This window comes from Phragmites australis, chromosome 14 (assembly GCF_958298935.1).
Source record: "Phragmites australis chromosome 14, lpPhrAust1.1, whole genome shotgun sequence".
Lineage (NCBI taxonomy): Eukaryota > Viridiplantae > Streptophyta > Magnoliopsida > Poales > Poaceae > Phragmites > Phragmites australis.
This window is the reverse complement of record NC_084934.1, coordinates 18,373,950-18,446,038: the sequence shown is the minus strand read 5'-3', so window position 1 is coordinate 18,446,038 and position 72,089 is coordinate 18,373,950. Positions and strand designations below refer to the sequence as shown.

General features: G+C 41.6%; 3 protein-coding genes and 1 long non-coding RNA gene across 5 annotated transcripts in view; 2 read left to right on the top strand and 2 right to left on the bottom strand.

Moving 5' to 3' along the window:
* Positions 1–2,320, top strand: part of LOC133890712 (uncharacterized) — a 6,556-nt gene extending 4,236 nt beyond the window's left edge. The window contains exons 2-3 of the long non-coding RNA XR_009904091.1: positions 1–1,365; positions 1,682–2,320. The exon at positions 1–1,365 is cut by the window's left edge and continues 2,527 nt beyond it. This is a non-coding gene — a long non-coding RNA (uncharacterized LOC133890712). The remainder of the gene's footprint in view (positions 1,366–1,681) is intronic.
* A 37,140-nt stretch (positions 2,321–39,460) lies between these two features.
* On the top strand, positions 39,461–48,958 carry LOC133890494 (calmodulin-binding transcription activator CBT-like). The gene is made up of 13 exons (XM_062330877.1): positions 39,461–39,620; positions 40,371–40,496; positions 41,290–41,405; positions 41,511–41,599; positions 42,396–42,441; positions 43,678–43,858; positions 44,048–44,131; positions 44,212–44,297; positions 45,456–45,839; positions 46,109–46,800; positions 47,240–47,792; positions 48,002–48,313; positions 48,635–48,958. Exons 1-13 carry the CDS (start codon positions 39,551–39,553, stop codon positions 48,653–48,655), a joined length of 2,760 nt encoding a protein of 919 aa, XP_062186861.1. The 5' UTR covers positions 39,461–39,550; the 3' UTR covers positions 48,656–48,958.
* A 1,245-nt stretch (positions 48,959–50,203) lies between these two features.
* Positions 50,204–53,647, bottom strand: LOC133891347 (uncharacterized). Of its 2 annotated transcripts, XR_009904188.1 has the most exons (6): positions 53,181–53,647; positions 51,971–52,028; positions 51,771–51,888; positions 51,531–51,648; positions 50,712–50,841; positions 50,204–50,628 (listed from the first exon to the last, which is right to left on the bottom strand). XR_009904188.1 is itself a non-coding variant. In XM_062332063.1 (5 exons), exons 1-5 carry the CDS (start codon positions 53,568–53,570, stop codon positions 50,806–50,808), a joined length of 720 nt encoding a protein of 239 aa, XP_062188047.1. In that variant the 5' UTR covers positions 53,571–53,647; the 3' UTR covers positions 50,207–50,805. The 2 variants fall into 2 exon arrangements, 1 of the variants encoding a protein (XP_062188047.1); XM_062332063.1 differs by having other exon boundaries at positions 50,207–50,841.
* An 8,190-nt stretch (positions 53,648–61,837) lies between these two features.
* LOC133889947 (myricetin 3-O-rhamnoside 1,2-glucosyltransferase UGT709G2-like) lies at positions 61,838–63,636 on the bottom strand. The gene has a single exon (XM_062330370.1). It carries the CDS (start codon positions 63,572–63,574, stop codon positions 62,111–62,113), a length of 1,464 nt encoding a protein of 487 aa, XP_062186354.1. The 5' UTR covers positions 63,575–63,636; the 3' UTR covers positions 61,838–62,110.
* Positions 63,637–72,089: the final 8,453 nt, after the last annotated feature.

Genomic DNA, 72,089 nt, shown 5'->3' with positions numbered 1-72,089 from the left:
GCGAATTTATCAAAATTTTTAGGGGCCAGTGTCTTAATGAAAGAGTGGTCAAAATGCTCTCTTTTTGTTTCCTGAATACAATAAATCACACAAGCACTTTCCTCGATCTTAGACTTGACGACATTGCATTTGTCTTCTGAGTTGATACCTCTAATGTTCTAGTTTAGAATATTCCAGCTTCGTTTAGAGTGATTATCCATGAAAACAATCCAATATGAGACAGTCCTTTAATTATCTAGCAAAACAAGATATCGGAATAAACTGAATGCCACTATTTTAGAATATTAATATATTTCAGAGAAATTTTCCAATACCACAAATCACACAAGTATAACATCTCAGAAAATGGAGACCAAATCAAAAGGGGCAAGAAAGGAACCCACTTAAAGCAAATGTTATAGTTCAGATCATAATGTAGATTAATGTTCCTTGTCCAACGATAGGTGAAAGAAACCCATAAACCATGTACCATAGGTAACCATTCAGTACACCCCTCATCACAAGAACTGACAGAGTGATGAAAACAACAAAATAAGGCAGGGCATCTCCTGTTGGACACAAAATCTAATATTTTTATCCATGGCTGACTATATCAGTAAGCTGGGTGCTGCTTCCTTCAGTCATGATCATGTCCTGGTCACTTCTTGTACTTGGTTCCCCACATGTAGCCTCCTCCATTCTTGCCACGAGAAGCTCTCCTATTATCTCCAAAGGAGATAAGTTGCATCTTTCTAAAGCCACCAACTGGGTTTGCAATATTGGAATCCCAGGATAAGTCAAACCCATTTTGCTATAATCTTCTAACACTGCTAATCTAGGAAAATCAACTGCAGAATTGAAACTATTTTGAAGGGAGTTAGCATCAAAGAGGCTTTTTTGGGGGGATTCTTTTGAAATTTGCCCTGCTTCTTATGGCCCTCTTTTGATTATCATTATTTTGGCCTGCCTTATGTCCATCAAGCATGTTCTGAAATCTTTTACTTCTCCTCTGTCAGTTATCAGAGTAACAGCTCTCTTTCTTGCCTTTGACACACCAGGTCGTTTTGTAGCAGTTTCTTCTTGAACATATTCTTCATTAGATTCTGGGAAGATGTGATCCTCAACTGTATTAACTTGCTTACCATCCTTCTTATTCTTGTATTTTTTCCTATAAAAACTCTAGTGATTACTGGCTTGTCAGAATAGATGTCCTTGATTTCAAACGGAGGTTGTGAAGATTCTGAGCTTTCTATCTATGTCGGGTGAAGAGGATTGTTGATTCTTGAGCTTGCTTTTATGAGATCATCCTAGCTTACTTATGTTATCTTCTGGACCTCTGTCCGAGTACGGGTCATGAAGGTTTCCTGAGCTTCAGATAGAGTAGAGGTACCAATTGTAGCACTGCTCTCATTGAGGTTGATCTTGATAAGAGATACTGGGATTGAAAGTGTGAATATGTTTCTTGCACTGCTATGTGGCTACTGCATAAATCTTTCCATAGCCATCCTTAGATAATCAGCCATAAAACTTGCAATTGCATCAAAATTTACATTTAGTCGGTTGCTTGAGTTGTGTGATTCAAATTGAAGACATGCATTCTCTTGAAAGACAGTCATCAGTTGAGAGCTCTGCATGTTAGTAACCATCTGACTAGAATTCCCATCCTGCATACTTGTGACCTCAATGTTTCTTTCTATTGCAGAGGCTTGCACAAAAGGAGTAGCTGATGAAGATGGCTGATTAAAAGAATTTGCTTCAGAAACTTGATCAATCGGCATTGTTGAGTCTGGTTGTGGATTTCTTCATGTCCAAAAGGCTGATAAGCCAATTGAGTCACAACTTCATGTTCTAATGGAAGGATGGGACCTTTGAATGGATGAGAATTGCCATTGTTGGCAGGAGGATCATCCTCATCTGAGGGTACAAAATCAGCCATCACAGTGTTGAAGATATAGACCGGAAAGGTCCAAGATCTACCATCCCCATCTAGCTCTCTGCCAAGCTTGATGACCATGCTTCTAGGGATTTATAGGGGATCATCTATCAATACTTCAACTAAGACCTAAGCCGAACTACGATAAGAGGAATGCCAGTGTAGCAGTTTCAAACTTGCTGAATAAAATGTAGTTCTTTAAAGTCAAGAGGATAGCCTAGAAATATAATCCACCCTTTCATAGCAGAAAGGGATTTCTTGTGATTCTTAGGGTTTGTTTGTTTAGGCTTATGTTTTTAGTCTTATATGAAAAGTTGTGTTTTTGCTTGTCTAAAAAGCTACTTTTGTAAATAGGCTGTTAGTTTCTATAACAGTTTTTAACTTCTCAACACATAGCTTCTCAGAAAAGCGTCTCTCAGCGAACTTTTCAGCTTTAGTTTATTTTCTCAGAAGCAGGCTTCTGGCTTTAGCGCAAAAAAGAAAAAGAAAATCACAACCGAAAAAGAAAAACTTGCAAACTTGCAAGGGAACCAATAGAGATACTAGAAGGAAGAGAATTCAAGCATATGCAAAAATATAAATTTAAAGAGGTCAGCTTTATTTTAGACAGATTATAAGGATTTTTCTCTAAAAACTCTCACCTATAACATAGGCTAAGCACTCGTCTTCATCTCCTTAAAACACTAGCAATAGGCTTTCAAATGTGTGGTATAAGGGGCTCAAGTGGCTGGTTCAAACTCTCTCATAGCATTACCTCTATATTTATAGGTTTAGGAAATTTGACTCATAAGTTTCCTAGCTCGTTACTAAAATACTCCTCTCTTGTCGTGCACTCAAACCTATCATTGAGAGTATTTTGGTCTATTTTTTGCTTCATCCATCGAACGGTCGTGACGTCTTCACAACTTAGCTTCGCCTCCACATACTCCTCGAGTCCTCCTACAGTTTTGAGGCCTAACCATAAAATCCTCTGCACATTTCTCAAAGTGTGACTCGCCACTTGCTTACACCTTAAGCAAGCACTATGATACTGACACGTGTACTTCGTCTTGCGATCCTGATCGCTGACAAGTCTTTCCCATTTTCGATCCCTTGGACTGTTTTGTTACTTGCACCGATATCTTTTTCGCTTGATTTTGTCAATACATCGTCTTCATCCTTCGTTTCATGCATTGCTTGTGTGAGGAACCGTATAGATAATATTCTAATTAATCATTAAGTTGATCATTTGTGTAATCATGACTACACGATTAACCAGAATATCACCCCCGGTAGTTCCGACATGTATTTTGTGCCCAAGATCAGAACACACGCCTTTACAACAAGCACATCATCATAAGACATAATAAAGAGCGAGTAATTAAATTAAGTTATAAGTCTGTAAGTAGATTAACTTTACAACAAAAGCATAAACCGAATATTGTTACAGTAGCTACGCAGCGGAAAGAGTTACATAACGACAAAAGATGGGTAACGACATTGCCCTAAGGCGCCACTCCAAAATAACAACACTTGAGTAGAATGACACTACTCCTGCCCGTTGCCAACATTGATGGGTGTAAAGTAGCAAAATACTAAACTTTCCTAACCTGAAAAGCAAACGAAGCACGTGAGTACGAAAATACTCACAAGACTTAATCCATAATGGGCTTATAAATAGCCCGACTCTAAGGATAATGCAATTTGGATAATTATTAAGGACTTGGCCACAAGGTTAAGCGAATTTCATATGCAAGAGAAATTTCGACTCAAGTGTAAGCATCTACACCTAACCATAAATAACCTTCTATCCTGAGATCATTATCATACCATAATTATAACTTGAACCGTATCAAAACTTCAACAACATCACCATACATTTCCTAACATACCATCACAACAACAATCGGAACTCTAAAATTGATACAAATGGACATAAGCGTGCTCATAACTGAGAGCGCGGTAATTCGAATTGTTTTACACCCTGCAGGAGGGTCTCCATTACCCACACATCTTGATGACCATACGGCTTATGTGACCACATAGGTCCACACAAGGCGATACTCATGTTAACCTTTTCCAAATAAATCACAACCGTTTGAACATGCGCCCCGGCATGCGGGGGTCATCTAGAACTACTCCTAGAGCAAACTAGATATCCCTTCTAAGCCTATTATACCGACAACAACCAAGACTAGTATGCCAAAAGATCACAGCTACATAAGATATTCGGATCATCCGTCCCATATACAGATATGTGGTAAGTACGGACAAGTGCTAAAGCCAACTGCAACACACAGCTACATAAGTTATTCAGCTCATCCATCCCGTATACGGATATGTGGTAAGTACGGACAAGTGCTAAAGCCAATTGCAACAACGGATGCTGCTTAATCGATTCAAGTAGGTCTATAGCATCCGAGACCCCATTCTCGAGCCATCTCTACTACCCGTCCAAATCTTGACTCATCCTCACTAACTTACACCATCCTCCATCATCATATCTTTATGATATAAAGTAAGCTGTAAGGTCACGAACGATAGCCAAACCATCGCTCGACTTCTACCGATGACCTATGACATGCTAAGCATAACACATTCTTTTTAAGTTAGACCATTATGTGACATGAACAACCTAGGTTACAAAGGATCAAGCGATAAACAATATCAAGGGAGGGCAATGCAACAAATAAGATCTAACCCAAAACCCGACATGAAACTTATTAACATGCAAACATACATAAATCATAACTTATCAATTGACACAATATATTATCTAAACTAATAGGATAGAAATGCTTAGATGCTTTCCTTGTTATCAGCTTCACAAGCACGGGAAATAACTTCCGGATCACCCTCTATCACGCCCGCATTACCCTCCGGTCCTTCGTTCACTAAGAAGAATGTATACAATGATGAGCATGAAAGAGATGATATAAAAATGTTACAAAATTTAAATAGGGATGTGGTACTGGGTAATGAGCATAATGCAGCAAGAAACACTCGAATTGAAGCACATAGGCTCATGGTATAAATGATTTATTTAAGGGCTATCCAAAAAGACTATAACTAAACTAAATATCAAGATTAAATGATCTTCAATAATTTAAATAGCACTTTCATATAAAAGTATATTTTTTCTTGATAGCACTGATCAAAACATGATTTTTTTTCAAGTGGTTTCATAATTTTAGGATATGATATGAATTAATTATGATTTAATTAAGATAAAACACATTTAATTAATTAATTAGTTAAAAAATTATTTTCTTGAGTTCTAATATTTTTAACAGATATTTATACTCATACAAAGCTAATTCAACTAGTTTTATGATTTTTGGAGTTCATATGAATTAATTATGAAATTTACAAGCTATCAGCAAAGTAAAAGAAAAAAAACGTTTGATGCATAGTACAATCCGGATGTTCTGGGTTGAGCTCAGACCCCCGGGTTCTGGAGTATCCGGGTGAACCTTTGGGTCGGGGTCCTCATATATTTTTGGTTAGGATCACCTAAAACCTTCGAGTTGAACTCGTACCCACCGGGTTCCGGAGTCTCCAGGTGAACCTTCGGGTGGGGGTCTGTCGGTGTATTCGGAACCAGGGGTCCCTAAGTCCCGAGGCCAGGCCGGCCATCCACCACATGTCACCACCCTGCGAGGTAAGAAAAAGCTAAGTCCCGGGAGAAGGTGCTCGGGGCTGCCGCTTCTGGTTCCCGAGCACCCTAGTTCCCCGATGATCTGCAGGGTCCAAATACTAAGAACGAAGTACTCGGGAGAGAGTGCTCGGGGCTGCACGTGGCAGCCCTCGAGGACTTGGTGCCCCGAAGGTCCCACCGAAGTGCTCGGGAGAGAGTGCTCGGGGCTGCACGTGGCAGCCCCCGAGGACTCGGTGCCCCGAAGGTCCCGCCGAAGTGCTCGGGAGAGAGTGCTCGGGGCTGCACGTGGCAGCCCCTGAGGACTCGGTGCCCCGAAGGCCCCACCGAAGTGCTCGGGAGAGAGTGCTCGGGGCTGCACGTGGCAGCCCCCGAGGACTCGGTGCCCCGAAGACCCCACCGAAGTGCTCGGGAGAGAGTGCTCGGGGCTGCACGTGGCAGCCCCCGAGGACTCGGTTCCCCGAAGGTTCGCGCAAGATCATTCAAAGACCCGAAGGGTCCCGTCGTCAGGGTGTCATCCAGTCAAAGGCCCAATGCCGCATTTAATAGGCACGCGCGGTCTGACATTCTGACATCCTGACATTCTCGGCTGCCCACGCCCCAGTGTCAGACCCTGCCATGCACTGGCAGGGGGGCGTGGGTCCATTAAATGCACGGGTCCCGTCCCGTTTCATCCAGGTGCCTCGGGATAACGTTGCCAGAATCGAAGCGCTCGGCCTGCCACCCTGCCCTGGCAGAAGAACAAGACAGGGTGGGCGCACCGGGCACCTCTGAGGCTGCCCGGTGGGCCCCTTTCATGGCGCCCCGAGGCTTCCGCAGCGGCTGGTGGTCGAATGCGCGCCGCATTTCTCCACCGCCCCTGTCACTTCACCAAGATGAAATGATTGCGCCTTTCTCCGTGGGACTTTGGCATTCGCGTCCCCCCTTTCCCATTCAGGATATGTTGAGGTCGGCGCACCTATAAAAGGAAAGGATGGAGAACATGAAGGTGTGGTGAAAAAGAGGAACAACGACAGCCCCCGACCACCAGACAACCAACAATCTCCGACGAACCAGGCCAAAGATAGATCGACGGACACTCGAACCAGCTCAAGTTAAGCTAGAACATAAGAGTCTCAAGCTCTTTGTAAACAGTTCTCCCCTTAGAACCAGATACCTCCTTGAAGAATCCCCTTCAAGGATAAATATAGCACTCATACAGGAGTAGGGTGTTACGCCTCCGTGCGGCCCGAACCTGTCTAACACCCGGCGTACCCACTCTTTCTTGCATTAGGGTGATCGTCTCCCACTAGCCATCGCATTTATTTCCGTTCCTGCTTATTTCCCAAACAAGCTTTCCCAGGATCATCCCCCCGGCCGAATCTCTAAAGAGGGGTCTCTCGGGATCCCTGCGATAGGAGTTCACTCTCCGACAGGGTCCTTGGGTATTTTTGGTTAGGATCATTCGGAACCTTCGGGTTGTAACCTAGAATCTCTGAGTTCCTGCAGAATACATGTTTCTAATGTTTTTTCGATTGATTCAACTTGCATGTCAAATTTTTAACCACTTAATGCATAGCACTAAACCAAGAGTTCTAGACCTATTTTATCCACTCTTCAAACCCGATTCGAATGCTATCTCATCCATTCTCCTCCTACCATCTCTATTTCATCAAAAACAAGAGAGGCATTGCAATACTCAATTTGCAGCCCCTAAACTTGAATTCATCCATCCTAAAACTTACATTCCCACCAAAGAAACTTAAGAGAACTCACCCAAGGTTCTTGTTGTAGTAAGAGACTTTTGGGTGGAGAAGAAATTGATGGAAGAAGCTCGGAGAAGAGATGAACAAGCTACTGAAAATTTCAGAAAAGAGAGGTGTGAAGAAATCGGTTGCCAATCCTTCAAATCTCCATGCATGCAGCAAAAACTTGGATGGATTGGAAGCTAAGGAGGAGGAGGATGTAATGGTATAGCATGCATACCTTCGTTTAGCTTTCTTATGGCAGATTCCTGAGGAGAAAAGAGAGAGTTTGAGAGGGAGGAGGAAGAAACTGATGTCTACTGGTTTGGGTGTGAGGGAGGGAGAGAATGAGGGAGGGGTAGGGCTGCTGCAGCCCAAAGAGAGGAGGGTGAAGGTGGTGGGGCCAGCCAACTAGGTGGGTCCCACATACAAGAGAGACAAATATTTTTGCAGAATTATATTCCTTCTCTCCTCTTTCTATTAGTCAAAATGAAGTGACTTAAGCTCTAAAAATTCTAAGAGAGGAAACCTTTCTAAAAGGATTCACCCATAACGCATAAGCGAAGGTTAAACTAAGAACTTTTAAGTCATGTATTTTCAAAATACATAGCAATTATCAAGCACCATTCGAAATGAAAAACACTCAACAATGCTTAACAACTAAATATGATGCTCATGATGCATGATTATGCTTAATGATATGCTTCCAGAGTTGGGACGTGATAGCTTGACCTCCACGTATACAGCTAGGATCACCCTCGACTCTGCCTGGCCTCCTTGATCGTTCGACACCAAGCACCCACTTAGCCTGGATCACCCGCAATCGACCGCCTAATTATATCCATCACCTGCACACCATGAGACAAGCAAACATATTTCTCTAACTCCAACTCCATTTAGTCCATAATCAAAATACTCAAATCAAGCTCAAGCAATCCAAAACTCGACAAACCAAATTGACAATCTTATCAATCACTCATCATATATAAATCAAAACACATTTCAACTTGCTTTCTCAATCTCCCCCTTGATGAGTGCATTGATAACACCTCAAAAGACACAAAGATTTTGGTTTGAAGAAGAAGGGCTCAACCAAGTAACAAAAACTCAAGAAAGAGCAAAAATATGTCACTTGGTATAAGAATAATTACATAAGGTATAAGAGAGTTAAAAATAATCTAAAAACCTCAAAAGAGCAATAAAAGCTCAAAAACACAAAATCAAATGCCCCCTTGATGAATACATATTTTTTTATTTATGCAAGATTCTTCTTTGTGATTTGGTGCATTTTTTTCATTTCTCCCATTTTTCATTCATTTCTCCCCTTTGGCACCGTAAACATCAAGGACAAAACATTATGTAATGCATAAACATGCAAACCTAATGAGTTTTCACAAGTATATAAAAACATTTACAAATACTAGAAACGTCAAAGAGCTATGAGAAATAGAGGATGGAGCTCACAATTGCACAAAGTCTCAAAAAGAGACAATGACACAAGAGCAAGAAGCTTCACAAGCTAAGCACGAAGAATTGGTTGGCGCATTTAATTTTACGTAGCCGAATCATATTCAAAGCAACCACCACATAAGCATTCACTCATGCCGAGGCAACAAACATTAAGAACTAGCCAATTTCAATCTCAAACTAGGAAATCAAGCATTCATGACAATAGGTTTTGCAAACGCTCACATATGAAACCAAAACTTAGTTAGATTAAGTGATTTAAACAAAATTGATCTTTTAGACACATTTTTTTCATTTTTGTTCTCAAGTTGTCTCTTATCCAAGTGAAGTGTTGCGCGACTGGGTACGGCAAACACCTTGAGGCTTTAAGACAACCATATTGGATCATATTTTTGCACAAGAAACTTGATTTTCACAAGATTATTCAAATTTCACAAGTTATCAAGTTTTCACATGTTCAAGTTAAGTAGTGTCTTTGCAACACAAGGAACACAGGTTCCCCAAAGATTCTATCATAAGCTAAACATTTAACAAAGACATAAAATATAGTGTAATATTCTCTAATCCACTAACTTGAACTAAGAACCCTAGAGTACGATATTCATCAAACTAGCCTTAACAGAAGCATTGACTAAGCCAAAGCAATTACGGACATCGTGATCAAGAATGTAGCATTTTATAGTCTACATGATTCATAAAATTGTCATTTTATCTTAAGGAAAGCTAGCTTTCTTGAAATATTTCATGTCAAAGCATCAAGAGGAGTCTAACATTAAAAGCTTGCTCCGTACAACTACTCAACTTAGTTCAAATTCATTTCTAGCAAATGGAAATGCTAAATACATACAAGTCAAAGCTCAACTACTATGATTATCTTGCATGATGGAGTGCAATGCAAATACAATAAAAGTAAGAAAGAGTATATACAAAGGTAACTTCTTCTCACACAATATTAAAGGGATGACACACACTAAGCTCTCCTCTCAAATAGGCAAATCTAGTAGTATCTAGAGACTTGGTGAAGATATCAGCTAGCTAATATTGGGTAGCAATGTGTTTCAAGTCTATATTCCCTTTCTCATTATGGTCTCTTAGAAAGTGGAATCTCACATCTATGTGTTTGGTTCTGGAGTGCTGGAGTGGATTATTGGCTAGGCTTATAGTACTGGTGTTATCACACAAAAGTGAAACACTCTTGAAATCTAACCCAGAGTCCCTTAAGGTACCAACCATCCACAAAATCTATGAGCAGCAGCAGCTACATATTCAGCTTCAACAGTAGACCGCACAACGCTAGACTATTTGCAAGAAGACCAACACACACAAAAAGTACCCAAGAAATAACATGTACCAGAGGTACTCTTCCTATCAATTCTACAACCAGTAAGCTCCACATCGGAAAACCTTGAAGAGAAAGCAAAGAGGTAGCAGAAAGCCAAAGTCCATACTCGAGACTGTGCTTGAGATACCTCAGAATATGTTTCACCACTTGGTGGTGAGACGTCCTCGATGAAGCTTAGAAGCACGCGCAGAGGCAGGTAACGAAGTGAATGTCCGGTCTTGTTGTCGTCAGGTACAGGAGGGAGCCGATCATGCTCCTGAACTCCTGCTGGTCCACCGCTACGCTATCTTCATCCGGATCAAGCACGATTGAGATAGACATTGGTGTTGCCAAGGGCTTAGCGTCGCTCATGTCGAACTTCTTCAGTAACTCCTTGGTGTCGCTCATGTTGATACGGTGTTAAAGAGTGTACACGCCGGAGCAATTCTGTCAGAAGGAGTCAGAGTGGATTATACTTACCGGAAGGTTCGACGATCAGAAGAGATCTAAACCGGACTATTTAACAAAAGCTTGATATTTTCAGAGGAAATGGATTATAAGGCACCGGATGATCTGATGATGAGATGGATATCACAATGGAGTATTTTGTGACTTGTGTCGCGGTGCAGAAGACTATAACACATCGGATAGTCCGATGATGAAGTGATGCACACCGGAGATTTCACTGGAGCATTTAACAGAGTGTGTGAAAAACCCAGAAAAGAAGAAGTTCTACGCATCGGAAGGTCCAGTGATGAAGACAGTGCACACCAGAGTATTTTGTGCAGAGAAGAAGTTTGGCACGGTCTGGCTTAGGATAACTCACCAGATAGTCCGGTGATGAAGAGGATGTATACACCAGAGTATCCGGTGTTCAGAAGAACTCTGAGTCGAGTTCCAACGGCTAGTTTATGAGAATATACACACCGGATGGTCCGATGCTTGTACCTCTGTTAACGCCGGATCATCCGATGTTCACAGAATTTGTGAGCCGTTGGGATAACGGCTAGTCCACGGGGTTGAGGTTATAAATACCCCTCCACTCATTCATTTGGAGCTACTGGAGTCTAGAGAAACCCTTGTACACCTAAGAAGACATCCAAGCCATCCAAGAGCATATAGTGTTCATCCAAGACGATTAAGCACACTATTAGTGAGTAATTAGTGCTTATAGGCCTAGAGAAAAGAGTTTCTAGGTGCTGCAACCTATAGTGTGGATTAAGGAATGATCCAAACGTGTACCAAGAGATACGCCGATACTTTGGAGTCTTGGTGACTCGTCGGTAACTTGTTTACCCTCTGACTTGGTGTGGAGCGATAGCAAGAGAATTGTGCGGGGACACGGAGGTCCATGTCTTTGTGACTAAAGCTCCAGAGTAAAAATGATGTACAAGTGACCGGAAGAGAGGTTAGTGCTGAGACCTCTCCTTGGTGATTTGGTGGCTCATCGTACTTGAGACCTTGTCTTGATGATTTGGTATCTCAAGAGCCGTGACCAGAAGAGACTTGGCGACCGGGAGCATATCATTTGTGGAGCTCCAACGTAGACTAGGGGTGGTTTGTGTGTCACCGATACCACAGGATAAAAATCCTTCATGCCGAGTTTGTCTATCTACCTCATTTACGTTTCCACATTTACTTACTTGCAATTTACCTTGCAATTCACTTAAGCGGTAGAGTAGACACACTAGATAAGCCTAGAGCACATTTAGATAGAAATTGAGATAGGCTTATCTTGTGAAAGTTTTGGAGCCAATAGTTTTAAGTATCCTAATTCACCCCCTTCTTAGGACGTCCTCGATTCCTTTCAATTGGTATCAAAGCCTCGTGCTCTTCAATTAGGCTTAACCACCTAGAGTTGTAATGTCTGAGGTTAGAGATGGATATTGGTAGTGCTCCACACTTTGACGGCACTAATTCCCCTCATTGAAAAATTCTTATGACATGTTATTTGGAAGCAAAAGATCTAGATGTTTGGAGGGTCACCGAAGAGGGGATGAAAGAACGCATCACCAATGCGGAGAAACAATTTGATGCTTTAGCGAAGAGTATCTTTTTATCATCTTTATGTGTTGATGCATTCAATAGAGTATATTCTCTCACCATTACACATGATATTTAGACTAGTCTCATTGAAATACATGAAGGCACAAAAGATGTGCGTAATGAGAAATATCATGTTCTTGTGACTAAACTTAAAAGCATCAAACAATTTACACATGAAAATGCTAATGACATGTACTCGCATATGAGTATTCTTGTCAATGAGATCAATAGTCTAGGTTTCACAAAGATTGAAGATGCTAAAGTGGTGAGAAGAACACTCCAAGCACTCCTTCCAAAGTACAAGCTAATTGTCTCCATCATCTACTACAACCACGATATGAGCAAGATGACTCTAAGCCAAGTTTTAGGCAAGATCACCGTCCATGAGATGACCATGAACATAGGGGTTAAAGCTTCTACCTCATCCGATGCTAAGAAACTTTCCCTCGCAAGCAAGCAAGCATCATGTTCACACATGAAGACGAAGATGAGGAGACAAGAGCAAGAGTCAAGCTCAAGTGAAGATGATGAAGATCAAGATGAAGAGAGTGAAGAAGAAGATGATCAAAGCACCTTAAGTGATGAAGAGATTGATCCCAAGATGGCAAAGCTCATACTACAAGTGGAGAAGAACACCAAGAGGATCAATGCAAAGATTGACCATCCAATCTCCTTGAAAGACTTGGTCAAAACAATTGATTATATCAAGAAAGAGAAGAAGATCAAGAACAAGAGGGAGACAAGAGGAAGAAGTAAAGCATTTACAAACAGAGGAAGATGGGGTGAGTGAAGATGAAGATTCAAGCTCAAGTGATGAAAGCTTCATCATCCACTCCTCCAAAAGAAGCTCTTCTTCAAAGTTATCATCATGCAAATCATCATCGCACAAGTCATCTCACAAGTGTCTTATGGCCAAAGGTATGGAAAGCGATGTAAGTGATGATGAATCCAATGAGGATTCACCCTCTCAAGAAGAACCTCTTGATTTGATAAATGAGCAACAAGGGGCTCTTAAGAAACAATCAAAATATCTTAAAAATTTCAATCCACTTAATGGCATTCATGCTACTTTTGTTTCTATTTATGAACAATTATTGTGCAAATTCAATTTGCTAAAGAAGGAGCATGAAGAGCTTAAGGTTAAATTTGAGTGCATTGAATCTCAACCTAAGGTCCATTTGAAGTAATCTACCTCTCTTTTTAATTACAATACTAAGGTAGATGCTTCCACTTCTTGTGATGATTTAATTACTTTATTTAGCGCACCCTTTTGCAATGAGATCTGTGTTGAGAATGTTATTGTAGAATCATCTAACAACCTCATTGCATAAGAAAATTGTGAGCTTAAGTAAGAACTGGAGAAGCTCAAGAAGGTCTTGGGGCAAGAACCATATCCAACCTCCTCAAGATAACCATACCACCATGGTGAAGAACCTTGCAGAGGGGTCCACCGCAACATGCTTCAAGTGCCATCAAGAAGGCCACAAGTCCTTCCAATGCAAGCAAGTCAAGAAAAAGACTAAGGAAAAGAAGAAGATGATAAATCTCTCCAAAAACACCTCCAACATCTATACCAAGCCCAACTACAAAAACAAGATCAAGAGCAATCACTGTAAACTCAAGAAGAACAATAATGATAAAGTGGTTGTACATATGGTTGGGAGAAAAGACCGGGGGTGGAACCAACCTATTTGGGTGCCAAGGAAGTCATCACCAACATGAAAGGGCCTTAATCGGTTTGAGTTTCAAAGAAAACATAAAGTCCACAGGTCTTCGGGGATTTGGAGACTTTACACACAAGATTATGTGAAAATTCAAGCAAAAAGCTAAGTATACAATATTGGGTGCATTGATGAAGATCATGATAATCATATACTCAAATCCCCATCCAAAAGTGGAAGGTACTAGATATAAAATATTTTCAATTGATATCTTTACCTTGTCTAGGATTGCATGTGCTTATTTCAATTTATTGCAATGACTAGTGTAGGTTGCTTGTGTTTCTCTCTCTCCTATGAGCAACCTACATGGTTTATTAGTTGTAGGTTTCTTTCATGGCACTAGTCCTTCAATTGGTTATCACTAGCTCTTCAATTAGTATTCCTTATGTGCCATGAACCAATTCATAGGATAAATTCTCCATTGTTATCAATAACAAATACATATCTCTCACAAGTATTCAACAATTGTATACACACTTTTAGGGGAGTATATCTTATGGGTTGTGATTTTGAGACTAGCATGTGTTTCAAGTGATATCTTTTGTAGTCTCATGAAGTGATCAATAAGTCCCCGGAGGTATGCAATGATTAAAAGATTCAATTGGTATCATTGTCAATTCATTTTCTATATTTAAGCTACCTCATGCATGATATGTCTTAAACTTCCTATTTTATCATATTTTTTAGTTGTACATATGTTTTACTCTCATCATATGAATGCACACATATAGGGAAAATTTAGATTATATCATGTGAGTTTCATGATTTGTGATCCTTGTTTGTCTTTTGTAATTGGTATCAATGCATCCTATTATTACAATTGGTATATTATTTCAATTGGTATCAATACCTCATGGATCATAGCTTACGAAGCTCTCTCCCAAAATGTTCTAATGTTTTTCCCTTGAGCTCAACATGAGTTTGTAGCCTTTTTGGGATTGTTGATAAAGGGGAAGAATTTTGAGACCAAAGCAAGATGTAAGAACTATCTCGAGTAGATTGTTGATAAAGGGGGATGCATCTTGAGTTGACAAAGGAGGCAAGATGCAAGAACTATCTCGAGTAGATTGTTGACAAAGGGGGATGCATCTTGAGTTGACAAAAGAGATGAAGAAGCTCTTGCATGGGTCGATCGAGGGAGATATAAAAAGAGGGGAGATTATAGCAAAAAGGAGATATAAATTGTTAAGAACATGATTGCCTTACTATTAGTATCAGAATTTGTTCTTACCATGCATCCAAGTAAAGAGGTATGGCCTTATGAACTTTTAAAATCATGTATTCTCTTAATTGGTCTAAATTGGTATCATTTGCCTCTTGCTTTTGTTGTGTTATCATCGATCACCAAAAAGGGGAGATCGTAACAAAAATGGACCTATTAGACCATGATTGTGATTTTGGTAATTAATGACAACATAGTCATTGAGACTAACATGTCTGTCAAGAATATATATTAGTAGGTCTCATGGATGCAATACCTAAAGAAGCAACCACAACCGGGACAAAGTTTGATTGAATTGAAAAAAGTCCCAGAGAAATTGTTCTCACCGGAAGGTCCGGCGCTGGAAGACTTGCACTCACCGGAGCATTATATCCAGAGACAGTTTGCCTCACTATATGATCTGGTGATAAAGAGTGTACACGCCGGAGCAATTCTATCAGAAAGAGTCAGAGTGGATTGCACTCACCGGAAGGTCCGGTGATCAGAAGAGATGTACACCGTACTATTTAACAGAAGCTTGGTATTTCCGGAGAAAATGGATTATAAGGCACCAGATGATCCGATGATGAGATGGATATCACACCGGAGCATTTTGTGACTTGTCTCACGGTGTAGAAGACTATAACAAATCGGATAGTCTGGTGATGCACACTGGAGGCTTCACCTGAGTATTTAACAGAGTGTGTGGAAAACCCAGAAAAGAAGTTCTACACACCAGAAGGTCCGGTGATGAAGATAGTGCACACTGGAGTATTTTGTGCAGAAAAGAACTTTGGCGCGGTCTGGCTCAAGATAACTCACCGGATAGTTCGGTGATGAAGAGGATGTATACACCGGAGTATCCGGTGTTCAGAAGAACTCTGAGTGGAGTTTCAATAGCTAGTTTCTAAGAATGTACACACCGGATGGTCTGGTGCTTGTACCTCTGTTAACACCGGATCATCCGGTGTTCACAGAATCTATGAGCCGTTGGGATAACGGCTAGTCCACGGGGTTGAGGTTATTAATACCCCTCCACTCATTCATTTGGAGCTACTAAAGTCCAGAGAAACCCTTGTACACCTAAGAAGACGTCCAAGCCATCCAAGAGCATAAAGTGTTCATCCAAGGCAATTAAGCACACCATTAGTGGGTGATTAGTACTTATAGGCCTAGAGAGAAGAGTTGCTAGGTGCTTCAACCTAGAGTGCGGATCAAGGAGTGATCCAAACGTGCACCAAGAGGTACGTCGGTACCTTGGAGTCTTGGTGACTCGCCGGTAACTTATTGAACCTCCAACTTGGTGTGGAGCAGTGGCAAGAGAATTGTGCGGGGATGCAGAGACCCTTGTCTTTGTGACTAAAGCTCCGAAGTGAAGACGGCGTACAAGTGATCGGAAGAGAGGTTAGTTGTGATACCTCTCCTTGGTAGCTTGGTGGCTCATCGTGCTTGAGGCCTTGTCTTGGTGACTTGGTATCTCTAGAGTCGTGATCGAAGAGACTTGGCGACCGGGAGCATATTCTTTGTGGAGCTCCAACGTGGACTAGGGGTGGCTTGTGTGCCACCGATACCACGGGATAAAAATCCCTTGTGCCGAGTTTGTCTCTCTACCTCATTTACATTTCCACATTTACTTACTTGCGATTTACCTTGCAATTCTCTTAAGCGGTAGAGTAGACACACTAGATAAGTCTAGAGCACATTTAGATAGAAATTGAGATAGGCTTATCTTGTGAAAGTTTTGGAGCCAATAGTTTTAAGTATCCTAATTCACCCCCTCTTAGGACGTTCTCGATTCCCTTCATCCATGCTCTAACAAGAAAGACCTAAGCCTATCATACCAAGCCCTAGGTGCTTACTTAAGCCCATACCAAGCTTTATGAAGCTTGTGTACTGTTTGAGGGTACCTGGAGTGCTTAAAGCTTGGGTGTTGCTTGACATAGACCTCTTCCTGTATGAAACTATTTAGGAAAGCACTCTTGACATCATACAGCTTGAAACCCTGGGATGCTACAAATGCTAGGAGGATCCTAAGACTTCTAGCCTAGTTACCGATGCAAATGTCTCTCAAATGTCTAACCCTTCAATTTGAGTGAAACCCTGAGCCACTAGTCTAGCCTTATTTCTCACTATAAACCCATCTTCCCCCTGTTTGTTTTTAAAAACCCATTATGTACACATGGTATGAACATTAAGGGATAGCTCTATAAGGTCCCAAACTTGGTTTCTCTCAAAATTTTCAAGCTCTTCATGCATGATATTGACTCAATTTGAATCAGATAAAGCATGTTCAACATCATGGGGATCAAAAGAAGCAACGAATATAGAATCAGTAAAATGAGCATGAGAAGTAGATTTGGATCTTATTACCCTCTCATTGATGTCACCGATTATCATCTGTGGATGGTGTCACTGCTGAATGTGTTGAGGGGCCTCATGCCTTGCGAGAATGTCCCCCTCAAACATAGCTGGTGCACGATCGAGAGCAGCTGAAGTGAAAGTAAAGGTTGCAAGACCCTCTGCTGGAGTAGAAGAAGCATGAGCCAGCTCTAGAGCAGGTGTGGTCGAGGGAAGCAGTGGATCATCCTCGTTATCACCAAGAGCTGGAATGTCGCCATCTACAAAGATGCTCTCACTTATCTCCTGATAAACTGCACACTTAAAGAAAGAACTAGCACAAGGGGTTGATTCATCAAAAGTCACATCATATGATTCCATGATGGTGTTAATGTCAAGATTGTAAACCCTGTAAGCATGTCTATGAAGAGAATACCTCAAGAAAATAACATCAGAAGAGCGCGACTCAAACTTATCAAGATTGCCACACTTTAGGATGAAGCATCGGTAACCAAAAACTCTCAAATATGAAACTTTTAGTTTCCTCCTAAAGCACAACTCATAAGAAGTCAAATTCAAAATTGAGTGTAAGGAACTCCAATTTGAGATATAGCACGTTGTGCTAATGTCCTTAGCCCAAAACTTCTTAGGAGTCCCATGCTCATCGAGCATCGTCCTAGCTATCTCCACTGAAGTAACCTACCTGACTAACGAGACCATTATTAAAGGTATCGACTTAGATGGAATGCTGGTCTTAGAAAGGTTGGATCAAGTTCGGGGTCGTTGTCATTGTTGTCGTCCGCCATGAAGTAGAGGCTGGTGAAGTCCTTGGCTTTTTTCTTGTTCTTCACTTATGATTCCTCCTCCTCCGAGCTCTCCTCCGAGCTTGATGAGGTGTCGATGTCACTGAGAGCTACCACGAACACCCTAGAAGTCGCCTTAGCTGCCTTCTTGGCCATCTTATCGTGGTTCTTCTTGAAGAAGGGTTTCTTGTTCTTCTTCTTGTGCTTGTTGAGGTCGTGGTCACTGTCCTCCCTCTTCTTGAACTTGGGACAGTCTGCCTTGAAGTGAGTGGTATCATCACACTCAAAATAAGCACGAGAGCCCCCTCTCATTCGGTCTCTCTTGTTGTTCTAGAAGCGGGTGAACTTCTATAAGATGAGAGCAAGGTCCTTATCATCCAGTGGATCCACCTGCTCCTCTGTGATAGAAACCAAGGAAGACAAAGCAAAACCATTCGGTGAGGTGTTAGCACAAGAAAAGCTAGCTCCAGCCTGATTGCCACCGTTTGGTCCAGAAACTAACACCTTGTTTTTCGAGGCCAATCCGAGCTGCCTTGGCTATCTCGATAGACTTGAGCTTGCTGAAGAGGCCATCATAAATTAATGTGTCGTAACTTGGTGACTATTTAATGCTCGAGATGTTCACTTCCCATATGATACGGTCAAGAGCATATAGACGCTTGATCGCCCTCTCATGATCAGAGTAGGGCAAAACCCCAGTAGATCTAAGGTTGCTCACAATTCCATCAAAACGAGCAAACATAGCATCCAAAAATTCACCAGACCCTTGCATAAACATTTGGTATTCTTGGTTGTAAGTGCTTTGGCATCTGGCCTTAATTTGATTAGTGCCTTTGTGGGAGACACTCAAAGTAGTTCAGATCTCCCGGACAGTATGCAAGTATTGAACCCTGTCAAACTCATTCTGACTCAGGCTAGTGAACAAAATATTTATAACCTTGTTGTTGGTCTCATACTGTTCAATTTGAATCTGAGTCGTGCGAGAAGCAGGGATCTCATAGTTGGAATCAACTACTTTTCATATTTCACTTTCTTGACTTAAAAGATAAGCCTCCATACGCACCTTTCAGTATGAAAAGTCTCTTCCATCGAATAACGGAATCTTCCCACTTCTCCCTATGTCGCTTATGGATCACAAAGCTGGTTAAGATCAATAAGTGATCAAACCGGCTCTGATACCAATTGTAGTACCAATATAGACGACTAGGGGGTGAATAAACACCTTACAAATTTCTTGCGAATAGATGACCTACTCCTTGTTCACTCAACGCTCCTAAAAAACACATAAATAGAAGTATAAACTTTAGAAAAATAAAGCAAGAAGAACGTTTTAAGGCAACATGATTCTACGGATGAAATATGAACCATATGCTCTATTCAAGACCTTTTCATGTATTTTTGTGCAAAAAAAAAACTTGAAACTTGAATAAAGAACAAAGCAAAAAGACATTCACCCAAAGAAGCAACTCTCCAAGTTGATTATCTAGAGGCAAGGGGATTCAAAACCCTCTCAAATACATGAGTATATGAACATTTATGCCTCTAGTAACAAGAATAATTACTTCACAAAGTTGGACAAACTGCAGCTCATAAAGAATAAGAAAATCACAACCGAAAAAAGAAAACTTGCAAACTTGTAAAGGAACCAATAGAGAGAGACTTGAAGGAGGAGAATTCAAGTATATACAAAACATAAACTTCATTACTCAAAGAAGCCAACCATATTTTAGGTGGATTATAAAGATTTTTCTCTCAAGAACTCTCAACTATTACATAAGCTAAGCACTCATCTTCATCTTCTCTAAAACCCTAGCACTAGGCTCTCAAATAGGTGATACAAGGGGCTTAAGTGACTGGTTCAAACTCTTTCATAGCCCTACCCCTCTATTTATAGGCCTAAGAAACTTGATCCTTAAGTTTTCTAGCTTGTTATCAAAATACTGTTCTCTTGTAGTATACTTCTACTTACCACCGATGATATTTTAGTCTATTTATTACTCCGTCCATTGAACGGTTGTAGCGCCTTCACGACTTAGCTTCGTCTCGACGCAAGCTTCGCGATAGTGTCACATACTCCTCCAGTCTTCCTACGGTTTCGAGGCTCAATCGTGAAACCCTATACACGCTTCTCAAAGTATGACTTGTCACTTGCTTACACCTTAAGCAAGCGGTCTGATATTGATATGTGTATTCCGTCTTGTGATCCTGACCATCAATAAGTCTCTCCCGCTCCCGATCTATCAGGCTGCTCTATCACTTGCACCAGCATCTCTTTCGTTTGATTTTGTCAACATGCCGTCTTCATCTCTATTTCATGTTTTGTTTGACTTCCACGTGTATATCTATAATCATCCTTGACTCCGTCCGGCCTCTTTGATCATCTAACATCTAGCACCTGGTTAGCTCCGATCACCCACCGTTGACCGCCAAGTTGCATCCATCACATACATACTATGAGATAAGCAAACACATTTCTCTAATTCTAACTCCAGTCAGTCCATAATCAAAATGCTCGAACCAAGTTCAAATAATCCAAAACTCGGAAACCAAATCGATAACCTTATCAATCACTTATCATATATAAATAAAGATATATTTCAACTTGATTTTTTACTACGTGATATTTATGTTGCTGTCTTTCTTTCACAATAGAAATCTTCTAACATTATGGGTGATGGGTGATAGGTCTTTGGCATGCTAGGAACAGAAATGCTGAGGACGGTTCAGAGGCTATTGATGGGGCTGCTACCCCTGCAGTCCAAGCAAGCTCCTTTCCTGATGGAGACAACTATCAGAAAGCAGCTCACGACTTCATCATATTCACAAACTTATCTCTCACTGCCAGGTTAGATTTCTACAACTCATACTAACTAAGTAAACATATTTCTCGAACTTCAACTCTAGTTAGTCCATAATTAAAACGCTCGAATCAAACTTAAACAATCTAAAACTCAACAATTCAAATCGACAAACTTATCAATCACTTATTACATATAAATTAAGACATATTTTAACTTGATTTTTCATTACATGATATTCATATTGCTATCTTTCTCTTACAGTAGAAGTCTTCTGACATTATGGGTGATGGGTAGGTCTTCGGCATGCTAGGAACATAAATGCTGAGGAAGGTTCAGAGGCTATTGATGGGGCTGCTACCCCTGCAGTCAAGGCAAGCTCCTTTCCTGATGGAGACAACTATCAGAAAGCAGCTCACGACTTCATCATATTCACAAACCTAAATGTACATACATGCTCTATGATTTCATAGGCATTGGCAAGATATACTCGAAGGGATCGGAGGCAACTTGTCTCTCACTGGCAGGTTAGGTTTCTACAACTCATACTAACTAATAAACAGTTGAACATGTTAAACTCATCAGATACTTCTCTTCTGGTGTGTTTGAACTGCAGACAAAGATGCTCTGGAAACTTCAAATTTACGACCCAGTTTCCGACCACCCCCAGTCCCAGCGCAAAGAAGCCTGCCCGATGAACAGACATGGTATGTCGGTATTCCATATGAAGATTGGTAAACAACAGGAAAATGAACACCTATCACTCAATCAGCATTACAAATAACGGGAACTTTCCCGTACTTTGTTTGTTCTGGAATCCTCACGATTCAGACCTTTTTTGGTGGTACACTTCCTTCAAGCTAGGAAGTTCTTTTTGTTAATCTTATGCAAGTGATCCATTGCTTTTGTTCTTTTTGATGGGTAATCCTTCTGATTTGTACTCGGTCACCATTTGTGATTGGAGATGATAGAAAATTACCGGTACAAATGCACTACCTACATATGTACTGGGGTTTGGGTCGTGGTCGATTGGATGATTTGGGAAAAGAATGTCATCAAACTTATTCGAATATGCACTGGATGCTGAGAAACCCTTTATATTAACACAGTCGTTTCAAGACCTTTTCCGGATTGGACGCATGCACTGTTTCATGCTTCAAGTAAATAAGTGACAAGGGCTGATACAAGTATCTGAAAAAATCTTTTCCTCCAAAGAAGATGACACTGGATCTTAGTAGTACGTGTGGTCCCTTCCTTGTCATGTTTGCTACAGTATTTATCGTCTTCTTGCCTGCCTTTGTTGAAGAAATCTCATTCTCGACGAGTTGACGTGGCATGTTAGCGCACGGATTTCACACGTGGAACATTTTAATATCTACAATAATCCGAGAAAATCCATGTTTTCCAATACTTTGGATCTCAAAGCATTTCTTGCATGGTACGTTTATCATCCAATTCATTATTCATCAAACTAAACATCATATACATTCATATGCGTTGTTGGATAGCTTTAGGTTGGTTAGAAAGGAAATAATAGCCTCACACAATCAGGGACGGATCCAGTCCAGATTTGAGTGGAGGCCTGCTAACTATTAGACTTCTATAGCTATAGTAAAAACAGTCTACAGTAAACTAAACGAATAAAAATGAGTGAGGACCCGTGCCCCCACTCAATATATGCTGGATCCGTCCCTGCACACAATCAGAAGAAACAAAAAAACGCCACCCCTTTCCCAGTTTAGTGTGTCAACATTTTTTTTCTCAAACGTGTTGAAGAGTTGTTTGTGATTTCTTTTTTAAGCAAAACAAGTACAACATCAAGTAGTAAGTCCAAGCACAACACCAACTAGACTATCCAAGTAGCAGATTCCAGAGTTCTTTAGCTCTGGCGGCACACATAGTATGGTCTCATCTGCTACTGTTCTCAAGACCGAACTTATATTTGGTACATCTCCATTGAAGACACAACCATTGCAGCGTTTTCAAATCTCCCGAGAAAGAAGGATTATGAGAGAGTTGAGGCTCTTCCTATGCAGAGTTCCAAAATTCGTTGATATGCAGTCAAAATTCACGATATTCGGCCAATTCGATCCGCACCAAATTATGAAATTGACGGGTTTTTGAATTTGAATTAAAAAATTCAAACAAATAAAAATATATAAAAATCACAAAAAATACTAAAATACTAGAGACAATTCGAAGACCATATGTGAACTTTTTTTTCAAAAATAATGCCGTTTGCATCATATTTTATAGGAAGAAAGTTTGATAAAAAAAAAGAAAAAAAAGTTGAAGTCTGCAGCTCATTTATTAACTCATCTTAAGGAAAAGCTTAACATGTAAAAACATATTTTTCTTGTGAGGGTGTACCTTAAGAGGAACTATAAAATTGGTTTCACTTCATTTAGAGTTATATTTCTCTATGATTTTTACAAAGTTCACAAGCATAAAGTGAATATGTTAAGAAACAATATTGCAATTAACTTTTTTAATATCTACCATTATTTTTCTACATAAATAATAGTATAAGTGAACTAATAAAAGTGGTTTAATTAATTTTGGAGGTGTGGTGGGTTAGTTATGAATTAATCTAATTACAACACATTTACTTAGTCCTGCATATTACAATAACTATTTCATGATTTCATGTACTTTTAAAAGAGGTAGGACAATGTAAGAAGACTAAAAGAACTGGTTTCATGATTTTTGGACTAGCAAAGAATTAATTATGCATTTAACTAGATTTAGCAAGTATATTTTCTCATAGAAAATATACAAATTTTCATGAGTATAATACTTTTATCATGTATATCATGTTACAAGGAAACTAACAAAATTTGTTTCACTTGATTTGAAGCTCAGATGAATTAGTTATCAATTTTTCAAGGTTGAGCTATTTTTATGTTTTTCTTGGACTTTACTGAAATTCGATACAACTGAAGGGTTTTCAATGGAATTCAAGTAGTTTTCGATCACAAATGAAATGTGGGAAATGCAGTCGATTTTTTGATTGAATTCAATCAATTACCAAATGATCAAATTTGCCCAAATTTTGTCTCTGATTTATAAATTTAACTAAGTGAATTTGGCTGAATTCTCGCCGAATTTCGATCGAATTTTCCGATATTCATGAATTTTGGAAAATTGCTGGGTCCCAGTTTTCGAATCTCAAATAAATTTGTAAACCTTGTTCCTATGATGCTTATCAACCATCTTGAGGACGCGGCACCACCAACTAGAGAACACAGATTCTCCTGGCTGTGAAGTCACCCTTTGCATCATGATCTTCTGAAAGATGGCAAACCACACTTGTCCAACAAACATACATGACACCAGAAAATGTTGGATTGATTCGTCAGCCTAATCACACAAGGGACAGGATGCCAGATGTGGTAGCCCTCGCTTAGCCAATCTGTCCGCCGTCCAACAACGATTAAGGATTGTGAGCCATATGAAGAACTTACAACATAAAGGCGCCCAAGACTTCCACACCCGCTTCTACGATGCAAACCTAATCGAACCTACAAAGAAAGCATTGTAGGCCAAGTTACTTGAATAGACCCCAGAACCTGAAAACTTCCAAATGTGTTGGTCCTATACACCGGGTTGGAGAACAAACTCTTCCATTAAATCCCATATATGAAGATACTCCTCAATTGCCACCATCGATAGGGCGCCCTTGATATCAGACACCCACCATAGGTTTTTCAACACCTGACCCATTGTCCTTTGGTTAATTGCCCTTCAAGGAATTAGAGTAATGAGATGGGGAGCCACTTTAATAATTGTACGACCATGTAGCCAGCTATCAGACTAGAACTTTTTATTGTTTCCATCACCTATAAGAGTAACAGTGGCCAAGGCAAACATGGCATGAGCATTTGGATTAACTTGGACTGGAAAACCAGCCCAAGGCCGCGTACGTTCGTCCCTCTGAAGCCAGAACCACCTCATCCAGAGTTCCCAACCGAGTGTCACCAAGTCATGGATACCTAGGCCACCAAATTGGAAATGCCGGCACACCCGATGTCAAGAAACTAGACAACTACCACCCTTAGCCTGTTCTTAACCTATCCAAAGAAAGTCCTGTTGTGAGGAATGGTGACGTCCCAAGAGGAGGTGAATTAGGAAACTTATGAACCTAAACCAAATTGGCTCCAAAAACTTCACAAGATATACCTATCTCAATTTCTATCTAAATGTGCTCTAGGTTTATCTAGTGTGTCTACTCTACCACTCAAGTGTATTGCAATCTACTCTAGCAAGGCAAATTGCAAGTATATAAATGCGAAAATATAAATAAGGTAGAGAGACAAACTCGGCACAAGGGATTTTATCCTGTGGTATCGATGGCATGAATGTCACCCCTAGTCCACGTTGGAGCTCCACAAAGAATATGCTCCCGGTCGCTAAGTTTCTTCTGGTCACGGCTCTTTAGCTACCAAGTGATCAAGACAAGGTCTCAAGCACGATGAGCCACCAAGGCAAGGTCTCACCACTAGCCTCTCTTCCGGTCACTTGCCGATGTGATCACTTCGAAGCTTGAGCCGCTAAGACAAGGGTCTCCACATACCCGTACACGTGTCTTGCCGCCGCTCCACACCAAGTCAGAGGGTCAAGAAGCTTGAGCCACCGAGACCCAAGATGTCGGCGAGTCACCAAGATTACAAGGCACTGACGTACCACTTGGTACAAGCCAGTATCAATCCTTGACCCCTTCTTCAAACTGCAGCACCTAGCTACAAATCACTCTAGGCTTATAAGCACCAAACACTCTCTAATTTTGTGCTTAATTGCCTTAGATAATCACTTTAAGTATTTTAGTGGCTTGAATATCTTCTCGAGTGTGTATGAGCTTTTTCTAGACTTCAGCAGCATGCCACAAATTCAAATGACTTAGTGGATGGGGTATTTATATCCTCAAACCCGCCAACTAGCCGTTTTCCCAACGGATCAAAAAAGCTATTAATACCGAATGATCCGGTGAGAATAGTAGTACTAACACCGGATCATCAGATAAGTACAACCTCAGAAACAAGCCGTTGGAACTCCACTCAATGCCTCTATAAACACCGGACACTCCAGTGTGCCTTCAAATACATCACTAGACCTTTCGATGAGTTGTCTTTAGCTATCCGAGCCTTTGCAGCCTCTCTGTGTAAAATGCTCCCGTGCATTCATCAGAGCACCAGAACTTCCGGTGGGTTGTTCTTTATTCTTCAACACTTGCAGTCACTTGTACAAGAAATGCTCCGGTGCTATACTTCGGTGTGCACAAACCAAGCACTGGACCATCCTGTGGGTTGATCTTCAATGTTCTGCACTTGCATTCTTCTCTGCAAGAAATGCTCCGATGTTACCCTGTGCAGATCGCCGGACTATCCGGTGTGGTTGTTAGCCTTCTCCCCCTTTGTCAGAAATACTCTAGTGAGTTCAACTCACAGAGCACTGAACCATCTGGTGAAGTCATCAGCCTTCACTTTGTATCTAGACAAAATACTTCAGTGAATTCAACCCCTCTTCACCAGACCTTGTAGTGGGGAAAATCTTCCTTGACTTCTCCAATTCAATCAAACTTTGTCCCAGCTATGGTGGCTTTTTGATGTGTTGTATCGATGAGACTTACTAACATATATTCTTGACAAACTTGTTAGTGCCAATGACTATGTTTTCATTAATTGTCAAAATCACAATCATGGCTTAATAAGATTATTTTTGCTACAATCTCCTCTTTTTTAGTGATTGATGACAACACAACCAAAACAAGTGATAAATAAAAAATGATATCAATCATAAAGAGTACAAATCCTTATCACATTACTTAGATGTATGTTCTTACCATTTAGTCCCCCTTAGTTATGTCTCTTTGTTTCTCTATTGTCACTATCTCCCTTGATCGACCCATGCAAGAACTTCTCTCCTTTATCAATCTAGGTGTCTCATGTTAATTTTTGTATCTTCTTCTCCCTCCCCCCCCCCCCCTCCCTTTGTCAACTTCAGCATTTCTAGACATCTTGTATTTTGCTTCTTGCTTTGATCACAAACTTCTTCCCATTTGTCAACAATCTCAAAAAGGACTACAAACATATGTTGAACACAAGGAAAAATGTTAGAGAATATGAGAGAGAGCTTCATAAATCATGATCCATATAAAATGATATCAATTGAAAAGATATACCAATTGTAAAGGTATGAGGCATTGATATCCATTAAAAAAGACAAATAAGGATCATAATTTATTAAACTCACATGATATAATTTAAACTCCCTATTTATGTGTTCATACATATAATGAGACCCACTTGTGAATATCACTTATTGGAATGTAGCAATATATGCATATCTAGACAATAAGTAGAGATAGAAAGTTTAAGTCATATCATGCATGGAAGTAGTTTAAATGTAGAAATGAATTGATAATGATACCAATTGAAGCTTTTAAGCATTGCATATCTCTAGGGACGTGTTGATTTCTCCATAAGACCACAAAAGATACATCTAGCAACATAGGTTAGTCTCAAAATCACAACCTATAGGAAATACTCCTCTAAAAGTGTGCATACAAGTTTTGAATACTTACGAGATATATGCACTTATTTTTTATAACAATGGGAAGGATACGCTATAGATTGGTTCATGGCATATAAAAGATACCAATTGCGAAACTAGTAACATAAAAAAAACTACTACTAAGCCATGCAGGTTACTTATAAGAAAGAGAGAAACACAAACAACCTATCATATAAAAATCTATACTAGGCATTGCAATAAATTAAAATATGTACATGACATCCTAGACAAGACAAATGAGCGATAACAATTGAAAGATATTGCATCTAGCTCCATTACCTTTTTTTTTTGCCTTTGGATATATAATGATCATGATATTCATCAAAGCGCTCAATCTTATACATTTGGTTTGTTTGCTTGAACCTTCACTTCATTTTGTGAGCTAAGTCTCCAAATCCATATAGCCACCTCGGGCTTCAAGTCTTCTTTAAAACCCAAATTGATTGGGGCTCTTTCATATTGATGATGACTTCCTTGGGCACCAAAATTGATTGGTTCCACCTTCAATTCTTTCTCCCAACCATATGTTCAACCACTTTGTCATTATTCTTCTTTCTGAGCTTGTAGTGGTTGCTCTTGATCTTAATTTTGTAGTTGGGCTTGGTGTAGATGTTGGAGGTCTTATTGGAGAGGTTCATTGCTTTCTTCTTCTCATTGATCTTTTTCTTGACTTGCTTGCATTGATAGGACTTATGTCCTTCTTGATGATATTTAAAGCATGTCACAATGGACCCCTTCACAAGCTTCTTCACCATGATAATTTGGTTATCTTGCCAAGTCCTTGAGCTTTTCCACTTCTTGCTTGAGCTCATCATTCTCTTATGCAATGAGGTCATTAGATGGTTCTACAAGAACTTTCTTAACACATATCTCATTGCAAAGGGGTGAGCTAGATAAATCAATTAAATTATCACAAGAAGTGCAAGCATCTACCTTAGGATTGAAATTAAATAGAGAAATAGATTGCTCCAAAAAAAAACCTTAGTTTGAGATTCAATGCCCTCAAATTTTGACTTAAGCTCATCATGCTCTTGTTTAGCAAATTGAATTTGCTCAATTATTGTTCATAATTAGAAACAAAGGTAGCATGAATGTCATTAAGTGCATTGAATTTCTTAAGCTCTTTTGATTGTTTCTTAAGGGTCATTTGTTGCTCATTGATCAAATGAAAGAGTTCATCATAGGAGGGAGAATCCTCATTGAATTTACCATCACTTACATCGCTATCCATACATTTGACCATAAGGTACTTGTGTGATGGCATGCGCGATGACGACTTGCATGATGATGACCTTAAGAAAAAGCTTCTCTTGGAGGAGTGGGTAGAAAAACTCTCATCACTTGAGCATAAATTTTCTTCTTCTCTCACCCATCTTCCTATACTTGAAAATTCTTTGACTCTTCTCCTTGTCTACCTTTTACTCTTTGTCTCCTTCTCCTTCTTGATATGATCAATAGTTTTGACCAAATCTTTCGTGGAGATTCGATGATCAATCTTGGCATTGATTTTCTTGATGTTCTTCTCTACTTGAGAGATGAGCTTGATGACTTCAGGGTCTATTTCTTCATCACTTGATGTACTTTGCTCCTCATCTTTATTGCTCTCTTCATCTTCGACTCTATCATCTTCGTTTGGACTTGACTCTTGCTCTTGTCTCCTCATCCTTGCCTTCATGTGTTGGTACTGAGCTTGTTTGCTTGTGAGAGCAAGGTTCTTAGCATCGGATGAGAAAGAAGCTTCAACTCCTATGTTCATGGTCATCTTATAGGCGGTGATCTTACCGAGCACTTAACTTGGAGTCATCTTCTTGATGTCGTTGTTGTCGTAGATGATGAAGACTATCAACTTGTACTTTAAAATAAGAGTTTGATGTATTCTTCTCACCACTTGATCATTGTCAATTGGCGTCAAACCTAGCTCATTTATCTCATTGACAAGAATATTCAAACGTGAGTACATATTATTAGCATTTTCATGGGTAAATTGTTTGAAGCTATTGAGCTTAGTAACAAGCATATGGTATTTCTCATTGCACACATCATTTGTACCTTCATGTATTTTAATGAGGCTATTTAAAATATCATGTGCATTGGTGAGAGAATAAACATGATTAAATGCATCAACATTTAAAGATGGTAAAAGGATACTCTTCGTCAATACATCTAATTGTCTCTCCTTGTTGGTGATGCGAGATTTCATCCATTCCTCGGTGACTTTCAAAACATCTAGACCCTTTGCTTGCAAATAACAAGACAATAGAATTTTTCAACGAGAAAAATTAGTATCATTGAAAAGTGGAGCACTATGGGTATCCATTCCAACCTCGGACGTCACAACTCTAGGATGTTAAGCTTATCAAAAGCACGAGACTCTGATACCAATTGTGAGGAACGGTGATGTCCTAACACGAGGGCTAAATTAGGACACTTAGTAACCTAAACTAAATTGGCTCTAAAAACTTCACAAGATAAACTTATCTCAATTTGTATCTAAATGTGATCTAGGTTTATCTAGTATGTCTACTCTACCGCTCAAGAGGATTACAACACACTCTAGCAAGGTAAATTACAAGTATGTAAATGCGGAAACATAAATAAGGTAAAGAGACAAACTCGGCACAAGTGATTTTTATTCTATGGTATCGATGGCATGAATGCCACCCCTATTCCACGTTGGAGCTCCACAAAGGATATTCTCCCGATTGTCAAGTTTCTTCCGGTCACGACTCTTGAGCTACCAAGTGACCAAGACAATGTCTCAAGCACTATGAGCCACCAAGACAAGATCTCATTACTAGCTTTTTTTCTGGTCACTTACCGCTGTGATCACTTCGGAGCTTGAGTCACCAAGGCAAGGGTCTCTGTGTCCCTGTACACGTGTCTTGCTGTTGCTCCACACCAAGTCGGATGGTTAACAAGCTTGAGCCACCGAGGCCCAAGATGCCGGTGAGTCACCAAGACTCCAAGGCGCTGACGTACCACTCGGTACAATCTAGGATCACTCTTTGATCCCTTCTTCAAGCTGTAGAACCTAGCTACAACTCACTCTAGGCCTATAAGTACTAAACACTATCTAATCTTATGCTTAATTGCCTTGGATAATCACTTTAAGAACTTTGATAGCTTGGATGTATTTTCAAGTGTGTATGAACTTCCTCTAGACTCCAACAGCATACACACCTTAAAATGACTGAGTGGAGGGGTATTTATAGCCTCAAACCCGCCAACTAGCTGTTTTCACAATGGCTCAAAAAAGTTGTTAACACAGGATGATCCGATGAGAACAGTAATACTAACACCGGATCATCCGATAAGTATAGCCTCAGAAACTAGCCGTTGGAACTCCACTCAATGCCTCTGTGAACACTGGACACTCCGATGCCTTCGAATCCACCACCAGACCTTCTGATGAGTTATCTTTAGCCATCCAAGCCTTTGCAACCTCTCTGTGCAAAATGCTTCGGTGCATTCATCTTCAGAGTACCAAACCTTCTGGTGGGTTGTTCTTTATTCTTCAACACTTGCAGTTGCCTCTGCAAGATATTCTCCGGTGATATACTCCGGTTTACACAAACCAAGCACCGGACCATCCGGTGGGTTGATCTTCATTCTTCTGCATTTGCATTCTTCTTTGCAAGAAATACTCTAGTGTTACCCTGTGCAGATCACTGGACTATCCGGTGAGGTCCTCAGCCTTCTCCCCTTTTATCAGAAATACTTTGGTGAGTTCAACACATAGAGCATCGGACCATCTGATGAAGTCATTAGCCTTTACTTTGCCTCTGGATAAAATATTTCGGTGAATTCAACCCCTCTGCACCGGATCTTCCGGTGAGACAAGTCTTCCTGGGACTTCTCCAATTCAATCAAACTTTGTCCTGACTGTGGTTGCTTTTTGATGTATTACATCCATGATACCTACTAACATATATTCTTTACAAACATGTTAGTCCCAATGAACTTATCGTCATTAATCATCAAAATCACAATCATAACCTGCATGGGTGAGGATTTTTCTTTTTCTTTTATTTGTTTCCTTTCCTCATTTCTTTCTACAATTTCTTTATTGATTTAAGAAAAAAAGCAGCGGGAACATCTTTTATTGAAAAGATTTTGAGGGAGCGAATTTGGGCTCTTACACCGTCGATAGCGAGACGTCTGTGGTGTCTTCGCCGATCTCCAAACTCCGTATCTCCGATCTTTAATAGATGTTGTGATGATATAAGTGTATGCCCATGCATCTATGTATGTGTGATGATATAAGTGTATGCCCATGCGTCTACGTATTGTACTGAGATTTTTTGAAAAAAAAATGTTTGATAGTTATACAAGTGTTATAGTTAACTATAGCCACTGCTTAGACGTGCCCTGGTTTTTTCAAGCTGCCCCCTTCGCATCATAAAAGCACACATGAAGTTGTGGAAAGACCCTCTCATGTAAGATTAGTTGTAATCGACGTTTTTTTTCTGTCAAAAGTTAGGCTAGCTAGGTACAAACGCTTGGCAAATTAAAACAGTATTGTGTTGCTAGAAGTCAACAATTCCATACTTGGCATTTACCAACTAGTACAACTCACCTATGTCCATGCATCTGTGGCTATTGAGGTGTTTGCTCAGAGGAATGTTTGATCAAATGAAACATAAATTCTTATCCTAGCTCGGAGGTATCCTACTTGTTTGATTTGACAAATAGATTAGGTCGGTTTGTCGTCTCTTCATTTGAAGGGCAAAACTTGTCCAAAATTCCAAATCGCGAAGGTCAAACTTGTCTGAACAATTAGAAAAACGGCCCCGGAAAAACTCAGATTTGCACTAGCATATGCAGCCGATTTATCAGAAAGTGCAGCCTGATTTAAAAATTCATGGATGTCGAGTACATTGATACACGGATGTTCACTTACAAAAATAGTCCAAAATCGATATTGTTCAATAGTTTGTTCTTGATTGCATTTCGTAGTTCTTGATTTTGATGGGACCCATTAGTTGCATGCTCTGTTTTGTCTTTTTTTGAGATTCCTAATAGCTACCTGTTGGTTCTCTTGTAATCAGCTGAGGTAGTGCGAGTATAAAAAAAAGCGTCAATCCTTTTATTCTTAATAATTCACAATTTTGGTCTCTTCCATAACTCTCGTCTGTCCCCAGATTTGTCTACCTTTTATCTTCCAAATCTCAAAACCAACGTGTGAAACGTGTCGAGTTAATGAGTTGCTACTTTCGGTGGTGATCGATGTTACTTCTTTTTTTAGTGAACTCCAATAGGAAAATCCCCTACTGTAACATCATCAACTTTGCCCATGTTGGCATACACGTGGCATCCTTGTGAACCCAATTCCCCACTAAAGAAGAGGAAAATGAGGTTCACAAGAGGCGCAGCGTTTTTTCTTTTGCTGACTCACCAAGCCACGTCAGCTCATTTTGCTGACTCATATGGTCGGGCTTTTGTTTGAATAAATGATGAGTGTGTTTGGCGGTCAACTTGTCCATTGTTTCAGAACTGACGTGCGAGCGTGGGCACAATCTCGCCAACTTGAAGCGATGATTGTCTGCTCTAGTCATGTCATAAGTTATATTTTTCGTCAAATTGGTTGTTCCATCAATAAAATTCTAGAGAATTCACTGTGATATTTGATTTTTCCATCATGCAGGATGATGTCTGCTCTGTATTTTCTCCTTTTTTTATATAGATGTACCAGGTGGCGCTTTTTTCGCTGTTTGTGGCGAGCTTTTTTTTTTCTCATGTAAATACATTTTATTTCTCTTTTAATGGGTCCTGACAGTGCTCTTGCCGATTCCGCAGAAAAAAATTGATCTTTGCTAAACAACAATTATTGGGCACATTTGTGTGCGCCTAAAATCCATTTGTGTGCTGATTTGAGGAGCTGGCAAGTGGGCCCGTCCATGCCACATGTGAGCCCAGATTTGATCTTGTGCCAATCGCCATACCCGAATCATGTGATCACCAAAAAGACGATTGGCATGCATCTGACATGAGGATCTAGCCCATTCTGCTGCTGACATGTGGGCCCAGTCCATGCTGGAGCCGTGTATAGGTGGGCCCCCTCTCTCTCCAGAGTAGCAAAATTCTTTTATTAGTGTTGCACATTAAAGGTGGCTAAGTGGGTCAGGCCAAATAGGCGGCACGAAACACGGCCATTTCGGCTCGGCTAAGGAACGACATGGCACGATGGCTAACGGGCTGGGCCAGCATGGCCCTTTTATAAGTAGCTCCGGCATTCTATAAGCTTAAAGTCATGACAACCCATTCAAATAAACTAACAAAAATCAGGATATCGAAAGGCCTTTTTAGACATATCCTCTTTGGCCATAAAAATCTGATTAATTATTATATAAGAAACTAATCACTTTATGTCCTAAAGCATCATTAATAAGCATATCGGCTATAGGTATAGGATATTCATCTTTAGGAGTAGCTTTATTTAAATCTCTAAAATCAATGCATACTCGTGTCTTACTAGTGTTCTTCTTTTCCACTGGGATAATATTAGAAATCCATTCAGCATACTTGCATGGACGAATAAACCTCGGAGCTAGCAACTGATTTATCTCTTCCTTAACACGCCTTTACATACTAGGATTAAACTTTCTAGCCAATTGTTTGTGAGGTCTAAAAACCAGTTTTGATAGGTAACCGATGCTCTACTAGCTCTCGGCTAAGTCCCAGCATGTCATGATATTCCCAAACAAAGCAATCAACATATTCTCTTAGTAACTCTATTACTTTGCTCCTATAATTAGCAGATATGTTTTTGTTTACAAATGTTGGCCTAGGAATAATTCCATCACCTATATCAACCTCCTCTAATAGGTCAGCCGACAAGAAACCTTATCCTAACTTTTCTACCTCATCAAAGTCTTCAATAGCTTCATAAATATCATTCTTATTGACCGATATTGTACTACACACTTTTGCAACCACTTTAAAATTTTCCTCTTTACTCATTTATAACATCATGCTACCTAGCCGAGCTACGAAAGTCGACTATACAGACATGGGTATAAATCCATCCTTGGTAACACTAAGAGAATCATAACTAGAAAAATCTTGACCTGACAAACACTAGACATTACCATGCTACCAATCAGCTGAAGCATCGGCCAAAGCGACGTAAGCTGATGTATCTACCTGAACAATTTCTACATCATCGCCTACCCATTGTATTAAAAATTGATGCAAGGTAGAAGAAACACAACGATTGGCACGTATCCAATCATGATCCAATATAACATTGTAATTACCTTGCACTTCAACTATGAAGAAAGTCGTGGCCAAAGTCTTGCTTCCAATAGTAAGCTCCATGGAAATAACACATTTGGCATCCATCGAATCTCCCCCGACACCATTAAGAGTCAAATTGGTCTTCATGAGCTCGTTGTCCTCTTGCCCAATTTTTTAAAAACTGAGTATGGCATTAGATTCACAGTAGATCCACCATCAACTAACATTCTAGAAATTAACCTACCATAGATATGTCCTTTAACATACGATGGTTTCAAATGTCGGTTCGATTCCTCAAGCTTCTCAAAAACAATCTCCTTATGACCAAGGCATAGCTATGCAATCCCCTCATCAATAGCTTGAAACTCATAACATAAGCACCATGTTAATATCCATACCCTCTGGAGGTAGAGAACTATTTGTGGTCACTGGGGACCCCACATAATATAGAAAATCATTCTCATCATCACTGGGCACCTGAACTGGGGCTTCACCTGACTTTCTCCTCCATTCTTTCCTAACAGGCAGGATATGCTTTATCTCATTAAATATTTTGCCTCTCACCTTTTCAGCTCTAGCCTCTCTAAATTCTTGCATGTGCAACTGCTGCAACATTCTCTTTTGAGAATGTGAGAGATCACGAGGACATCATTGGGGCTTTGGTTTAGTTGTAGGCAGCAAAGATATTTTTCATTTAACCTTCCCCACTGTTTTTGGTGCTTCAAAATCATCACATGACGTTGTTTGCTCGGATGATACTGCAGCAACCACTATGGAGGAACTGCTGTCTATATGCACTGTAACTACAGTACTGTTCATGCCTATTGTAGATGTTGTTCGTATCTAAACCATGTACTACTGTTGCTGCCATGTACTTCCCATTGCTAATACTTGAAACAACGATAGCCGATCGTTTTTGCTCCCCTTCCTTTTAATCGGCTTGTTTTCCTTTGAATTCAAATATAACATTTCGCCCAAATTACCATCACTCTTCACATGATACACCTTCTTCACCACTTTATTATCTCTCCCATCATAAGACCGATTTGTTTGATCAACACGATCATTATTAGGACGTGATAACCTATCAAAAATAGGCCTTCTTGATGCTGTCCACCTAGGATGGAATAGTCCAAAAGGCATTGGAAGCGGTATCCATAGACCACACCAGCCCCATGGTGGACAAGGAGGAAAAACACCAGGAGGAGGACCCCATGGGACGGGCATTGGCGGCCCAAAAGGAGGATACGGCGTTGCTGCATGGAAGTTCTCTCGACGATGATCCCGACCATCAAGCTCTTGCTTTGTAGGTGATCTAGGTCGCTTGAGATTACTTGGCTGACTAGCGACTTTGTGGCCAACCTTACCATCCTCATATTTAGCCAGAAGCGCTTTAAATGTGGGCTTTGACTTTTCAACCCTTTTGATGGTCTTTCTTTTGCTTTCATTCACTTTCCAACTACCGATCTCTAGGATTTTTTGTTTGCTCATTTTTTGTCTACCACTTTGTGCACTTTCCTCACCGATAACCACGTTCTTGCCTTTAGTAGAATCGGCCTAAGATGGCCAAACCAACACCTTCTTCCCCTCGAGATCATTCTTGATAGGAAAGGGTTGAGTGTTTAGCTGCATTTTTGTGTTATCAGAAAACTTCAATCGTCCTTCATTAATGGCTGACAAAAAACATTGCAATCATTAGTAATATGAGAATATGAGTTACCATTTGCAATATGCAAGCCTTTTTAATCCCTCAGGTGATGGTATAACATGACCATTAGGCAACATGATCTGCTTTTCTTGTAACAAGTAATAAAAAATTCTATCACATTTAGCAACATCGAGTGTATATTTTATTTCCTCCCGTCGATTCTTTTATGAAATCGGCTTTAATGTGGAGTAAACGAATGGTTTAGATTTAGAAGCCCATGTCTATTTGTCTACACATACATACACTATCATTGTCTGATGATTCAGAGTCTTGATCAAGTAAATTAACAACGGGACGATCAATTCTATTTTTGTCATGAAACTTCTGAAAACTCCTAGACTCCTTAGCGCAGCTTTTTTAGGTCAGAGCTTTTTGTAATACTTGACTAACATCTAGGAAATCATAATTCTCTAACTTTTCTTTTAAGTGAGAAAGTAAACCAGAATAAGCTAGATCAGCCAAGTCTCTATTAGAAATTGTCAAATTAAAGTATCAATTCCTTGTATCTCTAAACCTTCAAATATAATCAGTAACAGACTCATTGTGCTCTTGTTTTAGCGATGTTAAATGCAACAATGTAAGTGTCCCCAGTATAAAAATACTCATGGAATTTTCGCTCTAATTGAGACCATATAAAAATAGAATTAGATGCCAGAGAAGTAAACCAGTTAAATGTAGAGCCAGACAATCATAAAGGAAACAATCTTAATTTTAATGTGTCGCTAGCACTAGCTTCACCACACTGCAAAATAAATTAACCAACATGCTCTAAAGTGGTTCTATCATCATCTCCAGTGAATTTAATAAATCAAACACTCTAAAACCTCTGGAATACTGAGCATTATCATAGAAATCGGGGTATAGTCTTTGATACGCACATGCTCTACCTTTGGGCTCTATCCCGAACTGCTCTCTCAAAGCATTAACCACTTGCTCTCTAACATTTTCAAACCCCATATACGGCTTGACCGTAGGTGGAATATATAGTATGATTTAGATGTGCCTAAAAATATTGGGTTATGGTGTTTCATAGGCATATATAGTATGATTCAGATGTGCATATGCTATATGTTGCAAAGAACTATTGAAATTACTAGTAGGTAATGGACCATATGGAATGTCAGAACCTTGAGTGGCTTGGGAGGCATACTGTATGCTACACTGCGGTACAAAGGTCTTTGCAAATTTGCTGAATTTTCTCCTGTACTAGTGTAACTGCCAACATTAGGCGCACCCGAATTGACCATATTAGCATTTGCATACGATGAAGGCATAGGGGCTGCATATTTGGGTATAGCAGTATTTGGAATAGCATGTGGTGATACACTGTGATCAATTGAACTTAACACATTTGTTCGGCTATGTTATGTTGCACTGGCACACCCTACAGTGTAACTTTAAATGGTGTACCTGCTGCCGATGAGTTAACAAGCAATGAGTCATGTTGAACGTTGCTACCATTTCTAACATTGGAAGCATTAGCATGATGCAAAACAGATTGTTTTAAATCTTTTTCACTTTGCACTTCAAGACCCATAGCCTTAAGACGACTAGATAGCAACCTATCCAAAGTATTAGATATAGAAACACCTAATTGCCGATCAATCATCAAAGCAACTTACTCTTCAATAAGAGGTGCATTACTCACAATGGGAGTTAACTCAGGCTTGGTGTAGATAGGTGTGAAATGTCCTTCTTTCCAAATGATGCCATGTCTCATCTTTTGGTAGCGCGAAGCAAACGCCCCGTCAAACTCCATCTTGTGCTTCTCGTATTCTTGTTATGCCTCCTCATCTAGCTCCTCAATGGCGGGCACGATGACGTTATCGGGCTCGACCTCGGATCCATTCACCGTGGTTAGGAAATAGATTAAGTCCCAACGAAGTCGCTAAAATGTGTTGCACACAAAAATTGCACACAACACAAAGATTATGGCAGGATTAGATGCTTCTGATCTTGGCGAAATCAGCAGTAGGACGCAGCAACACCTTCTGATTCTGGCAAACAAAAGGGCAGCAACGAAGAAGGCACCAAGGTGCAGTACCTAGGCAGAGCTAGTTGTGGTACAACACGCTAATGATTTGCCCTAGCTTGGTCTTGAAACCTAGCTGAGTAGAAAGCAGAGAGATTAGAGAAGAAAGGGGGCTACAGAAGAAAGCTACGATAAAAAAGTAGATGCATTTGATATTGATCGATTGTTCATTCTCCCAATCGGTGATGACCCTTTTCTATTTAAAGGACGACGTGTCTTAGCTGTAAGAGATCAGGACTCCTAATTTAAACATAACAAGACTTACAGATATGATTTTACTATACCATCTGGTCTTCCAACTTCCTATAACTGATATATTTTCCCTATTCAATCACGTAAGTTCCCATATATTAACTAATAGTCTCTATCGCGTAATTCGGTCTGTGCACTCTAATATAATTATCTGCTCGAATTGACCAGCTACTCAGTTCAACCATCTAGTTGGAGACCACCTACTCCCAGCTCGGTTTTACCATTTGGTACGAAACTGCTGTTCGTAAACCACTGGTCGAAAACCACTGATCGAAGAGACCACCTGGTTGGAGGGCACATGGTTGGAGATCACCTGGTCAGAGACCATCTGATCGAAGATCACCTAGTTAGATATCACTTTCTCATATTCGACTAGGTCCAACAAGATCCCTGAATATTCCTGACCGGCTTCGAGCTTTATTGTTGCATCTTATCATCTTCAACCGTTATCACCTAATCACATATAGTCTTTTCTAATCGAAGCACTCTGTCTTCCGATTCAAAATCAAATAGTAGCTGAATCAGCCTCAGCTTTAACTTCGTATTGTTTGGCCAATCAGCACTGCAATAATTATCATAGATGATAATTCTTGCCATCAACCATTGTAATTTCTTATTGTTACTTTTCATTTGATTGGTACTCTTTTCTCCGATTTTTTTTTCCCGTTGCCTTTGCTTACTTTTCTCACGATTTTCTTAAGTCTCTATCCGCCTCGTCGTCTTCTTCTTTCCCCGCGAGAGCGAGAGGCCACGCACAGGGGAAGAGTGTGGAAGCAGCAGCCGCGGCCATGGCAAGCGGCGCCGGTGGGAGGGACCTGCTCGTCGCCTCCGAGATCCACGGCTTCCTCACCTGCGCAGGTCGCCCCACCCTGCCCGAGCGGGGGTTCTTCTCTTCCCCCTCGCCCCCTTTTTCTCTTCTTTGCTTTGGTACTGTTGTGTGCAGCGATTCTGTAGTTCTCGTGGGCTCTGTATATTTTCTTCGACGTGGTTCGATTGAGCTCCGGGGCTTGTTTCGTCTGATGCCTCGCTCTTGTTGTTTTCGGGGTTCTTCGAAGTGTTACGCATGCATTTCCCCATTTCGGATTGTAAATGGTGTATTTTTGGAACGATTAAATGATTTGAGCTGTTTCGCTGGTATTGAAGAATGAAGACTGAGTGAGATAGCGGACGAGCATGGAGCTCGGTGGCAACGCTCCCGGATGGAGCCGAGCCGACGGGGTTCGAGCCCCCGTCCCTCAACCCCAGGTCTCCAACGAAAACGGCACCGTGGGGAAGCGCGGTTAAAAAAAAAAAGACTGAGTTAGATAGTATTTCTGGGTCTCTGTTCGTATTGGTGTTTCTGTCCATGGAAATTGATCGAGTGCTTTGTGGGTGTTTTGTCTGCTCAGTTTGCTTGGCTCATCTGCTTAATATCTGTTTCTTTTTCCCATCAAATTTTGGCCTGATAAGTTAAAGGAATTTGATGTTAGCTTAAGTTTTGCGGAATAACTATGAAATTTTATGCAGTCTGCTTTCCAATCTTTTGACTGTTCAAAATGAGAAGCCATTGTGTTTTTTTCTTGCGCTGAATTCTTGCTTGTGTATGTTGCGGTTGTGGTTGGTGGACAGACTTGAACTTTGAGAAGCTGATGGTGGAAGCGGCCACGCGCTGGTTCCGGCCAAATGAGATCTATGCAGTGCTGGCGAACCACGCGAGGCTCAAGGTCCGTGCGCAGCCCATCGACAAGCCCGTGAGTATGTGTTCTGCATTCACCACAAACCCCTCACCTTGCTATACCCTGCACTTGTGCTTGTTTAGTTTCAGTAACTGAATTCATGACAAATGTGTACAAGGGGGAACAGAACATAAGTGTGTGTTGAAGTATCAAGTATAAGATGGTTGTGTTCTTTGAGCTTCTGGGCTGAACAATATGAGTTGTGCATGGAACAAATAGAAGCAGTATCCCTCAGTTCAAAACCACTTGGTTCATTTGTTTAGAGAGATAATGTGATGGCTAATCTAGAGCTGATATTCATAAGAGAATAGACTAATGAATGAATGCGCGTTGGATATTGGAGTACAAGTGAGATCAACATGGTTGACTTAAATTGCTCTTTTTCTGAAATGATTGTGCACAAGAGCCGTGTTGTTATTATTAATACTTTTTTCTTTCTTTCTCTTTGAGAATCTTTTGCCTTTATGTTTAGTAGCTACTCATCAGAATACCATCCCTAGGGTCATATTAGAATGTGATTATGAACTTCATAAGCATGATATGCCCTCAGTACCAATTAATGTGTTGTTTGACTTGTTTCTGATTCTTGCTACTTGTATAATTTTTAGGCTGTCATTATTCCTGTAGTAAGCTATTCATACAAGTGCGTAGTTCTGATTGCACTACCTTGCGAGGATGTCCACAACTTTAAGTTCGTTTGGAAAAAAAAAGTGTTTTTTAACTTTGTCTTAGTCTTTTAATTCCATGATATTTCTATCAGAAAATGGTTTGCGCATCAAACAACCATCACTTGTTACTTTCTTCTAAATCAGGTGGTACTGTTATTCTATATGACCGTAAAGTGGTTAGAAACTTCCGTAAGGATGGCCATAATTGGAAGAAAAAGAAGGATGGCAAGACTGTCCAAGAAGCCCATGAAAAATTAAAGGTAAGCTCTAAGCTGTGCAAATAGCTGAAATTGTCTGGTTGCTTGCTGTTACATTCAACTATTCTAGTATCTTCGCCATTATTGGTTATTTGTGCTATTTTGTAGATCGGTAATGAAGAAAAGGTTCATGTCTATTATGCTCGAGGTGATGATGATCCAAATTTCTTTCGTAGATGCTACTGGTTGCTTGACAAGTAAGATTTCAATTCCAGCAGCTCTTTGTATTTTGCAAGATTATGTTTGTACCACTAAACCTTATGTCATATGTTTTTGGCTAGCTGTTGGAAATTTTGGTGTCTTTTTCTGTTCTCTAAGCTGAAAATTAGTTTTATACTCGAGGTAGGATGCCATCCTACAGTCAGATCATGACTTAGCTTTATGTAATAGAATTAATATTTTAATTTGGTGCCTCCATGTTTGTTGCCCACATACAGAAGTCAATTGAGATATCCACAAGGACCTATGATGATTGATTAAAGATTCTATACAAATAGAGGGCTAGAAATTCCTACATTGACCAGAAAACAATCCTATAAACTTTTTCATGAATTGAGAGAAAAGGAAAAGTCTCTACATTGCTTATTCTGGTGAGCCAGTGTAGATTAATCGGATAAATATTGGTACTACTAGTATGAAAGCTGCATAATAAATACCACCAAAGCTTCAATCGTAGGTTTTTGAGTTGTATAACAGATATGATTGTATTTTCAAATATAATGTCTTGTAATATCAAGCGTTGCAATTGTGTGGACAACTCAGATAGTTTCTAAGAATGGAAATTGTTGTCATATTGAGTTCAGTTGAGTTGAAATAGATTTGTAACCTGTTAAAGGCTTGCAGATTGCAGAGTTGATGGCATAAATTTCCTAATATTGTTCCACTAAAAACTATGAGTTGATCTTTTGTGTTTTATGCATAAGATACAAGCCTGAATATAAATGTCATGCCAGCCCTCTTTGCTGAAATGGTTCTTGGTTGTTTCTTGTTCAGAGAGTTGGAGCGCATAGTTCTTGTGCATTATCGTCAAACATCTGAGGTTGGTTCTTTATTTCTCCGTCTCTTATTTCTGTTTTTAGTAAGTATTCCTTCTGGATGTTTGGGTAAGGAAAGTTGAATTTTTGTGTACTAAATCAGTAATACTCATGAGGTGTATTATGAGCTTCTAATCTAACATTTGGACTTCATTAAAAGAAGACATATCCGCTAAGGGTGAAAAAAAGATCTGAGAGCTTTGGGTCAATCATTTTCTTTCCGTTGTTCGCACTGGCTTTTTTGTAATTCTCTATTGTCACAATTGTTGGATTTGGCTGTGCAATGATTCTGAGTGGCTTGGTCCCTTCTCTTGCCAAGAGGCCATGATGTGCCTGCAAACTTCAAATAAACTCAGGAATTCATTTGATCATTAACTCTTTGAAACTTAAAGACCACATGCTTTACCCATCTGTGTTAGAGTTTCTTTTTGTGCATAAGGATTAGCTTCGGATCTGACCCAATGTAGACCTCAGTTTTCTTTAACTTGCAGAATCATGAGCCTACACTTAGTGAAGGAATTGCTAGCTCTTTGGCTGACAAAGCATTATCTGTCAAGAACTTTGTCATGTGCAGGTCTAGGCTAGGGCCTTTGCAGGGTACCCGTTACTGTAGTCCTGTGGGGTACTGTAGCGGTCATCATCACTCTATCTATTAGATAGTGCACTTAGTCCTACATTAGATTGGTTGTTACGGATAGGATCAGATCAGATTGGTTTAGAGATAAGATTAGATTTGTTATCGATTAGAGATAGATTTTGATTTGGTTTGTTAGAGCTGTGACTTGCCTATATAAAGGGGCAGCCAACACCTTCTTTGGAATTAAGCAAGAATAAATATCAATCTATTCACAGTCCCCTTCTCCTATCCCTGCCCTTGTGATGTGGCTGCCGCCCCCTGTCGAGGTCGCGTTGCTTGGGTTCAGGGCCATCTAGATCAATGCCCATCACAAACTTAGTGAGCCTAAACTTACCGTATCTTCAAGTTGTCACTTGTCACTGTAGTCAAACCTGTAAAAAAATCATGAGCATGTGGTTGCAATGGCTCTTTATGAACAAATGTCTTGAAATGACACAAAAGTACCCTTAGCATAACTGAATACGAGTAACAAGAAACATGAAAATGAATTAATGTGCCCCTTTGTTTCACAATGTATCATTTTATTTCTATTGTGCAAGCACATTAGACCAGATGCTACTGGTTCTGTAATTTTCAGTTTGCTAATATGTTTTTTACTGACCAGGAAAATGCCATACCACCTCCAAACACAGGAACTGAAGTTGCTCAAGTGGCTCCTATCAATATGATTCATTTCACCTCTCCTCTGACTTCAACAGATTTGGCCCCTGCTCGTACCGAGCAATCTTGCGATTCCGCTGCACCAGAAGAAATTAACTCACATGGTGGTGGAGCGATTTCTAGTGGTGAGGCATGCTTAGATCCCTATGACCTTTTGAAAATTTTGGTACGCTTTTTTTTTATAGTTTTAGTTTATTATACTTGCACATAGATGTCATAATGTTTAAAATTTGTTCTGTTGTATGTCTTACAAATTCTACTACCATATCTTTATTTTTGAGAGGTCTTTTACTACATCTTTGGTGATCATGCAGAAACTGATGATCATGATTCTAGACTGGAGTTATTTTGGGCAGATCTATTGGAGTCATCTATGAAAAATGATGCTTCTGTTTCTGGTGGGATTTTAGTGATAAAGCTGCAAGTTTTTTATATCTACTATTGTAGAGATTGTAATCTTGCTTATTGTATAAAACAGGTGAATCTTTGGCATCCAATCAGCTGGCTAAATATGAGATGAGGGATTCTGGAAATAATATCTGGAATACCAATGCCACAAGTAATGTAAGTGAGCTAAGTTGTTCACCATAACCTATGGTTTTTGAATTGCAATGGTACATGATTGAAGTCTTCACAAAGTTATTGCTTCTTTACATTGCTAAACTCACTATAACTGTGGCCCTTAATTTCTGCTTCTTCTTTCATTATTTTCCCATGAGTATTTTAAGTGACCTACTGTAATATAAGTTTTTTAATTGCGATATATATGGTTGTAATATTGCATGAAAAAATTTCTTCTTTACATTGCTAAATTCACCATAATTGTCCCTTAATTTGCGTCACCCTTTAGCTTTCTTTACAATTCTAAATTCACTTGAACTGTGACCCTTAATTTGCTTCTCCATTTAGCTTTCTTTACATCACTAAATTTAGTAAAATCTGAACATTGAATTCAGAATAGTGTACCAGTAGATGTTTACTCTGGAATTTTTAAGGGGACCACTTGCCTTCCTTTGCAACTTCCTTTCTTTGGCAATACTCAGGGTCTGCAATGTTTTCTATGTATGAAACTAATTCTATCCAGTCATAATATATCTGTCCTATGCATAAGTGATTATTCTGCCAATTTGATTATATGCTGTAAAGAGGCTGAAAAATTGCGCTCCTTACATATTGATTATTGCCTTCTCCTGTGATGAATGTAATGTATCTTCAATCTGTTAAGAATATAGAGTCCTTATCCATTACGTATAGGGGTTGCTAGAGTTCTTATCCTATACTCCCTCATGTACTCTATATATTGCCCGTAGGGGCTACTATTGAATACAAGTTGCTATTCATGACATGGTATTAGAGCTAGGATTTTTTTGGACGTCATAACTCGTCCCGATCATTAGATCTATTTTCAATCGTCGGCTTATCTCCCCTCCCCACCGGCTCCTCTTCCCTCCACCTCTGTTCCCGATTCGTGTCGCTCATGTACTCTATATATTGCCTCTAGGGGCTACTATTGAATACAAGTTACTATTTCTAACACAATCCATGGGGGACCTCAATCATAGACATCTGTATTTGTGGGCACGCAAGGTCCTGCATTCTTGGGTTGTGTCTCTACGCAATCTTAGTGTATTTGTGCATGGTGTGAATTCAGGATTGCTTGTTTTCTTGTATTTTTTTTGTATCTATGATGACAGATCAGATGCATCCCTAATTTTTCTGCAGGTTATCTTTTCTCCACCAGCTAATGTAATTTCAGAAGCTTATGCTACTAATCCTGGCCACAATCAAGTATCTGAGAGTTACTTTGGAGCTCTGAAACATCAGGCAGACCAATCTCCATCTCTTTTAACATCAGATCTGGATTCTCAATCGAAGCATCTTGCAAGTTCTTTGTTGAAAACTCCAGTGGATGGTGGTAACATTCCTAATGATGTGCCTCCCAGGCAGAACAGTCTTGGACTATGGAAGTACTTGAATGATGATATTCCTTGTTTAGGGGATAATCCAAGCTCAGCTATACTCACCACGCAACCAGTGACCAACGAAAGACTCTTTCACATCACTGAGATCTCCCCAGAATGGGCTTATTGTACAGAGGATACGAAGGTTTTTGCCTTTCATGCTTTCTAGTTTTATTTTCTCTTTAGTTGTTCAATTCTCATGGAAAATATTCTGCTTCACCTTCATCTGTTACAAACTACTTAACATTTTTTATTTTAACTATCTACCAGGTACCTCCTGTTTGGGTGTCCCTTTCATAACTGCAATGTAGATGTATTATAGAACAATTTACATGCATGATCCTTGTGAGCTTATATGTTTTCAGATCTATATTCTATTAAATTGCAATATTATTAATAGCTCCTGAATTGTAGGTCCTGGTGGTTGGATATTTTCATGCGCGCTACAGGCATTTGACTGAGACCAGTCTCCACTGTGTCATTGGTGACAAATGCGTTGCTGCAGACATTGTTCAATCTGGCGTTTACCGTTTCATGGCTAGACCACATACACCTGGACAAGTGAATCTTTATTTGACTTTGGATGGGAAAATACCGATCAGCGAGGTTTTGAGTTTTGATTATCGTATAATGCCTAGCAGTTCATCGAATACTGAGTTGAGCTCGGTTGAGGATGAGCCCAAAAGGTCAAAGCTTCAGATGCAGATGAGACTAGCTCGTTTGTTGTTCTCTACAAACAAGAAAAAGATACCACCAAAGTTGCTTGTAGAAGGTAGCAAAGTTTCCAATCTCTTATCAGCATTGGCAGAGAAGGAATGGATGGATCTGTTTAAATTTATTACTGATTCTAAAGGCCCTTATGTTCCTGCCACTGAGGGCTTGCTTGAACTGATGTTGCGAAATAGATTGCAAGAGTGGCTTATTGAAAATGTAATTGAAGGCCATAAGGCAACAGGCCGTGATGATCTAGGACAAGGACCTATCCATCTGTGTTCTTTCTTAGGCTATACTTGGGCCATTCGCTTATTTTCTTTGTCAGGATTTTCCTTGGATTTTCGTGATTCTTCTGGTTGGACAGCTCTGCACTGGGCTGCATACTATGGGAGGTATCTTCTATTTTCTGAAATTCCTGATGTATTTTCTTTTGCTCACTAGCATGGACAATATAAAATAAGGAAAAGAATGGTGTCTTGTATGAGTTCCGGCAAATGGGATGTGTTTATCATGCTGACTACATGAAAAATAGAAAAATGTGGAAAATAATCATTTCCTGTATGAGTTCTTGCATTTGGAATGTGCTTATATATTATAAAAGTCAAACTTAATTGGGGCTAACTGACAAGAAACTGATACCAGTCGGTAAAAAGATGAGATGGGACAAACTTTGTTTTGAAAAATCTGCTACGTTGGGGATGCTTGAGTGAAGAGGATATTGAAAACCGTCTTTTCTGTTAGGTAGTGGTCTCATAGACATCTGGTTGATCTTTGTTGGTGACTGTAGTAATAGACAATAGGTGACTTAATTTTTTAATGTTCTTTTGCTAGGGAGAAAATGGTTGCTGCTCTTTTGTCTGCTGGAGCAAATCCAAGCTTGGTTACTGATCCTACTCATGAGGATCCTGGTGGATACACTGCTGCTGATCTGGCGGCAAGACAAGGTTATGATGGCTTAGCTGCATATCTTGCTGAGAAAGGGTTGACTGCTCATTTTGAGGCAATGTCACTGTCCAAGGATACTGGGCGATCACCAAGGACACAATCAACAAAACTACAAACCAAGGAATTTGAAACCCTTAGTGAACAAGAACTTTGCTTACGAGAATCTTTAGCAGCCTACCGTAATGCTGCTGATGCTGCCAGCAATATCCAAGCTGCACTCAGGGAGCGAACTCTTAAGCTCCAAACAAAAGCAATTCAATTGGCCAATCCCGAGACTGAAGCAGCTGCAATAGTTGCTGCTATGAGGATTCAGCATGCATTCCGGAACCACAATAGAAAAAAAATGATGAGAGCTGCTGTGCGGATACAGAGTCATTTCCGCACATGGAAGATAAGGAGGGACTTCATGAACATACGAAGACAAGCTATCAAAATACAAGTAAGTTTCTGCATGTTATTACTGTGTTTTGGTTTGTTACTTTTTCTTTTTCCTGGGATTCATTTTGTCCATGTGTTGGCAAGCACCGGGTGATGTCATTTGACAGATTCCTATTCTTATTTTTGGATAGCAAACTTGAGTTTTTGCAACTTGTTATCTTGTATGTATCTCGTGTATCGTGTAGTCTAATGATTCAAACATCTGCTCAGGCTGCATACCGAGGTCACCAAGTGAGAAGGCAGTACCGCAAGGTAATATGGTCTGTTGGAGTCGTGGAGAAAGCTATCTTGCGATGGAGGAAGAAGAGAAAAGGCTTGCGTGGCATTGCAACTGGAATGCCAGTCGCAATGGCTACGGATGCAGAACCGGAAAGCACCGCGGAAGAGGATTACTACCAGGTCGGCCGGCAACAAGCTGAGGACAGGTTCAATAGATCAGTGGTACGTGTACAAGCTCTGTTCCGTTCTTATCAGGCGCAACAGGAGTACCGGAGAATGAAGGTTGCACATGAGGAGGCCAAGGTACGGACGCCATTACTTAATGAAATGTGAAAAATGCTGGTTTTTATCTCTAAATAATGCTAGCTCCATAGAAACAAGTTTGCCTCTTGTAATGGGCTTATGCTTATTTAGCAATTCCGATATGAATGCAAATATTCTGAATGGATTGAATTTGCCGTCTGTTAGCAGAAATTGTCAGATGTGCAAACTCCTAAGTTACATATAATATATCAGAAATGTGCAGTCAACAGGAAAGAACTGTGCTATTTTACTGCCTCTATTGTTTCATATGTTTGTCATTGTATACTTTCTTACCTTTGTGCTTGCCATTGTATTTTGCAGGTGGAGTTCAGTGGAAACTAGTAGTTTGGACGGGCATGCCGGAGCTTAAGAGGCTTGTAGGGATTGCTAGTTCTAATTCTTCTCTTGTACATTTGGAGGAACAACCGTAGCTTGCTGATGCTGTGCATTTTAGGACCATCTGATGCTTTCGGTCAGTCTGGCAATGTATCTACTGTCGGCCTGTTACTATGGTGTGCATTTGGCTGGTTTTAGTTGGGCGAAAATGGCATGTGCTTGTAGGTCTGGTTTATGTACATGCAAGTGCAAATAAACTTGGTTGGAAATGGTAATAAGCCCAGTGACCAAGAGGTCATTTTACCCTGAGCTGCTTCTGTCATCCTTTGCTTTGACGGCACACTTTTCTTCCCGCCACGCCGCCGCGCCGGCAGGTGTGTGGTCCTCAATGAAGCCGCCGGCGACGTACGCTCCGACGATGTGCACGGCCGGCCGGAGCACGCCGCCTGCGGAGGACCAACAAGACAACGAGCAGGATCGATCACGCACAACGGATGCTGATCGATCTCATGATGGCATGCAACCGAGCAAAGAATAAACACAATCGATCGGCCGAGCCCACTGTTTCTTTCCCTTTTTTTTTTGACGTAAGTAAGATGGCAGGAGTGCTGCCCATTCATTACGATGGAAATTAGAGAAAGGTTCACGGGAGGACCCCAGTGGTCGATCTCCCTCCCAACTGGGGCCAATTAAATCATGGAGGAAATATAGAAAAAAAAGGAGAAAAAACAAGTGCATTGCCTCAAGTGGGTGCATCATGTTCACATTCATCAACAAGGCCCTGATGAAAAGCATGATTTCCTCCTTGGTTCTGTACGCCACCTTGACTGGAGGCTTTCCCGAATATATGCGGGATCTCTTTCACTGCTTCAAGTTCTTACTCGGTTGGGTTGACGAAGATCGGTGCATCATTTGCGTGCAGTGAGAGACTGATCCTGTGTGCTCTCGCCATGACTCCTTTCCTTTTAGTTTTTTGACGGGGTAGCAATAGCACAACAAATTAAGAACCTAGTACGAATTGGATTTTTTTTTGTTGCGAATTTGCTATTATACACAAGGACAGACATGCAGAGCAATTGGCACTTAAACACATTCTACCAGCATATTAAGAAGGTTAAAAGCACTGGCGCACACAATGTGGCGAATTTGTTTTCCTCTTCAAGACAATATGTCAGCTCACTAAGATAGTGCTTGGTTCGAGAGCGATGTGAGATAAGATAATTTTATTTATATATTTAAAGATGTGATATATATTTGTTTAGTGAATGGGGTAGAGTGAGTCTATTTTAATTTTAGACCTACCGTTAGTGTCACGTTCGAAGTGGGACGGCTGCGTTCCACCATTTTTTTGGAACAGCTCCGTCCGAATCTTTGAAGAATATTCTCTAATTCCGAACCATTCCATCTCACTGCTCTCCATCTAAACAGCTCAAAAATATGATAAATCCGCTCCATCCCATCCCGTCCCACTAACTAAACACTACCTAAATTTCCAATCAAGTAAACTAACAACAGTACACATCACAAGCTCACAATTTGAGTCATTACAGGAAACAACCATAACTAAATTCAGATAATTCAGTCCTGATGCATTCAACAGTTTGCATTGGGCTAGTAACCACCATACCGACGTCAGGTTAATAGACAAAGGACATACAACAGAACTGATTAGTTACAAAGAAAGAACAGCAGTACAGTGATGACGTTAGGTTTGTTAGTACGTTAAAAATATACTCCCTTGATTGATTTTTGGGTACAGCACACATATTTTTGGACTACACGCCAAATCATCATCATACTAGCACTACCGACATATTCCACTACACCACATTCCGCCAACATTATTCAGGAAACTCGACTCTCAAATCCTGGAACTTGCAAGCCAAACAGACCAAAAGTGCCTCCAGTCGATAATGCCATAAAGCTGCCTCAACATAAAAACGGATGCACCAGCCAGTACACGTCATTTACATATTACTCTAGCATCCAGAACGAGTGATTAGATTCCTGTACTCATGTTTGATGTTCTATTCCGGGAGGAAAATGTAGAAGCCGATAATACCTTTGGTTCGCCGTTTTAGTCTTCAGTTTAGCAGTATGGAAGAGGTTGTATACTTGTATCTAAACCAAAACTTTCATCAATGTTCTTCCACGTCTCATCCCGGACGGTTATTTCCAATGCCAAGAAGATCCTAGGGAAGATATTTACAACAAGAATGATTAAACCTTCACATATCGCTTGAGTTAATGACATAAAACATAAACTGTGCATTTGACTTTCCAATTAAGACACCACGGACATGGTTCAAAGCCTACTTCAAGGAACTTCCTGACCACAAATATATCTTACCAAGTTATTTTATGTGTAAATCGGAAAACCAGTACTATTGTGGATACAAGAAAAACAATGTAAACACACGCACGCACTCCAAAGGTTACCAGTAAAAGATCGTACTAAACCATCATGTCAACATATAACGTTAGAGGTCACACGGTTCATTTCTTGACCTCGAGTGACTTCGAATCTGGCAAAGATCTATGGCAAAACATCATCAGGCCTTTCAAAATCTACATTGTCTTATAATGGTGTTTTGGTTGTAAATTACCCAATGTGCCCACATCTTGAAACACAACATTTACCCACGATACAAGATACGGTGACATTCTTTCCTTGGACTATTGGAAACAGACCATCTGCTCACTCTTTGTACTTTCTTACATTCTAACGTCAATAGTTGTGTTGTTTAATAACTGCTGCAAGGATTTTTCATATAAAAGAAACTCAAGAATGTATTTCTGCTTGTTAAAACTACAGCCCAAACTAGAGATGCATTATGTAAACAACACAAACGGTGTGGAGATGTGTTGAACTCTTCCTTACCTGGCAAGCCTTGTTCTTAGCTCTGGTTTCAGCTGTGCTGGGAATGTCATGGTTTGGTTTGTTAAACCTTTTCTCTCGTCGGTCACACGACCCCCAGCCATCTGAGAACCTGCCACCTCTTTAAATACAAAAGGAAAAAAATAGTTAATAATGCCTGATTAAAAAAACATACCAATAGAAGTAGCAAGGGCAGGTGAACTTGACAGAAAATGATTCTCAATTGCATATAGAATGGCTTACATCATTGACGCTCGAACAAGAAATTCAGCACGGTTGACATTGCGGCTTTCATCAAACTCAATGGAGTGGTCCTTGATTTCAAACGAGATATTGAAGAAGCAAGATATTTTTCTCCACCCTGAAAAGGGTTAGAAGTGAGCACCGTGGTGATTCTATCAACAAATCACAACTCACAGTCACACTAGTGTAAAGTTAAGGACCTGATTTCTTTATGTATGGATTCCCACTGATAGAGGTGTAGTCGCTTTTCTCTAGAATCTGAAACAGGGAAAATATGTTAAACCCAGCATAGAATTTGAGAAGATCCTAATGTTTTGTTGTCACAAAGTTAAAACAAGGAAGCAGATAAACTAGCATGTAATATTGAGAAGGCAATTTCCCAGAACAGAAACATGTCCAGAAAATTTTCCATTCCACTAGTATAATTTGTCTCCAGATGTTTTGCATCCATCCACAGATGCCATCCTTCGTCAAATTTGATAGAGCATTGATCTGATGAACCCCTTTTTTATTAATAGTAGCTCATAATAGCATACTTACGAAGATGGGAACTATTTGCTGGAATTTGCAAAAGTAGGAGGGATGCTGGGTTCTATGATGTCCACACCCATACACACTCAACAAGTATGTCCACCAAGGAACAGTTACATCAAGTAAGTTCACGATCCAGCTTTCAGCTCTTTTTCTGCATCTAGTGCTACCGAGATATTGAACATGGCAAATCTTAATTGAGACACACCAATGCAAAGTCGGGTGCAGAAGATTGCATACTGAATGAATATATGGTGAGACAATGAGAGCACACATAATTAACTTTTGAGAAAGTGCAGCAAAGCAAGCCAAAATTAATTGTTTACTGACTTTACAAAGTTATCACATCGAATAGAAGTTTGACAATATGGTATTCTTAACGAGTGAACAAATATAGGCTAGACCTTCATTTCCTTGAGTAATGTATCGGAGCAAAACAAAACTAACAGGAAGGGGCCACGCTTTGTTATGGTAGCCAACTGAGTTGACTGGGCGATGTTCAATCATCGCGCTGTGGAGAGTATCATGTTCGATGTTCAATAGCTCAAGGTGCGGAAACAGCTCAAGCTTCATTGTTAGCCTGCGGGGCCTGCGTTATCCTCAATGGACGCACCGCTTGTTCGCTTCCACAACGTTGAAGCAATAGGGCACCACGTACTTTTTGCAAATTCCAGTTACTGGTTCCCATCTTGATTATTATGCAATAATGAATTACTATTGATAAAAAAACTAAGCTTCCTCAGTAACAAAATCACAAAATTAGCTCTATCAGCTTGCAAAATGTAACGAAACGAGAAAACAAGTAAGATTTGACAAGCACGGCTAGGCACACGAGCACAGGAATGGGATCTGCCCTGGGGCCTGGGTAGAGGTACGTACCGAGAGGGCAACCTCCTGGTACTTCCTGAAGTTGGCCACGGAGAGGGAGGGGAGCAAGCACCCGTCGGCGGCGGCGATGGGGCTCCCCTGGGGAACCCCCCAGGGCTCAGGGGGCGGACTCTCTACGACCGCGAGCAGGCTCTTGGCCTCCGCCGCGTCGGGCGTGGCGTAGGGCGAGGCATGAGGCGGGGGCGAGGGCAGAGAGGGCGGCGGCGGCTTGGCGTGGGAGACGGCGAGGGCGAGCCGCGGGGACTTGAACGGGCGGGCGGGCTGCAGCACCTCGCCGCGGTGGTCGTCGCCGCTGGCGGCGCAGAGGACGCGGGAGGCCCGGGCGGCGGCGGAGTCGATGGCGGCCCAGAGCGCGGCGGAGTCGAGGTCGCGGTCGTCCATTGCTGCTGTTCGGTTGCGGAGGGATCGCCGAATCGGTTGGAGATTTGAAATCGGAGAGGATAGAAGGGGAACCAATTAAGTGCCAGATTGGGCCTGCCTGTCCTTCAGCCCAGCCCATAATGTAATAAGCAGCCCGTGCTATGTGGATTTTTTATTTTTAAATAAAAATCGCAAATATATACCTCCGATTTGAAAAATCGCAAATCTAAGATTCCTAGCCACCTGTCACCTGTAGGAAGGGCAATATGCTACATATTTAAAAATAAAAAACATTAGTTTCAGTGTTGTCAAAATTCAAACACTATCTATCGACGATTAGTATACCGATCTCACGAACTTGTAGAAGAAGTATGTGATGCTTTTAGCAAACAAATCGTTAAACACAGAGTTTTATACAAGATCAGGTATCTTTTAGGATAATAGTCCTATATCATGTTGGTCTTATATTGATCTTTGAGATTGTTTACAATGGATTCTTGATTAGCCAAGATAGATCTACATCTAGTTGAAGGGTTCCCTTGTGTATAGTTGGAGAGAGTTGCTAATACAGATCTAGAGTACAAAAGGCTTAAGGGTTCATAGCTCTTGTAAACATGAGTAACTTCAATGAGCTTTTATCAACTTATCCTCCTCAGGATACCCTAGCTCCGTATATATAGGAGGATATCATATGAATTATGGAGTTCTTCTTTCTTGTTCTTAAAGATAAATTTCCCTATTTATAAGATATCCTGAGTATCTACGGATAGTTTTCATGTGTCTAGAGATTTCCTTCCTAAGGATAGAGATATACCCTAGGAATGTATAAAACCCTAGGGTATCTAGATACGGTAGTTTTAAACTACCCATCGTCAAGCCCCACGCTAGTATGTGAAATGAGGCTTCGATGGATCAAAGGCTTAGTCAGGAAAGATAAATGTTTTGATCGATCGCACCATCAAGTAGAACTCGGGTCCTCGGATAGGATGGTAGCTCTAACTTGGTTATCAGGTGAGAAACCAAATTAAAATGTGCCTTGATTTTTATGTGATGAGGGATTGACAATGTTATTATTTTGATTTGTTGATTTGTGGTTTGTAGGAGCATGTATATATGTTGCAATTATAATCATAGCTAACCAAAGTTGCAGAGAGAAATAGAATTGACGTGTTTGTCTTTGAGGAAAAAAATTGTACATGCCGAATAATCCGACGCTTGGGATTTTGTACACGTCGGAAGGTCCAGTGGGAAGATGAGGTTCACGCTAGAGCTTTTCACCTCAGAAGCAGAAATTGAAATACACGCCGGATGGTCCGGCGATGGACAACAATACACGCCAGAGCATTTTTTGCAGAGAGGTTGCAAGTCGGCTCTAATGGTCTTAAACTCACCGGATGGTCCAGCAATGGAGAGCAATGCATGACAAACTATTTCTTGCAGGAAGGTTGCAGAACGGTGCTCTGGTGAAAGTGAACTCACCGAATGGTCCGGCGATGAGATGAAGTGTATGCCAGAGCATTTCTTGCAGAGAGGATGCAAGATGGCCAGTCTGCTGGATTGAACACACCGGATGATCTGGCACTAAGGAGGTGACAACGCCAGTACATCCGGCGTTCACGATTTTTTCTGAGATGTGTATTGATTGAGGATTTTGATTATGGACTAATCTATAATTGGGTTAGAGATATGCGTATGCTTGTCTAATGTTGTGCAGGTGATGGATGCAACTTGGCGGGTAACAGTGGGATGATTGGGGGGCAAGCGGGGTGCTTGGTGCCGGACGCTCGAGGAGGCGAGGTGGAATCAAAGGTGATCCTAGCTGTGTACATGGAGGTCAAGTAAAGTATGGAAGAAAGGATAAAAATGGCGTATTGACCAAGTCAAGCGAAAGGGATGCCGGTGTAAGTGACAAGGCGGCTCGATGAATCGGGAGCGGGAGCAGGAGAGACTTACTGACGATCAAGATCATAAGACAGAGTACACATGTTGACATTAGGATACATGTTTGAGGTGAAAGCAAGTGATAGCAAGTCGCATTTTGAGAAGCGTGCGAGGCAGTTTCGCGGTTTAGCCTCAAAACCATGGAAGGATGAAGGGCATATGACATCATCGTGAAGCTTACGTCGAGGCGAAGCTAAGTTATGAAGGCGCCACAACCGTTCGATGGATGGAGCGAAAAATAGAACAAAATGCCTTGGTGGTGGGTTGGAGGCCATTGGAAGAGAGGGGTATTTGAGAACAAGGAAGCTTAAGGGCTAAGCTACCTTCCTAGGCCTATAAATAGAGAGGTAGGGCTATGTGGGAGGCTTGAGCCAACCATTTGAGCTTTGAGTGCTAGGTTTTAGAGGAAAGGAAAGGGGAGAGCTTAGCTTTTGTAATAGGTGAGAGCTTTTTGTGAGGAATAAACCTTGTAATCTACCGAAAAGAGGGTTGACCTTTGCAAGAAATGAGGTGCATGTTTTCTCCGATTCTTATGTTCATATCCTTTTAGTTTCTTTCTATTGGCTCCCTTACTTTGTTGTAAGTTTTTCCTTTTTTATTGTAATTTTTTTTGGTTTTTGAGTTGAAATTTTTCCCATCTTGAAAAGTTATTTTTCTTGTTGCTAGAGATATAAAATTCACATACAAACGTAAGGGCCGAGGGGTTAGAGGACCACCTCTCCCGCCTGGCCTTCGGCTTCGCCTCCAACATACCGTTGCCAGGCTCCGAGCAGATTACCTCTGGAGCCGGGCAGCGGCTAAGGGCCAAGGGGGTCGAGGACCACCTCTCCCGCCTGGCCTTCGGCTTTGCTTCCGACACGCCGTCGCTAGGCTCTGGGCGGATTACCCCGGGAGTCGGGTAGCGGTCATGGGCCAAGGGGGTCAAGGACCACCTCTCCCACCTGGCCTTCGGCTTCACCTCGGACACACCGTGGCCAAGCTCCGGGTGGATTACTTCCAGAGTCGGGCAGCGGCTAAGGGGCAAGGGGGTCGAGGACCACCACTCCCGCCTAGCCTTCGGCTTCGCCTTCGACATACCATTGCTAGGCTCCGGGCGGATTACCTCCGGAGTCGGGCAGCGGCTAAGGGCCAAGGGGTCGCGGACCACCTCTCCCGCCTAGCCTTCGGCTTCACCTCCGACACGCCGTCGCCAGGCTCCGGGTGGATTACCTCTGGAGCCAAGCAGCGGCTAAGGGCCGAGGGGGTCGAGGACCACCTCTCCTGCCTGGTTTTTGGCTTCGCCTCTGACACATCATCGCTAGGCTCCGAATAGATTACCTCCAGAGCCGGGCAGCAGCTAAGGGCTAAGGGGATCGAGAACCATCTCTCCTGGCCTAGCCGTAGGCCTCTAGGCCTTCAAGCCTCATAATAAAGGCTTTATTTTGGCAAAGGTACACCCACTATTACCTATAAATAGTTTACCCAGTTGGTCTATCATTCGTACAATACAACAAAAAAATATGTTGGAGGCCTCCAACCTTACTGCTAGAAGCTTTTACAACAGATAGCCATTAGGTAGAATGGTAAATCTAGATTAGGTCCCTATTTAGCAGTAAACAGTAGAACTTAAGTTATATCTTACTTTGACATGAGTTATGAGTAGTTATCTGACCTAGCCATGTCTTATACTGCAATTAGCTACTTATTGCCAATAGTAGACTGCAAAACTTAACTAGTAACGTAACCATGCAAAACCCACGCCTGCAGTTGCGCCTCGTGCCTAGGTTACCCAGAGGGCAGATTTTGCCAGGGTGTCCTGGAAGGCATTGCATAGCCTCGGCAGTGTTGAAGCCACGCCTTAGGGGATGCCCCCCAGGGGCGGTGATGCGGTGCTCTGAGGAATGCTGTAGTAAGGAATCCTCGTTGCAAGACATACCTACACACCGCGGGCACAACAGGCCTAGGTCACCACGAAGTCATCAAGCCTAGATTTCATGAAAGGCGTTGCGTAGCCTCGATAGTGTGTAGATGCTGGTTATCAAGGGACTTCCTTGGTAGTGTAGTTACGGCGGCCCCGACAGATTTCTTTGGGAGGCGTGACACGCCCACGCACCTATAGGTATTGCTTGCCTAAACCTAAAGTCACTTGAAAAGGTTTTTCGGAGGGTAGACTTTTCCCTAGTAGGCAGTGGAGTCCACATACCTGCAGCAGCACAACATGCCTAGGTCACCCAAAGGGCAGATTATGCTAGGGTGTCCTGGAAGGCATTGCGCAGCCTTAGTAGTGTGGACGCCGCATATCAAGGGATGTGCCTGCTGCTCATGTTTTCAAAAGGATTCATCCTGTCCGTGTTCAAAGAAAACCTTATATTCCTCGATTTTGCACCAAAGTCATCGAAGATCGTGTTGATGTTTCTCCAATAGGGAGAATCGATAGGATGCCGTAGCTTTCCATCTTCGTTGCGGCCCTTCGAGTGCCAGCACAACAAATTGGTCTCTTTTCGATTCGCAAACAAACGCTTAAGACGCATAATTATAGGCAAACATTAATTCAAAACTTGTCATTAAATCTTATAGTTAATGATAATTTTATGTTTATATACCAAAAATCCAAAATTTATCTACCACACTAGATTAAAGCTAGGTATTTATAGTAACACATAATTAAACCTTCATCTATACTTAGTTTCATATATACCTAGAACAACTAATATACATTCTAGATCATCATGAAAAAATTCCAAGTCTAGATATAGATATAGTTGATCTCTCAAAACTAAATTAAAACACAAATCTATATCATCTAATAAATAGAATAAAACTATGTCATTATGGAAAAAATCTAGATTTAGATCTAGCTAGCTCTCCAAACCAAAATCTAGACCATCTAAACTAAGATAGAACATAATGCTTACCTTGGAGTAACAAATGCCATGAATCTTCAAGTTTTCATCGAAATCTAACAATTTTTTTTTTGTCAAAATCGCACTCTCCCATCAAAAGTTGCGTACTGTGTTGAACTGTTCGGGCGCCACTTTCTGGTTCGATCCAGAGGTAGGGGATGATGTACTTTTCTAATAGTACAGAGGACATCATGTTTGAAGCCGTCTGTACTAAAGTGTCCCACGTCCTCTGGCTATTTTCTCAGACGGCTTATGTACGGAGCCGTCTGTACTAATAGTGCAAATAGATTGTGTTTGGAGCCGCCTGTGATTTCGTTTTATTACAGACGGCTCCAATGTAGAACCATCTATGATACTGGTTTTATTACAGATGGCTCTAAATACTAGCCGTCTGTAATAGTAATATATACGATTTCTAATAGGAACCATCTGTACTAAAAGCGTCCCGTCCCTCCCCGTGGGGTCTTGTCATTATCACAGACGGTTTGTGTTTAGATCCATCTGTACTAATCTTTGCATAGGCTCCACAGAAATCGTCTGTATACGGATGTCCCACCAAATTATTTATGTAGTAGTGAATCGGGCATCTCTTTAAGAATGGTAAAAAAACTGTATTATTGGAACTAAACATGAGCCAAATTAACCATCCTTACCATCTTCCCCAGTTAACTCTCTGGTTAACTTTTTGACTGCTAGTAGTGCTATTTGTAATCGTCATCGCATAATGATCCCATCAATCATGCCCATGGGAGATAAGCTGCAAGGAATTGATAATTATTGCCAACAAATGAAAAAAGTTGTGTGTGAACAACGTCAAAGCTAAGAGCAGACGTACAAATGCCACAGTGGCATAGTAACGTCAACAGTTCCAGAATAAAACAGAATAATAGGAGATAGCCAAGCTACTACTGTTGGATTACATCTCTGCATACATTGTTGCATACTTGGAGTCCGGAATCCGGATCCTGCTTTCGGCGGCGGCGCGCTGAGCTCCTTGATGAACCTGACGAGCCGCTGCAACTCCGTCGCCGACGCTCACCCATCGGCGATGTCCCGTCTCACCTGCCGCGCGAGCGCCTGCGCCGGCCGGCCCCTTGATCACGTCTGAGGCCATCGCCTCCCTCACCATTCTCTCCACGACAGCTCTGTCGCACACGTCCTTCATGTCCAGCCCATTCCCCCACACGGCGCCCACGAACCGGCTGCTGATATGCTGGTCGACGAAGGGCCAACACACCATGGGCACGCCCTCAACCATGTCCTTTATGTGATTGCGAACGCCTCCATCCGGACTCTGTCGCCGTAAAGATATGTTAGCTTTGCACCTGCAATCGCTTCGATCCACCTCCTCCGTGACCCTGAGCGATGGTAGATTTTCTTGATTGATGGAAGGATCATTGCGGTGCCATGAACACTGCCTGTTGTTTTTATATATTAAAATATGATTACGGTAAGATAGCCTATAAAAAAGATTAAGATAATTTTAGTACTGTATTCTCGCAAATAGCAACGTCGATTCAAAGTCCAACTGAGCATCAGAGACCTGAAGAAGAAACAGAGTCGAAGATAGCTAGGTTGTTATTGTTACGTTGCATCTCTTGAATGCTTAGGCCTTTTGCATGGTACGATGCATGCTCCGCTTGTTAGGCAGTGTTTGGATCCTGAATGTTAAAAACCAGGCTGTCCCCAATATCAGCTCATTCCGGTGTTTGGATCCTTCAACCGAACGACCCTATTCAGGACTGATCGATACAGATTCTAGATATATTTCTCTTAACGCGGTGCGGTGCACCAAAATCGGCCGCACAGGATGGAGATCCTGCCATGAACATGACTAGAAAAGGGTATCTGTTGCTTTAAAAATCTATCTTCTATTGCTCCAAAAATTCTAATTTTTTTTACATGTTCTATAATCCATGTGCAACTTATTTGAATTAGATTTACCTAAAAACCCTACATAAAATTTAAACTAAAATTTTTCAAAAAATATTATTTTTATAACTTCTAATAATTGTTAGGACCTTAAATAAATTCCTAAAATTCTGAAAAAAATCACTAATATTCTTCTTATACGATGGACTAATTTCTTAAATTATTCTCAATCCTGATTTATATGGTGAAAATTTAGTTTATTTGTAATACTCTATTTATATGCATTTTTTATCATTCTATACAGCCTATCCATATCAACTTATTCAGGCAATTAAACAAAACCTTGTACCAAGTTGTCTCATTTCATACAACCAACCAAATAAAAATATATATCATCTTATACAACTAACCAAACATCAAACATATACCAATCTATCTAGAATCAACTCATCCAGCTAAATCATCCCATACAAAATCATCAATCGTACCAACAACTAAACACTACCTTAGTCTGATAGTCTCTATTCACTACGTGAAAAACAGATAAAGAAGCTATAAAATTAGTGATGGGTCACAACTTGACATGTCACTTACAAGTGATGCAAGATGACTCATCATTGATGACAAGTAATAAGTGACGAGTCACAATTCGATCTGTCACTTATGACTGGCCTAAGGTGACCTGTCACTTATGACATGTGATGTGTCAAATCGTGACCCGTCATTTATAACTGGCCTAAGGTGACCTGTAAGTAATAAGTCACAGGTCATCTTAGGCACTCATAAGTGATAGGTCAAATTGTGACCCATCATTTATAAGCTGATATTACTTACAGATCATGTTATAACCCATCACTAATAATAATAGTTATAGATACTTAGTTTACTAATATTTATATTTTTTTCTTTTTTCTTATTTTTTATCACCTTAGCAGCATTAGAATAGAATATATATATAATTTCTGCTCAAGTTTGATGTAAGGGGTGGCAGCTATGGACACAAACGCGTGTTTTGAAAACGATGCAGAAACTTACAGAGGCGAGAACTCAATCTTCCAAGCAGTTTTTGGCCTCAAAAAATTTGTCGAACCTGACAAAATGAGGGAGAAACAGATGTAACTTTTTTTTTGATATCCGTAGAGTCAAAAAAAAAATTTGAAATCGGAGTTTGTATGCAAAAGTTATGCCTGTTTTACCGGAGGCACTCTGGGACACATATCAAATTAAGATCATTTGCATGAGATATTCCGAAATTCATAAAATATTAATACAATTTTATAGGTAAATTATAACTAGTCACCTATCAAATTTTATATGTAAATATTAATACATATTTTATATGTAAATATTAATACAAATTTTATATTTAAAATAAAAAATCAGTTATTAGTGACGGGTCAAAATTACGATCTGTCACATATAACCTTCCTAAGTGATGGATCACGGTTATGACCCATCACTTATGACCTTCAGCAAAGAAGGTAAAATGATAAAATATCTTTTGTCTATCACAAACACACAATAGCTGAGGTGGTAACACATGGGCGCGAGGGGAGATGGTAGGTTCGATTCCCGCTTGACACAAAGACTGTAAATAGTGCAAAAAAAAATAGAAGTGACCTTTGACATAAGTAGGCATGCGTTGGGATGGCTCAGATGAAATAAAGAAAAACGTAAATCAGTGATAAGTGACGAGTTACAGTTGTGACCCGTCACTTATGACCTTAATAAATGACGGGTTAAATTTTGACCCGTCACTAATAATCTTATTGGTGAGGAATCCTTATTCGTCACTTATGACTAATCATCAGTGACACGTTCGAGATGACGGATACAACATCTGTTACCCATAATAATTATGACTCGTCACTTTTTAAGGTTTTTTTCACGTAGTGATTCATCGTTACTGAGACCGGGCCTTGCGCTCGACATGCTGAGGTCCTTGATGAACTTGACGAGCCGCTTGAACTCCGTCGCCGACGACCCTCCTTCCGTGATGTCCCGCTTCACCTGTTGCGCTAGAGCCTGTGCTGACCCCCTGATCTCAGCGGACTCCATGGCCTCCCTCACCATCCTCTCCACTACAGCTCTGTCGCACACGTCCTTCATATCCAGCCCTGTCCTCCATACAGCACCCACTAACCGGCTGTTGATCTGCTGATCGGCGAAGAACGGCCAGCACACCATCGGCATGCCCTCGACGATGCCCTCCAGCGTCGAGTTCCACCCGTTGTGCGTCAAGAAGCACCCCACCGCACGGTGTCGCAACACGTCTCGCTGCGGCACCCATGGCACGACGCTTGCCTTGTTATTCCCGACGGCGTTGATGGCGTCTTGGAGGGCCGCCTCCTGGCTCGCCCCGACCATGTCTGGCCGGAGCACCCAGAGGAAGGGGAAACCGGTGGCGACAAGACCGGACAAGAACTCCTTGAACTGCTCTTTTGAGATGACGGCGAGGCTCCCCAAGCTCACGTACACGACGGACCGGTCCGCCTGGCCATCGAGCCACGCCATGCAGCCGTCGTCCTCGCGCCAGAGACTGGTGGCGACTGCCGGCGCAGGGGATATCGCGTGGAGTGGTCCAATGGCGAATACGTCGCGCATGTGCGGCTTGATTTGTGCGAGGGCTGACCGCTCTAGGGACATGGCCGTGTTGAACAAGAGCGCCCGTGCCTTGCGGCTATGCACGGTGCCCGCGACCGCCGTCTGCAGCACGGGGTCGTCATGGGTCTTGGTGAAATGACGGCACTGAATCGGCAGGTCTCGGCGCCGCAGGAAGCTCTCCATCCCCGGAACGCCGCGCACTGGCTCGTCGAGCTCGCCGCCTTCAGGGAACGGGAGCTCACCGAGCTCGACGAGCCTGGGCACGGACAGGTACGCCAGGACGGCGCTCGCGCTCACCGTGCGGAACGCAATCGCCGGGACGCCGAGCTCCTCGGGGATATCGACGGCGAACGGCAGTATGCCGTCGGCTACGACACACGTCACCGGCGGGAAGCCGTCAGCGGCGCGCCCCGCGCACAGCGAGGAGAGCAGAGCACGGTACGCGACGCTGGCCCTCGTTCGCATGGACTCCATGAGCTCCGCGAGGCTGTCCACCGAGCGGGGGTCGTCGTCGGGGAGGCCGTCGGGCACGGACAGGAACCGGAGGCGCGGCGAGGCGGTCGCCGCCTCGGACGCGGCGCGGCCGAGGCGGTGGAGGTTGTGGTCGGTGTGGAGGAACGTGACGTGGAGGCCGGCGCCGAGGAGCCCCGTGGCGAAGTGGAGCATGCAGTTGAGGTGGCCCTGCGCCGGGAGCGGGAACACCAGCACGTGCGCCTCCCCCGCCATGCTCGTGTCCGGCTCCAACGCACCCTGCACCAGCAGCTCGGCGCGGCGATATCGTCCATTTAAGGCAATTAGGCAAGCGGGCGAGCCAAGTGATGCAGGTCACAGACATCACATGGCTAGTGGTGGACCAACCGTGCGGCGGCAGGCGCAGGACCACACGTCAGTCGGTGGCTCGGTAGGCGGCACTGAGGAAGCGTTTTTTTTTTAATCAAACTGCCTCTTCTCATCTAGTGTTCTGCTGCTGCTAGATGCTAACTAGAAATAGACAATGGGTTTGCATTACGCACTGCATACGGCCATACGCTACCTCTATCTCAAGATGTAGCTTTCTCTATTTCAAGAAATTATTCCACCTCCATTCATTGGAGAACAAGGAGTTATCAAATGAGTTTTTCAAAATACCAATAGTAGCTCGGCATTGAGAATATATGAGTTTTTCAATACCCAGTGGTAGAGATACCATTGCGTGATGCTATCATTATCTCAAAATGGATTTTGGGATACCACTGGATCAGGATGGAAAAGAAGGATATGTATAAGACTGCATTCAAGACCTACCAAGGCCATTTCGAATACAAGATCATAACATTTGGTCCAAAATCGTTAAGCTAATCTAAATTGAAAACTATTCCCTTGCTTTTACCTTTGATCGAGCAACTCTTCAACTCATTTTATTAGCAATCAAACGTCTTCCCTGCTTCCGTTTCTAGCTCCACCTGAGCTACTTCGTCTGTTTCTCTTGATGTGGATATCAGTGCTTCTTTCACTTTTGGAGCACAGTTAGTCCTCAATTTGAAAACCGGCAAAGGTGACTTCTTCCTTATTCACGCTTTGGTGCATGGTGCATCTTTTTCGTGTTCAATTTCGCCTAAGACCATCTCCAGCAGCTACCTCAAATTTTCATCCTCAAAAATACTATTACAGCATCATCTATCACTATTACAGCGTCCCTTATTTTTTCATCTCCAGCAGCTACCCCATTTCCTATCTTCTACTCCTTTTTTGTAGTGCATCTATAACATTCGTCTTGAAGAGCTTATATAAGTCCGGATGAAGAGAATCCTTTGATATCCGTCTTGCCTTCTCAATCCTCCTTAGAATCTCATTTCCATAGGTCTCAGGGTCCTCTCCACCAACCCTTGTACTATCGGTTTCTGGACGTGAGGCAAACCTAGGGCTCGGATCGAAATATAGCGTTGCTTCCTTTTTTTCTTTAGTCAGAAAGAGTTCTCAGCTTATAGCCAAGGTTATAACAGTTCTTGTTTTCTTTCTCATAAGGGAAGGCGGGCTTGCAAGCCAAGCCTGATTTTTAGTTGAGCTTGATTCTTCTATTTACATTTTATGTTAAGTATGTGGGTGACTCATCATCGTGAGATCGGTTGGTCGAGGGCACTTTCTTTTCAAGTAGTAACAGTTGGGGAACTCGGCTCCACAGAAGAAGTCAGTAGTGAATCAAAGAACTCATGCATGTAATCAGTGGCTAAGGATTGATCAATCGGATGCAACTGAGCCATACATAGAGAATTGGAAAAGGGATGACTCAAGTCCATCGGAAGGTGACTTAGCAACACCAGTCAATTCCTATAGAAAGGAAGGAAAGGATATCTCATCTGTCTAGATGAAAGATCTCATTTTTGCTACCACTCTCCCTCTTATGAGCCTCTCAATCATGTCACCTCGTCACTGCTGATTGAGGAGCTGTTTGGTTGAGGTCCTAAAGAAATTTGCCCCAACAAAATATTTCCAAAAATAGACCCTTCAAATAAACTATTTCCAAAAATAGTTTTAGCACCCTAGGCGTGATTCTCACAAAAATCGGTTGGACCCTTTGGCATTGGCATATTCACCCTCCGCACAATGTCAAAACTGGAGATAGTTTTAGCAATGGGAGCTTTAAAAATAATTTCTTCAAAGGCTCAAATATAGAAAAAATCACTACAAACAGGCCGTTGTTAAAAGAAAAAAAAAAGGTTAGTTAGCAAAGTTTTCAGGATGATGGTGGCATGGTGTTGTATTGTATGCTGATGCTGATGCTGACTCGGTTGTTGGGTCTGCTTGTCCTTTCAGGGAGAAGAATGTATCTACTGCAATGACAAAGAAAGGGGCATGTTCCACTGGTGGCGATGCACTGCAGGATAAAGATTCCACTGGTGGCGCAGTTGAAGCAAGCGCTAGCTGCTGGCCGGGGACTGCAGGACAAGAGAACTAGGACGAACTATTCTGTTTTTCTCTCCACTTGTTTCAGACTGGATTCCAACTGAACTAAGAATGTATGGCCATCGAGAATAAATTTACAAACAAGCCTGTTGACATTCTCTATCAATTTTGAATTTAATTTGCAGCTGATCCTATAAGGTTATAATTGTGATTTTAGTGATTAATGATAATATAGTCATTAGAACTAACATGTTTGTTAAAAATATATATTAATAGATATCATAGATGCAATACATGAAGAAATCATCGCAGCTGAGAAATAGTTTGATTGAATTGGAGAAGTCTCAGAGAAATTGTTCTCACCGGATAGTCCGGTGCAGAGGAGTTTGTACTCACCGGAGCATTTTTGTCCAGAGACTGTTGAACTCACCGGATGGTCCGGTGATAAAAGCTTTGGCAATGCTAGAGTATTCTTTCAGTGGAGTTCAGTAAAGTTGCACTTACTGAAATATCCAGTGATGCCCCGGTGAACACACCAGAGTATTTTTAACGGAGGGTGAAGATCACCTCACCGGATGGTCTGGTGTTAGAAGTGTAAGAGCACCGGAGCAATTAATAGAATATTGATTTTTTTTTCAAGAGAGTTGAAGATCAACATATCGGAAGGTTCGACGATGAAGGAATGTTTGTCACGTCCCAAAAATAATAAGCCGTAATTAAGCATCGTTTAACCATTATTGCATGTGTTATCACCTGTGTTGTTACGTAATGGTTCGACAAGTTTAGTTCGAAGGTGTTTCAAACACTCTAGAGATGGTTTAGAGCTTCTTAGAAAAGCCTTAGATCCTTTGGAGAAGAAAGGGAAGGAAAAACGGGAATACTTAGAAAGATTCAGCATAAAACCCCTCTCTTGGTCTAACCAGGATCACATGCGGTCTGACCGCTAGATGGCAACCACGTGGGCTTGCCACGTGTGCTTACTGCGGTCTGACCAACGCCCTACGCGGTCTGACCACCAGCACACAAAGGCTCAACTTAAGGTGGTCGATTGCCTCTCTCACTCTCTCATTTGCTCTCTCTCTCTCTCTCAGTCTCTCCACCCAACACTAGAAGGGAGAGGGATTCCATTGTTATCGCGTTCGAGGGCCGAAGATTGGAGGAGGGGACTCTCACGAGCTCTCGAAGGACTTCCCCAAGTGTCTCCCCTCTTCTCCCTTGCCGGAGACCTGCCGTTCACCACAAGCTCCACCACCACCCCAGGAACCGATCCGCAAATCGAAGCCTTTCCGAAGCAAACCCATCCACTAGAAAGCTTCAATGCACTAAGGTGAGGCTTCCCCTACTGTTTTTGTTGTTGTTTTCGAGCTCGATTTGATCCCCCATGTCGTTTAGGCCCAAAACTCAACCTAGCCTAGGTCCAATCCATTGGGCATTTTGAGTTTAGCTCGGTGAAGGTAGTCCAAGTCACTTTAGAAACACTATACTAGTCCCATGTAGCATTTAGGTACCCTTCGTGGGTGAGAGTCTTGCCGGAGCTCTCGCTGGCAACCCCACAAGGGTGCTGCCAGCAAGGCCTGGCAGTCTGACCGCCGCTAGGGCCGATCTGATCGCCAGTTGGGACCGGAAGGTCTGAAGTGAGGGGTCTATACAGGGGTTAGACCACCGCTAGGGCTGGTCTAACCATTGGTGGGCGGTCTAACCGCCAGATCAACGTCGGATCGAGCACCAGCCCCCAAAACTCTCCGCTGGCCGCCGGTCTGACCGCCACCCCAGAGCCGATCTTACCGCCAGCCACTGAAGGCTTGGTGCACTTTAAGTTGGCTTATCCGGGGTTTCACGCTTTGAAGCCTTAGTCCCTTAGAGGTCTTTGCAGATGTTTTCGAGTCTCGGCGCTCCACTATTACTTGAGCATGCATTTTATACATCCTTTTTGCATTGTTCATTTATTTATACATTGCACTCATGTTTCTTTTAGAGAGCGTCGATCTGACAGTTTAGGTGAGCGAGGGCGACACCGAGGCAACCCACTTCTGTTAATTCTGTGCGGGTAGCATCAGGTAGCTGGCAGAGCAACAAGGCAAGCATCTAAGCATACTGAACCCTTGTATTGAATTGAATGAAGTCAAAATTTGATAAATTATGCTTATGAATGTTTGCATGAGTAGCGACTCAATGTTGGGCAAAATGGGTAGAACCTATGTTGTATTGCATATCCTCTACCTTGAATTGTTGATTATCCTCATCCTCGGTAGAAGTCGAGCGACGGTGATGCCATTGTTTGTGAGCTTAGGGCTTACTTAATGTTTTACACTATTGATTATGTTGTTTAGACGGTTGAGATGTGAGAATGAGACAAGATGTGGGCGGTGTTAGGGGTATCATCTGCCCTGAAGGAGGTTCCCAGGGTAGTTCGGGGAGGGAGCTCAGATACCGTAGACCGCATTGCATCGGTTAAGCACCGACCGTTGGTCTCCCTTGGCTTTATCACTTACCGTACTCACCACATGCTAATCTAATGGTAAGGTAAGCCGAATACCTCTGTAGCTATGATCTTTTGGGCCTGAACATCGACGGTGTGAGCTGGTGGGCTTGTAGAGGTGTCTAGTTTGCTTTGGTAGTAGTTCTGGATACCTCTGCGCCGAGCGATGCATGTATCAAATGGTTGGGATTTACTGGGAAAGGTTGTCACGAATACCCCCTTGTATGGACCTGTGTGGTCGTGCAAGCCGAATGGTCCTCATGTCGTGTGGGTAAAGGAGTATCCCCCTACAGGGTGTAAAAACAGTTCGAACTGTCGCGCTCTCGGTCATGAGCATGTCTTCTATCCATGCGCACCATCGTAGAGTCACGATTTGTGGTTTGTGGTTGGATATGTTGGTCATGGGGAAGATGGTTCGTGTTACATACATGTTTATGATGGTTCCAGTTACATTTATGTGTAGTTGGTCATTGCAGGGTATAATAGTATTGTTGTTAGTTAAGTTTAGGTGCTCACACATATGTCTAGGTTACTTACGCATATTAATGTACTTAACCTTGTGATATTTTTCCTTGCTAATGGCTCAATACATGATCCTTGGAGTCGGTCTATGTATATGTGACCTATATGGATTAAATCTTGCGAGTACCTTCGTACTCAGCTGCTTTACAGGTTATGCAAGTGAGGAGGAAGCAGTGTTTGGCTACTTCACACCTGCCGAGTGTGGTGGCGTGCCTGAGTAGTGCATCCTACTCAGTTAGTGTGCTTTTGTGATGGAGCCGAAGGGCATATGGCTCCATCTTCCTTTTGTTGTTTATAGCTTTAGCTTCCGCTGCGTAGTTTCTTTTGTTTGTTAGGAGTTGAACATGTTTTAGCCTTCTCCTATCTCTCTTTTGCTGTAATTTGTAATAACCTGGTAGTGCTTAAGAACTTGTAATATAATGTTCATTACTTGCTCTTTTTAAGCTATGTGGTGATGCTATATGTTATAAAGGCATGTGTTCCGACCTTGGGCACAAAACATGTGCTGGGACTACCGGGATGATATTATGATTAATCATCAATGTGGTGATTATGAATAATGATCCTTCTAGTGATTAATTAGAATATTATTTGGACAATTCCTCCACAGCATGGTATCATGGCCTGGTTTAATTAAGTAGCCTAAACAACGTCCTAAGAGTGTTTAGTAAAGTGTGTCAACTTCACTAAGCAACCCAATAAAGTTTCTTTTGTGCCTCTTCATGTTAATATGTACGAACTTGCTATGTTTGTGCCCCTAAGTGTAAAGCATTGTTACGAGTGGCGCTCGAGTTATTATTTTGCATTATGACGTATTTATGATTGTATTGCATCGATGTCGAAGGTAAGGAACACCTCCTGATGACGGCGAATATCAAGGGCTCAATCGGTGCGAGGTAGGGGCCCGATGTGTTCCGTATGGTGATGGTACGAAAAGTGAATATGTTAGCAATAACGTATGAACATCCACCATACAATGGTAGATATGATTGTCTACTCGTGTGGCGTTTACATGAGATGTCCCGTAAGGTGACGATACGAGAAGTGAATACGTTGGCAACAACGTATGTGTTGTCGCTTGTACAACATGATGCATAAGCACCCTTCGTGCTTCTTATTCTCTCTTGTGCAAAGGGTGATGATTAGCAATTGAGATATATATATGCAAATACCTATGATCTTGATGTTTGTTGCGTAGAGACATGCTTGAGAAAGAAACGATAGATAGGAATGGAGCATGCATTCATTTTTCCTCATTACTCATGTGCATGCATCCTTCCATATATGTGGTGTTACGGGTATAAGCAAATATTAGCTAGAGAATGCTTTTAGGCTATGTCATAATTTGACTTCTCCCTCTTTGTCTTATCGGTACAACTGGATGAGAACCCGTCGAGACCTTCCCGAGGGTTCAAATGAGAACAACCCTCCGCTGCCTCCACCACCGAGTACGGCGGATGTGCTCATGCAGATAGAGAAAAACTGTTAAGAGCAGACAGCTCTTCTCGAGGCTCTCGTGCGCAACATGGCCCCTCAAGGAGGAGGTGGAGCTAGGAGCCGAGATGACTTCGTGGACTTCCTTAGGACTCAGCCGCCCACCTTCACGCGGTCTGAGGATCCTCTGGATGCCAACCACTGGCTCTTGACTATCGAGTAGAAGCTCACTTTGCTTCAATGTCAGGACCACGAAAAGGCGCTCTTCACCGCCCATCAGCTTCAGGGTGTGACGGGCGCGTGGTAGTCCAACTTCTTGGCCATGCACCTTGCCAATCACTGGGTTCTTGGGCGGAGTTCCGCTAGGCATTCCGCGATTTTCACATCCCTAAGGGCCTCATGGAGATAAAAAGGTGGGAGTTTATGGACCTCAAGTAAGGGGGCAGAACATTGATGGAGTATGTGCAGGTGTTCAACCACCTAGCACAATATGATCAAGATGAGGTCAACACTGATGAGCGAAAACAATACCGCTTTGTAAATGATCTCAACTCTAAGATGCAAGACTGGCTATCGGTGCATAAGTTCACCGATTTCAACAAGCTTGTGAGAACCTCTCTTACGGTGGAGTTCAAGTTAAAGAACCACTAAGAAGAGAAGAAGTACAAGAGAGTTTCGTTGCCTTCCATGGGCGGGAGCTCCCAACGTGCCCGCACTGAGAGTCAACCTCCATCGTTTCAAATGTCGGCATCAACTGCTCCATGGTCGATGTGGATGGTGCAGTGTCCGTCCTTCTCCCTCCCTCAAGGATAGCCTACAAGACCCACAATTTTGCAGGGGAGTGTGACCGGTGGTTCCGACGGCCTGTGCTATAATTGTGGCCGTGTCGGCCATTATGCACGTGATTGCCAATACCCGAAGCTGGGAAATGCAGCGATTGCTCCAAGTCCACCACCCGCTCAATCCACTCCTCAAGCCTCCCAATCATCTAAGCAATGAGGGCACACCGTGTCTACTTGTTTACTCTAGCCTGAAAGGTTACGTAGTGCAGGCAAATCATTGTTCGTGCAGAACAACAGGATGCGTAGCGTGAAATTATCCCTTTTTTACGCATCCCATACTTGCGCCCCTTCGTTCCATAATATTTTTAGATCTTCCACCAATGGTCTTAGGTATAAATCAATATAGTTTCCAGGTTGTTTCGGGCCTGGAATAAACAGCGACATCATCAGGTACTTCTGCTTCATAAACAGCCAAGGAGGTAGGTTGTAAATACTGAGAACAACTGGCCAAGTGATGTGCTTGCTGCTCATGTTCCCAAAAGAATTCATCCCGTCCGTGCTCAAAGCAAATCTTATATTCCTCGGTTCTGCACCAAAGTCATCGAGGATCATATCTATGTTTCTCCACTGGGGAGAATCGGCAGGGTGCCTTAGCTTTCCATCTTTCTTGCGGCCCTCCGAGTGCCAGCACAATAATTTTGCCTCTTTTCATTTCACAAACAAATGCTTAAGACGCAAAATTATAGGTAGATACCACACCACCTTAGCAGGAATCTCTTTCTGCATCTCGTCATCGTCTGATTGACTCTTACACTTGTATCGAGATGCTTTGCACACTGGATATGAATGCAAGTCTGATAGATCTTTACGGTAGAGGATACAGTCATTCGGACATGCATGTATCCTTTCTACATCTATCCCCAATGGACAAAGAACTTGCTTTGCTTCGTATGTGCTTTTGGGCAGCTTGTTTCCATTTGGAAGGATGTCCAATAAGAGTTCTAATAGCGTCATGAAACTCTTATTCGGCCAACCATCGCTTGCTTTTAATTTAAGCAGTTCAAGCACGGATGATAACTTTGTGTATTCTGGTTTGCATCCAGGGAACAACGGCTTCTCCTCGACCAAGCACATTAATTTG

Bases quoted from the DNA above. Each gene is read 5' to 3' on its own strand.
- LOC133890494 (XM_062330877.1), top strand. From the start codon at position 39,551: ATGGCAAGCGGCGCCGGTGGGAGGGACCTGCTCGTCGCCTCCGAGATC. The intron at 44,298-45,455 runs GTAAGTGAGCTA...ATTTTTCTGCAG, and splicing joins ATACCAATGCCACAAGTAAT to GTTATCTTTTCTCCACCAGC. The intron at 46,801-47,239 runs GTATCTTCTATT...TTCTTTTGCTAG, and splicing joins TGGGCTGCATACTATGGGAG to GGAGAAAATGGTTGCTGCTC.
- LOC133891347 (XM_062332063.1), bottom strand. From the start codon at position 53,570: ATGGACGACCGCGACCTCGACTCCGCCGCGCTCTGGGCCGCCATCGAC. The intron at 52,029-53,180 runs GTACGTACCTCT...TCCCTGTTTCAG, and splicing joins ACCAGGAGGTTGCCCTCTCG to ATTCTAGAGAAAAGCGACTA. The intron at 50,842-51,530 runs GTAAGGAAGAGT...TATCTTCCCTAG, and splicing joins CTAAGAACAAGGCTTGCCAG to GATCTTCTTGGCATTGGAAA.
- LOC133889947 (XM_062330370.1), bottom strand. From the start codon at position 63,574: ATGGCGGGGGAGGCGCACGTGCTGGTGTTCCCGCTCCCGGCGCAGGGC.